The sequence below is a fragment of the Nicotiana tabacum genome, chromosome 17 (genome assembly GCF_000715075.1).
Source record: "Nicotiana tabacum cultivar K326 chromosome 17, ASM71507v2, whole genome shotgun sequence".
In the NCBI taxonomy this organism is placed as follows: Eukaryota; Viridiplantae; Streptophyta; class Magnoliopsida; order Solanales; family Solanaceae; genus Nicotiana; species Nicotiana tabacum.
Window position 1 is genome coordinate 66,620,311 of NC_134096.1, and position 72,089 is coordinate 66,692,399.

At 38.8% G+C, this 72,089-nt stretch overlaps 3 protein-coding genes across 4 annotated transcripts; 1 reads left to right on the plus strand and 2 right to left on the minus strand.

Annotated features, from left to right (window-relative positions):
• Positions 1 to 21,245: 21,245 nt before the first annotated feature.
• On the plus strand, positions 21,246 to 23,979 carry LOC107775358 (U-box domain-containing protein 45). Its single transcript, XM_016595087.2, has 3 exons — positions 21,246 to 21,781; positions 22,004 to 22,473; positions 23,510 to 23,979. The coding sequence occupies exons 1-3, from the start codon at positions 21,567 to 21,569 to the stop codon at positions 23,836 to 23,838; spliced, it is 1,014 nt and encodes a 337-aa protein (XP_016450573.1). The 5' UTR covers positions 21,246 to 21,566; the 3' UTR covers positions 23,839 to 23,979.
• A 1,812-nt stretch (positions 23,980 to 25,791) lies between these two features.
• Positions 25,792 to 29,623, minus strand: LOC107775384 (altered inheritance of mitochondria protein 32). Its single transcript, XM_016595109.2, has 5 exons — positions 29,282 to 29,623; positions 28,543 to 28,628; positions 27,617 to 27,922; positions 27,376 to 27,459; positions 25,792 to 26,538 (listed from the first exon to the last, which is right to left on the minus strand). The coding sequence occupies exons 1-5, from the start codon at positions 29,513 to 29,515 to the stop codon at positions 26,232 to 26,234; spliced, it is 1,017 nt and encodes a 338-aa protein (XP_016450595.2). The 5' UTR covers positions 29,516 to 29,623; the 3' UTR covers positions 25,792 to 26,231.
• Positions 29,624 to 31,751: 2,128 nt separating this feature from the next.
• LOC107775369 (serine/threonine-protein kinase D6PK) lies at positions 31,752 to 36,007 on the minus strand. 2 transcript variants are annotated; one of them, XM_016595096.2, is made up of 3 exons: positions 35,390 to 36,007; positions 33,647 to 34,808; positions 31,752 to 32,752 (listed from the first exon to the last, which is right to left on the minus strand). In XM_016595096.2, the coding sequence occupies exons 2-3, from the start codon at positions 34,786 to 34,788 to the stop codon at positions 31,915 to 31,917; spliced, it is 1,980 nt and encodes a 659-aa protein (XP_016450582.1). In that variant the 5' UTR covers positions 34,789 to 34,808; positions 35,390 to 36,007; the 3' UTR covers positions 31,752 to 31,914. The 2 variants fall into 2 exon arrangements, with proteins under 2 accessions (XP_016450582.1, XP_016450588.1); XM_016595102.2 differs by lacking the exon at positions 35,390 to 36,007 and adding an exon at positions 35,231 to 35,371.
• Positions 36,008 to 72,089: the final 36,082 nt, after the last annotated feature.

Below are 72,089 nucleotides of genomic sequence, written 5' to 3' on the forward strand. Positions count from 1 at the left end.
TTCAGCGCCTGTGCCAATAAATGGGGGAGGAGCTAACCCTAGCTCACGTGATGAACTTTTATTCCCCCAAGATCTTCCGTGGAGGGATGACTAACTTCAACAAGCGAGACCACCATACACCGTTATCCAGCATGGATGATGATAACGACTGTGGGTGGATGGAACAGTTTGCTTTCAGTTACCACCGGTGACATCATCCCGGCCTCGGCTCCATCTTTCTCGAAATTATGGAACCGCACTCGTAAGTATATAGTTTGCTTTTGATTTTGTTAAAGACCATTCCTCGTCATTGTTTACTTTTATTCCTTTACCTGTCTTAGCGACTCGGTGGGTTCCCTCTAGGGTTGAGGGCTTGGACCAATGGGTTCAGAAAATTTTGGACGTTACTACGCCCAAAACCCGCACGTGGAAAGAGCTATCCGTGAAATATGGGTGGAAAGTCAAATATCATGGTAAGTTGAACTCATCTTGTATTTACTTTTTCTTATAAGAAAGTTGTCTAATTCTTCTCTCCTGTTGAATATAGGTCTACCCCAGGGCTCAGTTGTCATCCCTGGGGAGGACGTTTTGGCCGATCCTACTGATGCGGCGAGGTTGCTGCAGAAGGCTTTTTCACAGACAGGCATCTCCGGACCTGCTTTTGGTGCGAGTACTTCTTCTCGGAGTCCCCGGCCGGAAAACAAGCAACCAAAAAGAAGGTGTTCCTCCGCGGTCGGGGAAAAGAATAAGAGGGCGAAGAATGCTGCCCTCGAGTCATCTTCTAAAGTTGTGGTGATGAGCTCTCCGCCCGGGCCGGTCGTATATACCGTGATGATTGATGATGACGGAGAAGCCAGTGAGGAGGGGGCTTCTCTACATAGAAGACGACGACCTTCCTCAACTCAACAGACTGCTTAATCTGTTAAGTTAGTTACACTAATCGAGGATGATGCCTCATCGCTCTGGGGAGTTTGAAATGGTAGAAAATGCCACCTCCCATTTTCGGATCCCAGTCGCTGCCCCCTAGTATTGTGGGGCTGAGTACTGAGTCCCTGCCATCTTCGGTTGACGATCAACCAATAACAAGCACTGCGTTTGCCGCAGCTGTTTCTCACCATTCAACGCCGCCAACTTCATCTCCTTCTTCACCAACTCTTCCACCAGCAACTGCTACATCATCTCCACCGGCTGCATCTGTCAGAGAAGAGGATGTTTCTCTCCCCCAGTCCCCGATTCATGGGAATGTGGGGCGGCATTATGCTGCCCCCTCAGAAGATCTGCAAAGGAAGATGAGTGTTACTCTCTCGGTCTCTACCGGATGCAATTTGATGCCCCGGCTAGTGGAATTTGCAAACTATCTGAAGTCTTTGGCTTCAGAAAAATATTAGGAAAAGATACAGGCTCTCTAGGGAGAGTGCTAGTTGAACAATGTTATGCACAACGCCGCAGCGGTACACTCTTCATTTCCTTTGTCATTTCTCCTGTTTTTGATTTGGAAATATCCTGAGTTCACCCTTCTTGTTTTGCATGCCAATTTCCTTGCTTCCTAGGGCCTCCAGAGGTTCATTCGGGAAAAAGAAGAACTTACCTCCGAGCAGGATCAACTTTTGGCCGAGCGGGACCAAACTGATGCTCTCCTCTCAGAACTGGAAGCCAAAGTTGCTGAGGCTGCTGTGTTGGAGGCTCTTTTATAGCAAAGCGAGCAAGAAGAGGAGACTCTTAGCTAAGAGATCGCCCCGCTGAGAGTTCAATTTTAAGAGGCTAGGGACAAATGGGTTAAAGTCCATAGTGTCATTCTTGCTACATCCGATCGTAAGGCTGCCTCCGCTGAAAGATTGACCAATTTAGAGGCATCCTTGAACTCCAAAACTGAAGAGCTTGCTGCTTCCAGGGTGAAATATTCCCAATTGGAGGAGAGGTATAAGAAGACCATTGAGCATAGTATACTTTTCATCTCTACTGTCCGCGAACTCGACGTTAGCCTCAAGTCTATTAGATTCATCCGGGAAAACCTTTCTGCCGAGGTTGACCAACTTAAAGAAGAACTCAAGCGCTGAGCGACTTACCTCATTGTTGAAAAAACATATGTTATGTACAGCATGAGGAGAAAAACCTTGGAAGAGACTAAAGCATGTGTCATTGACTTTGATGCCGAAATCGCTAAAGCCTGTGAGCTAAAGTCAGCTGCTAAAAGGGGTCTCCCGGCAGGGCCTGATGCTTCTGGTTCTTCTGGTTTCTGTTTCGAATCCTCGGAAACTGAAGAGGAACTGGAGTGCGAAGATGTTGAAGGCCAAAATTATGAGGGTCAAGGTATTGAGCCACCGGCGGATCTACCCACTTCCCCTGGGGGCACGGATGCTTCTCTTTCTCCGGGTTCTGGAGATACAATAGTTTAGTTTTTCATTTCTTATCCCAACTTTTGTACCTCTGCCATTTTAGCACATTTATTGTGAATAAAAACATATTTTGCTCAAGTATTGCATGAGTCTTTTTGCGTTCTTTTGTTTGAATATTTATGCAAGTTTTAATCTTTGCGTTCTTTCTTGCTTAAGTGTTTTGCGTAAATTTTACTGTTTGCGTCTGATCATGCAAGGCTTTGGGTGTATTTTTCCCTTAAAGCATTTGGATTTCGTGCATAAATTCTTTCGAAATCAACCCTTTATCGTGAGGGTATTTATAAGAGAGGGCCCTCTTATGTTTACGGTGGTCTTAAAGAGGACGTCTCTTGTTCATTACGGCATTATCATTTGATGTACTTGTTTAACTTTCAAATGCAAAATCAATTCATCATTCAGACAAGAAACAAGATAGAAATAAAAGGACTTTACTTTATTCCTTCTATTTTCAAAAAGTACATAAGCCTTCGTTATACTAAAAGGAAATTGCCATTCCTTGTGACTAACTTGTACAACTTATTTCTACGGGGCTAACCACGCAGTCCTCGATCTTGATGTTACGACTATGTTTCCGATTTTCGTATTTCGGTCGACGTGGCAGTCATTGTTGTCGTATCCTCATATCATTCTCCCCTAGTGTTCGAATATGAAGAATGCGAATTTGAACACTGGAAGTTTTGCACCTTCGAGGACTCCACTAATGAATTGCTAGATAATCTTCAGTTCGGTAACAAACTTCACTTCCCCTTAGGAATTTATGCTATCGAGCCAAAGACTATCTAACAATTCTCTAGTGGTTTGCACTTGTGAACGGTCGGGTAACGTTTGCTCGATAGCAAACTTAATTTCCTGGTGGGAATTTTGCTACCGAGCCAAAGATTATCTAACCGCTCTGGAGTGGTTCTTCGCTTGTGTGCCTTGCTATTAAAAGGTCTTATTTCTGCTGCTGAAACCTTCTTCGTAGTATGCTTTCCGTTTCTGTCTCGTTAAAAACCTTGCCAAAAAAACCTAATTGGGATAAAAACTGGACGAAGAGAAAAAGAGTACAGCACATACTTTCAGTACAGGTAATGTTCATCAATAGTAATATCTATTGAGGTGTTCCACATTCCAGTTGCTTGGCAAATTTTCTCCATCTTGATTCACCAACTCGTATGAACCTTTCCCGGTGACAGCTAAAACCCGGTAGGGGCCTTCCCATGTTAGACCTAACTTCCCTGCGTTGAGTTCCTGGGTGTTTTGAGTTACTTTCCTTAGAACCAAGTCTCCCACTTTGAAATAACGGAGGTTGGCTCTTTGATTATAATATCTTTCTATTCTCTGCTTTTGGGCTAACATCCTTATATGCGCCAAGTCCCTGTGCTCATCGAGTAGCTCCAAGTTGACTAACATTACTTCGTTGTTTGCCTCTTCACTTGCCTGGAAATATCTCAAGGTAGGCTCCCCTACTTCCATATAGATTAAGGCTTCTGCTCCGTACATAAGGGAGAAAGGAGTTTCTCCTATGCTTGATTTGGCCGTTGTTCGATATGCCCATAACACTCTAGGCAGTTCCTCAAGCCATTTACCTTTAGCTGCTTCCTATATCTTTTTGAGATTTTGTATAATCACTTTGTTTCGTTGATTCCGCTTGACCATTTCCGCTCGGATGATAGGGCGAGGATGTGATTCTTTTTATTTTCAAGTCTTCAAGGAACTTTGTGATCTTTGTGCCTATAAACTGTGGCCCATTATCGCAGGCTATCTCTTTTGGTATTCCAAATCTGCAAATTATGTTCTCCCACAAGAAATCCACCACTTCACATTTTCCGATCTTCTGATAAGGACCTGCTTCAACCCACTTAGAAAAATAGTCAGTCAAAATCAAAAGAAACTTTACATTTCTAGGGGCCGATGGCAGTGGTCTGCCGATATCCATTCCCCACTTCATGGACGACCATAGAGATAGAACCGAGTGTAACGGTTCTGCTGGTTGATGTACCAATGGTGCGTAGCGTTAACACTTATCGCATTTTTGTACAAAAGCTTTGGCGTCTTGTTCCATTCGGGGCCAATAGTATCCTGCCCTTATGGTGGTAGGCTATAATCTCGTGTTTTAGTCGCTTATTACACTCTAATTCAATTCACTTTACTTGTGTTGAGCTTTAATTAGTAGTGTTTATGCACTTATTGTGTGTTTTATGCCTTGTAGGAGTAATTTCGAGTTATGTAGATGTTGTGGAGCTAATACGAGCTATTTGGAGCTTTGAAGTCTAAGTAGAAGCCAAAGCAATTAAGCTGGGATCACGTTCAGGGGTCGAAAATAAAGTCTGGATGTCAAAAATTTGAAAAACTCATTTCTGGCCATAATTTACACTACCGCCCCGTGACATGCCCCGCGGGGCGCTAGTGCAAAAAGTGGCCAGAAATCATATTTTGGCACATTCTGGAATTTCCTACATGCACGTCGCATGGGGCGATGCGGCATTGATAAGTAGGGATTTTGACCGCTTATTTTCTCTCTTTTACTTACGTTTTAGCTCAAAAATGCTTAAAGGTATTCCCGAGAACTAATGAAATGTGCTTTTTTGTAGGAACATTGGGAAATGAGCCAAAGTAGTAAAAATCAACTCAAAAGGGAGTAAAATTGGACATGAACCAAAATAAGGCAAAAAGGGTTACAGTGCGGCCACAAACTCTGAAGAGGCACTGATAGAATTTCTTCACAGAGTGCGGACCGCACAATTATTGTGCGACCGCAGAAGACTAGATTCAGAAACTTGTAGTTTGGGAGCTTGAAGATATGCGGACCACACCATTATTGTGCGGCCGCAGAATGCCAAAATGCGGCCACACTCATAAATGTGCGGTCTGCAGAATAAAGCCCAGATCCAATCTAAGAGCAAGAGTGCGGCCACACTCAGAAATGTGTGGTCAGCACAATTAGAGGAAGTGCGGTCGCATCTCACTTTTATGCGACCGCAGAAAGCCAACATGACCAGTCAGTCTCAAAGTGCGGACCGCACAACCTTTGCAGGGGCAATTTTGTCAGATATTTTCAGCTGGGTATAAATAGATATTTTTGTCATTTTTAGGTTTAGTTGGGTGCACCTGAACACTTAGAGTCGTTTTTCTTTACTGTATTGGGCAACTTTGTACTAGTTTAGCATTTAAACATTAGATTTTCTTTCCTTAATCAATTATTATGCATTTTATCTTAGTTTTTTTATTTAATTTCTTCATTTTCCATGAGTATGTAAACCCTTAGCTAGGGTTGTGACCCAACCTTAGTATGGGTACTTAATGAGTGATTGATTTAGGGCTTATTTGTGATTGGGTATATGAATTTTAGCCTAGTTCTTACTTGAATTTGAGAATTGATGATTGCAAACATTGATTCATGCCTAATTGACTTAGTCTATACTTGAGAAAGTGAGACTAAGTCTAGGAAAACTTGGCTAACAAGAAATTGGGGTGAACTCAAGAAATTGATAGCCCCAATTAAAGGGTCGAATCTAGAGATAGTAAGACCCGACTTGAGCATTTATCACTTATTTCATGAGATACCCCTTTGGACTTGAGAAAGCCGAATTGGGCAAAATTACTCAAACTACCGAGAGGTATAAAGTGAGTAATTACGTGTGATTGCTATATTGTATCCCGATCAACCAAACATGCCCTAAAGCTATAAATCTGTTAGGTAACCAACAAGGCGGAAGTCGCAACCCTAGATCTTTTATAACTTGAAAAACAACCAAAACCAAAAACATTGTCTCTTAGCTTTACAATTACAAGCATTAGCGTAAAAGTAGAAGTAGAAACAACAATTGAAAATGTGGAAGTGTAATCTTAGGCACGTCATACATTCACACTAGGTATATACCTAATCCCACATCAAGCTCCCTGTGGAATCGACCCCGACTCGCATTAGGTTTTTATTATTGCATCGACCGCCTCGCAACCTAAATTAGTGGTGTGAGTTTGAGAGATATCAGGCATGTGGCGCGGTAGCCCAAAAATGTTAGAGTGACTTCCCAATTCCGCTAAAAAGGGTAGTTTCATCCGGGGTTTGTTTTGGGGGCGGCTTAAATACACCAAAACACCATTTTAGATGGACTTTTGACACAATTTCAACCTAAGGAGGCTAAGGAGGAGTTGGAAGAACACAAGCACAAGGATTTCATCATTCCTTCCTCACTCAAGATCCGGGTTTGGATTGGATTTATGTTTTCTTATACTTTAGTTACATTTGTGAAGAATTTCTCCATGTCTATGGAGTAGAACCTTTTGGGTTTTGATGGATTTGGTGTATTGATGGTTGTTTGTGGATTACAACTCTATTTTTATGTATTTGAATCGTTTTTGGAAGATTTAATTGTTGCATCTATGTTCACTTGTTCTTGTAATCGAGAGAAGCATAACTTGTGATATATTTGCACTATATTGTTGGTTGAGTTCATAGATTCTTCTAAGTAATCGAAAGAGGCTAGTTGAATCCTTGATTAAACCTAGTTAGGAGGATAATCGAAAGAGGTTCTCCTAAAGACCAATCCATTACGAATTTTTGCTTATCTTCACAGAGCTTAAATTGATTCATATTGTGAGGTTGAGACTTAATCGAGAGAGGAGTTTCTACTAAACAATTGTACTGATAATTAAGTGAATTCGAGAGACTCACTTGAACATTAGAAGTGAATTATCTAGAGTTAGATCCCGAATAATTATCTTACACCTATCCTATCAACCCATATTTTCTCCCATTGATAACTTCCTTGCTTACCTTTATTGCGATTGTCATTAGTTAATAGCTTTAGATTCTTAGTTAATTGTAGTTATAATTCATATATATCTCCATTATTGTTCCTCCTGGATAGAAATCTAGCTACAATCTACGATATTACTGTTTAAATCCAATCCATATGGATACGATATTATACTATACTATCTTTGACTAGCGAGCATAATTTAAGTGTATTTTTTGTGCTCATCACCTTACCAATTTAAGTACCAAGGAGTCTGCGCCTGAATGATTTCCACATATCCCTTCATGGACTTCTCGCATAACATAGTTAGCTTAGGAAGCTCCCAAGCATCGGGCCAGCGGGCCTTGAAAAAATTTCCAGTACAATTGACCAACTTTGAAGCTATATCGTGCTGCTTTGGCGCATAGTGCCCGGGATGCCTTGGAGTCTTCGGGCAACCTCCCGTGTTCGAGATAATTAATGATCTCATTCCTCCAGTCCCAGACCAAGTTTGTTGTATTCACTTCATAGTAGCTATTTGCGTCCAGAACCGAGTGCATGAGCTGTACTACCATCCCGGAATCCGATCCCTTCATTTCTGTTGATGAACCGAGGTTAGCTTCTGCATTTTCTTCCCTCGGGATATGCGTAATTGACCACTCTCGGAACCGAGGAAGCAGAGCCTGAACCTTCACTATGTATTGTTGCATGCACTTCTCTTTGGTTTCGAAGATCTCATAGACCTGATTTACCACCAGCTGGGAGTCGCATTTGATTTCTATGACCTCAAAATCTAGTCTCTGGGCCAATTCGAGACCTACAATCAAAGCTTCATACTTTGCTTCGTTGTTAGTCAAAGGGACCATTCTTATGGCTTGCCTTAAGGTTTCTCCCGAAGGCGTGGTTAATACTATGCCAAGCCCGGACCCATTTACGTTGGAAGCTCCATCCATAAATAGGGTCCAAACTCCCTATGTCGATTCTGACACCATCACTGCTTCTTTGGTTGCCAGAGGCAGCAATCCCGGACTGAAATCGGCCACAAAGTCGGCCAAAACTTGTGACTTAATTATAGTCATAGGTTTATATTCTATGTTAAATTCACTCATTTCGACGGCCTATTTAGCCAACCTACCCGAGAGTTCGGGTTTATGAAGGATATTCTGCAGGGGAAAGGTGGTCACTACAGTAATCGGGTGACATTGGAACTAAGGCCTTAACTTTCGAGTGGCAACTACAATTGCTAAGGCAAGCTTCTCCGGATACGGATAGCGAGTTTCTACTCCCGTTATAATTCTACTAACATAATAAATGGGAGATTACGTACCTTCGTCCTCACGGACTAAAACGGCACTTACCGCTACCTCTGAGACTGCTAGGTAGATTAATAATTTTTCACCTTCCTCCGGATTTGACAATAACGTAGGGCTTGATAAGTACATTTTCAAATCCCTCAAAGCTTGCTGGCATTCCAGATTCCATTCGAAGTTGTTCTTTTTTTTTTTAGCAACGTGAAGAAACGGTGGCACTTCTTTGATGACCGGGAAATGAACCTGCTCAAAGAGGTCAATCTTCATGTGACCCTTTGAACCTCTTTTAGGCTTGATAACTGGTCCGGAATATCTTTGATGGATTTGATCTTATCGGGGTTTACCTCAATCCTCCTTTGTGACACCAGAAATCCTAGGAACTTACCGGAGCTGACCCCGAACGCGCACTTCTCGGGGTTAAGCTTCATGTTATGCTTCCTCAGGATGTCAAAAGTTCTTGCAGATTCTTAAGATGATCACCTGCTTTCAAAGACTTAACAAGCATATTGTTTATATAAACTTTTGTGGTTTTCCCTATCTGTGTTTCAAACATCTTGTTTCCGAGCCGCTGATAAGTGGTTCCGGCGTTCTTTAGCCCTAAGGGCATCACATTTTAGCAATATGTGCCAAAATATGTTATGAACGAAAATTTTTTCTTGATCCTCTAAGTTCATTTTAATTTGGTTGTACCCGAAATAAGCATCAAGAAAACTCATTAACTCGGGCCCAGCCGTTACATCGATCATTTGATCGATGTTTGGCAGTGGGAATGAGTCCATTGGGCACGCCTTATTCAAGTCCTTATAGTCTACGCACATGCGAAACTTATTGTTCTTCTTAGGAATTACTACTATGTTAGCTAGCCTGTCTACATATTTTACCTCTCAGGTCAAACCGATATCAAGTAAGCGAGTTACCTCTTCCTTGACGAATTTATTTCTAGCCTCGGCAATAAGACGTTTCTTTTGTCTTACCGGAAGAATGTTAGGATCCAAGCTTAGCTTGTGTACGGCCACTTCTGTCGGGATACCTGTCATATCCGCATGAGACCACGCAAAATAATCGGCGTTAAACTTAAGAAATTCAATAAATCCAGACCTCAGCTCGGGGTACAGTCCTGTCCCCAAGTGGAATTTCCTCTCCAAGAACTTTTCAAACAATGCGACTTGCTCAAGCTCTTCTGTTGTGGACTTCATTGCGTCTGTCTCTTCTAGTACATGGAAATATCTTGGCACCTGATAAGAGTCCGACACTTCTTCCTCTTGGTTAACTTCACTTGATTCGGGAGAAGGGGTCGGTTCCTATAATTGTTATGCCGTATGCTCCTTCCCTTTGATACTGGAGACCGAAATTGCATTCATCTCCCCTACCGCCAGTTGGTCGCCTTTTATATGTTTAATCAGCTCGAGAGTTGGGAATTTTAGCAACTGATGATACGTTGATGGTATGACTTTCATCTCGTGCAACCACGATCTTACCAGAATAATACTGTAACCTATATCACCATCCACAACCTCAAAAAGGATCGTCTTCATCACCCCCTCGACATTTGTGGGCAGCAGGATCTCTCCTCGGGTTGTCACGCTTGCGAGGTTGAACCCGGCGAGGAGTTTTGTGGCCAAAATGATATTTCCGGTAAGTTTGGCTTGCTCCAATACCCTCCATTATATGATATTGGCCGAACTTCCTGGATCTACCAGAACACGTTTGATTTTAAAATCTAATACATTTAAAGAATTTACCAATGCGTCATTGTGCGATAGTAATAATCTATCCGCGTCTTCCTCCGTAAAAGTGATGTTGTCCTCAACGACTTCCTGAAGCCTCTTGCCTTCGGTTACTGTTACCTTCGTCTTTTTTGCTGCCGAGAAGGTAACCCCGTCAATCTCCTTCCCCCCGAAAATCATGTTGATCGTCTGGCGCGGGGGGGGGGGGGTCTTCTCCTACTTTTGAGGGCTCTGTGTTATCACGATTGCGGCTGTAATTATTTTTGGCCTGGTCACTTAAGAATTCCCTGAGATGGCCATTCTCCAGTGGTGTCGCTACCTCTTCACGCAGATGTCTGTAGTCCCTAGTTCGGTGGTCGTTCGTCCCGTGGTATTCGCACCACAAATTCGGATCCCTCTGGTTAGGATCGGACCTCATCGGCTTGGGGTACCGTGCTTCTTTAATGTTCCTCATAGTTGATACCAACTCTTCTGCACTGACGTTGAAGTTATATTCTGAAATCTGGGATAGGAAGGATCTTGAGAACCTGTTGCTTCCTTGTCCTGTAGCGATCTGTTATTTTGGCCGCGATCAGTTCTTCTGTCGGTTACGAACCTGTCTGCCGACCGAAAACCTCTGTTGCATCCTTCTGCCCATTTGTAGGGTAAAAACCGGCCCCTCGAAGACCGTCTGTCTATGTCAAAATTGTCTTTTGATTTTTCTTTATTCTTCTCCCGACCTTTAGCCGACGCCGGGAAGCCGAGCTGATTATCCTCCATCCTTATCTTTAACTCGTACCGGTTGTGAACATCTGCCCAAGTCGTCATTTGGAATTCGAGCAAGCTTTCCTTCAACTTCCGAGAAGCATCAGAACTTCTTGTATTCAAACCCTTGGTTAATGCATCAGCCACCCATTCATCTGGAATAGCCAGGAGCAACATCCTTTCCTTCTGGAACCGGCCGATTACGAATTCTCGCAGCAACTCGGACTCTCCTTGTGCAATTCTGAATATGTCGGCCTTCCAGGACTGCACCTTTCTGTCCCCGTCATGAGCCTTAATGAAATAATTAGCAGCGAATACCACGTCAAGGCTCCACTCGTGAGAGTCTCTCTAAAAAAAATTTCAGCAAAACAGATTCGATCTCGTGGGGAGCTACATCGTTCCCCTTCACCGCTGTTGTATAGGTGGTCATATGCTCTTGAGGGTCCTAAGTCCCATCATATTTCGGTACGTCGGGTATTTTAAACTACTTCGGGATCAATTCTGGTATCGCGCTTGGTTTGTACGGCAACTGAGTATACTTCTTTGAGTCCGGCCCTTTTAGCACCGGTGGTGCACCCGAAATTTGGTCCATGCGGGCGTTCACTTCCCTCATAAACCGTATGAGTTCGCTTTTGAAGGGATCACTCTCGTTGTTGTGACCGGATCTACTCTCCCCGGCCCCATCGAAGCCGACCTCGCCCCTCGGGGTGTTGTTGTCGACCCTCTGCGTTGTTTGATTTGCGAGAGCACCGAGAGGAACTGGGCTTCGTTCATTCGCGCTATTCGAAGCATCCGATAAGGCCTGCTTTAATTCTGTAATAACCTTATCATGCCATGTGAGATGGCCTAGAATGATCGCTTGTTGCTCTTGCAGGACCCTTACCGCTTCAACAATATGCTCCTCTTCAGCATCATCGAGAGTCGCCTCCCGAACATGTCGCAAGTACCGCCTCTCGTGGACCGGCGTAGCATCGTTCCCCTCATTGCGGGCGTCACTCACTGAATCCTCATGATGAGGCTGGTCTCCTTGGGCCTCAAGATTGTGTGTGGTGTTAACACTATTATCTGCCATTTTCTGATATTTTTTGCTAAGATCAAATAATCAAAATACGTTAGTAAAAGAGGCAAGTACCAACTTAATACCACGACTGTCTAGGCCCCATGGTGGGCGCCAAACTGTTTACCCGTAAAACGGTACAGTTGAATTTATACGTGATTTCTAGAAAAGTGAATTAATTTGATCCTGAAATAATAGAATGATTGAATAAATATGCAACACTTAGCCTTGAGATAAAGATGAAATAGCAGAAACAGTAGATCCGGAAGCAGGGCTTCCGGGTACAACAGTAGTAAAATCAGAAAGCAAGAGGATAAAATTGTATAAAGCTTTTAATAGACTATCGCATAAGTTTTTCAGAAAAATCATTTCTTTTACAATGATAATAGAGCTCACTATTTATAGCTGCACTTAGGGAACAAGGTCCTAGGATCATGCCCTTCTTAATATCAATTATGAGGGTCATTGAAGAATGTGTAACGGCGGGCATGAATGACAAATTCTTTATAACGGGCATGTACTAAATATTGTAAAATATTCTCCATTAAATGCTACCGGGTGGCAGGGGCGGATCCACCCTTTAGGGTGGGGCACCCACTAAGTTGGTAAAATTATCATATATTTATGTAAAAAAAATTTAAACTAGGTTAAATTTTGATCCTGCCACCCCGAATCGCAAACTAGACAAACGTATCATGGCTGATAGATCTTTTTGAAAACTTTTCTCGTATGTAAAATTCAAGTTCGAATTTTCTTGAACCTTATTTGATTTTCCCTTTTGTGTTGTGCTTTTTATTTCCTTTGTCCAAGTCATTTTCCTTTTTGGCTACCTCCCAATTTTCTATTTGTCGTTTATTATTTTTTATATTTTTTTCTCTATTCTATTATTTTATTTGTGATCTAGTAAAAACTCTAAATTAAAAAAGAGCCTCCAAAATTTAAAAATTCCATAAAATAAGCACTTCTCTTAATCTCAAATCTTTTAGTTGTTTTTCTTTCAAAATCGAAAAACTTGGATCTTGATGGGAATTTTGGATTGGGATCAAATTAATTTTTATAATTTCTTTTTTTATTATAACATAAAAATTTGTGCTATTCTATGGTTGTTAAATACAATTTGAATCTATTTGCTATTAAATTATAATGAATATTTTGCAAGCATTGCCTACAAAAATATGAGATTTATTATTTAAATTTTTGGGATCTTGTTGTTGAGGTTTTATTTTAAGATGTAATATTCTTAAAATGAGGGTGAATGGAAAATGGAGGGAAAATGAAATTTTGAGTAAAATTTTAAGTTTCCCCCTCTTAACAATGAGACATTGTCCCATATTGGAAGTGGAAGACATTTTTGGTGGGTATATATATAATTGCTCTTCTTATAGCTCTTAAAGAGTTAAGAAGAAAGCAAGCCTCGCGCCGTCGTCGTCGTCGCTCGCTCGGCTCGGCTTCGGCTTCGGCTTCGGCTTCGGCTACGGCTACGGCTACGGCTACGGCTACGGCTACGGCTACGGCTTCGGCTTCGGCTTCGGCTTCGGATTCGGATTCAGATTCAGATTCAGATTTGGTCAAATGATCGATTGATTGATTGATTGATTAAATTTTTGGACCAAATTTATTTGTTAATAGTAAATATTAACATAAGATTATCCGTATTTGTAAACGGATATTTTCCAATCCGTGTATTGATAATTTGGCAGCCGGATAATGGTCTTCCCACCATGAAGTGCTTGCTCCACAAACATGTAATGCTTGCTCCACCATGAAGGGTGGACGTTTGGTCTTGCACTCCTTCTTGGCTGCTATATATATGAGCAGCAAATGTTGAAGAAAGATACAAAAACTCAACATACAATTCGCTCAACAAATTGGCTATACATTGCACTCCTTCCTCTCAGAACTTCCATACGTTTTTCTGAGTATATACTCCTTCGTTCTGCATTGTTTTTTTAACTTCAAACAAAGCAACTGTAAGTGTGATTTGCTACCGAACTTTGTGTTCGCCGAAACACTGGGGTTTGAAGTACCGCTACACCAGTGTGTTATTCGTTCTATCCTGGGAGGAAATAATCCATTACCTTGGGTACTAGGAGGGGATTAAATTCCTTAAGGAAACACTGTGAATTCAGTGGGCTCGAATTTATTATTATTGTTTCATTACGTTAACTTATATTTTGCAGAATTAATATTTACAAATACAGCAATATTGACCGGGAATAACAATCTTAAGGAATTTAATATTTATTTCTGTACTTGTGTTATTCTTATTATTCTGCAAACTAAAACCTTTGTGATTTGTGTACTCCCGTTTTGGAGAGTTAAGCCTTCGTGGCGTTTTGTTGGATATTAAAATCTACGTGATTTTTACTCCAGTTTGAAAACGTGTATTAAACGTTTGTTTGTGTCATTCTTTTCTGAAAAAGATGATGACTGAAAACGAAAACCAAGCTGTTCCGATGGCGACAGCCAACGCAACGACAAGCCGAACACCGGCGTTGGCACCGGCAGAAAAACCCGAAAAATTTTCCGGGATTGATTTCAAACGCTGGCAGCAGAAGATGTTCTTCTACTTAACTATGTTATGTCTACAGAAGTTCATCAAGGAAGATGTTCCTGATCTGCCGGATAAAACTCCAGATAATGAACGTTTTCTCGTGATTGAAGCGTGGAAGCATTCTGATTTTTTATGCAAGAATTATATTCTTAGCGGACTGGATGATAATCTGTATAATGTATACAGTAGCATGGAGACATCCAAAGAATTGTGGAATGCGCTTGAAAAGAAATATAAGACTGAAGATGTCGGGATGAAGAAATTCGTTGCCGCAAAATTTCTGGACTACAAAATGATAGATAGCAAGTCTGTTATTACTCAAGTCCAGGAATTGCAAGTGATTATTCATGATCTACTTGCTGAAGGTCTTGTAATCAACGAAGCATTCCAAGTAGCAGCAATGATTGAGAAGTTGCCTCCGTTGTGGAAGGACTTCAAAAATTATTTGAAACACAAACGAAAGGAAATGTCCCTTGAAGATCTCATTGTTCGGTTGAGAATCGAAGAGGACAATAAAGCTGCTGAAAGGAGAGGCCGTGGAAATTCAACAATAATGGGAGCAAATATTGTTGAAGCTAACAAAAAGAGGAAGAAGGCTTCTGGTCCGAAATACAACCCAAGCAAGAAGCGGTTCAGTGGAAACTGCTACAACTGTGGGAAAATCGGACACAAATCTACGGAGTGTCGTGCTCCGAAGAAAGACAAGAAAAGGGGTCAAGCAAACATGGTAGTAAACCATGATGATGTTGATAACTTGTGTGCCATGCTCTCTGAATGTAACTTGGTGGGAAATCCTAAACTGTGGTGGTTTGATTCAGGAGCCACTCGCCATGTTTGTGCAGTTAGAGAGGCTTTTGCTACCTATGCTCTTGCTGAACCCGGAGAGACAGTTTATATGGGAAATGCTTCAACAGCAAAAGTTGAAGGATATGGGAAGGTATTTCTAAAAATGACTTCTGGCAAGGTCATGACTTTGAACAATGTCCTTCATGTTCCCGAAATGAGAAAGAATTTAGTCTCTACTGGACTTCTTGTTAAGCACGGTTTTAAGTGCGTTTTTGTATCCAACAAGGTTGTAATTAGTAAGAATGAAATATTTGTGGGAAAAGGTTACCTCACCGAGGGACTTTTCAACCTAAATGTAATGGTTGTTGAAAATAATAATAATATTTCAGCTTCTTCTTACTTACTTGAGTCAAATGATTTATGGCATGTACGTTTGGGTCATGTCAATTATAAAACCTTGCGGAAAATAATTAACTTGGAAGTACTGCCCAAGTTTGAATGCGAAAAATCAAAATGTCAAATATGTGTGGAATCTAAGTATGTTAAACATCCTTATAAGTCAGTTGAAAGGAATTCAAATCCTTTAGACTTAATTCACACAGATATTTGTGACATGAAGTCAATACCATCTCGCGGTGGAAAGAAGTATTTCATAACTTTTATTGACGATGGTACTCGATATTGCTATGTTTACTTACTGAATAGTAAAGATGAAGCAATAGACGCATTCAGGCAATACAAAAATGAAGTTGAAACGCAACTTAACAAGAAAGTAAAAATGATAAGAAGTGATAGGGGTGGTGAATATGAATCTCCTTTTGAAGAAATATGTTTAGAATATGGAATTATTCATCAAACAACAGCCCCTTACACGCCCCAATCTAATGGGATTGCGGAAAGAAAGAATCGCACATTAAAGGAGATGATGAATGCGTTGTTGATAAGTTCTGGTTTGCCACAGAACTTGTGGGGGAAGCCATTCTTACGGCTAATCGAATATTAAATCGAGTGCCCCATAGCAAAACACAATCCATTCCTTATGAACAATGGAAAGGAAGGAAGCCCAACTTGAATTATTTTAAAGTGTGGGGGTGTTTGGCAAAAGTGCAAGTTCCTAAACCCAAAAGGGTAAAGATAGGACCGAAAACCGTTGATTGTGTTTTCATAGGATATGCGACAAATAGTAAAGCATATCGATTTCTGGTTCATAAATCAGAAAATCCCGACATTCATAATAATACGGTTATAGAATCAGATAATGCTGAGTTTTTTGAAAATATATATCCGTATAAAAAGGAATGTGAGTCATTTGGTGAAGGATCTAAACGACCTCGGGAAGAAACAAAAGAAAGTACATGTAATCAGGAGAATCCAAGACGTAGTAAACGTCAAAGAACGTCTACTTCATTTGGACCAGATTTTGTGACTTTCTTATTGGAGAATGAGCCTCAAACATTTAAAGAAGCTATGACTTCTTCGGAATCATTGTTTTGGAAAGAGGCAGTCAATAGTGAAATAGAATCCATATTGAACAACCATACATGGGAATTGGTTGATCTTCCTCCTGGAAATAAACCTTTGGGTTCTAAATGGATTTTTAAGAGAAAAATCAAAGATGATGGCACTATTGATAAATTCAAGGCAAGGCTCGTAGTCAAAGGGTATAGACAACGAGAAGGTCTAGACTACTTTGATACATACTCTCCAGTTACAAGAATTACGTCCATACGGATGTTAGTAGCATTAGCTGCAGTGTATGGTCTTGAAATTCATCAAATGGATGTTAAGACGGCCTTCTTAAATGGAGAGTTGGAGGAAGAAATTTACATGGAACAACCTGAAGGGTTTGTGGTTCCAGGTAAAGAAAAGAAGGTATGTAGACTTGTTAAGTCTCTTTACGGACTAAAACAAGCACCCAAACAATGGCATGCGAAATTTGACCAAACAATATTGTCAAATGGTTTTAAGATAAATGAATGTGATAAATGCGTGTACATTAAAAATGTTCCAAATCACATAGTCATTGTTTGCCTATATGTGGATGATATGTTGATAATGAGTAATGACATTGCCAACATAAATGCTACTAAGCGTATGCTCAATAGCAAGTTTGATATGAAAGACTTGGGAGTTGCTGATTTAATTCTGGGAATTAAGATCAATAAGACTCCTCAAGGTCTGGCATTGTCACAATCTCATTATATTAAGACAGTACTTGAAAAATTCAAGCACTTGGGCTTTAAAGTTGCAAAGACTCCAATTGACGTGAATCTTGCATTAGCAAAGAACAAAGGCCAAAGCATATCACAATTGGATTATGCTCGTGTATTGGGATGCTTAATGTATATCATGAATTGTACACGACCAGACATAGCTTGTGCTATAAGTAAACTGAGTCGATATACGAGCAATCCAAGCTAATCTCATTGGATGGCAATGAAACGAGTTTTGGGATATTTAGAACATACCCAGAACTTTGAATTGCACTACAGTAATTTCCCTGCGGTGATTGAGGGATACTGTGATGCAAATTGGATCACCGGTTCAACTGATTCTAAGTCCACGAGTGGATATGTATTCACTATTGGTGGAGGAGCGGTATCTTGGAAGTCGTCCAAACAAACATGTATTGCCCGCTCTACAATGGAGGCTGAATTCATAGCCTTAGATAAAGCCGGTGAAGAAGCTGAATGGCTCCGGAATTTCTTGGAAGACATTCCATTTTGGCCCAAACCGTTGGCACCAATATGCATACATTGTGATAGTCAAGCGGCAATTGGAAGGGCTGGGAGCGTCATGTATAACGGTAAATCTCGTCATATACGACGAAGACATAAAACCGTTAGGCAATTACTCTCTAGAGGAATTATCATAATTGACTATGTAAAGTCAAGTGATAATGTGTCGGATCCACTTACAAAAGGCCTAACTAGAGAGGTAGTTGAGAAATCATCAAGGGGAATGGGGCTATGGCCGAGAACAAGTCATTGTGGCGGTAACTCTACCTAGAAGACTGGAGATCCCAAGATCTAGGTTCAAAGAGATCAAACAAAGTCATTAATGACGGTTCAACATTGTCAAATAAAATTTTAGTCCATTCTCGTGATGAGACAATGTTCAGTACCAAGGATAAAGCATTAAGGCTTTTTAATGATTTCTAAATTTGATACGGGGTATATCAAATAGTGTATCTACAGGATGACACGTTTAGGAATCACCTATTTAAGTGTGAAGTGTGAGCCGCTTCAAGGAGAACTTTGTAAGGCCAGTTCTCTACGCACTTATGAAACCAGGCGGTGTTCATGGCTGAAACGAACACAACAATGAGAACCAAAGACGGTTAAGGGTTGATTGTGTGACTTATGGTTGTCTAGGTATACACCAAAGATCGACGGTTCAAAGATATCAAATCTACCGATTGACCGAGTATATCCGACATAAGTTTACTACGGAAAGTTCAAAGGGAAACCTACTTATCCAGATGCAATTAATCCTTGCTTGTAAATCACACAGTTTTTCATGCATACTTCCGTGATATAGCCATTCCCCATTCATGTGGGGGATTGTTGAGATTTTATTTTAAGATGTAATATTCTTAAAATGAGGGTGAATGAAAAATGGAGGGAAAATGAAATTTTGAGTAAAATTTTAAGTTTTCCCCTCTTAACAATGAGACATTGTCCCATATTGGAAGTGGAAGACATTTTTGGTGGGTATATATATAATTGCTCTTCTTATAGCTCTTAAAGAGTTAAGAAGAAAGCAAGCCTCGCGCCGTCGTCGTCGTCGCTCGCTCGGCTCGGCTTCGGCTTCGGCTACGGCTTCGGCTTCGGCTTCGGCTTCGGATTCGGATTTGGATTTGGATTTGGTCAAATGATCGATTGATTGATTAATTTTTTGGACCAAATTTATTTGTTAATAGTAAATATTAACGTAAGATTATCCGTATTTGTAAACGGATATTTTCCAATCCGTGTATTGATAATTTGGCAGCCGGATAATGGTCTTCCCACCATGAAGTGCTTGCTCCACAAACATGAAGTGCTTGCTCCACAAACATGTAATGCTTGCTCCACCATGAAGGGTGGACGTTTGGTCTTGCACTCCTTCTTGGCTGCTATATATATGAGCAGCAAATGTTAAAGAAAGATACAAAAACTCAACATACAATTCGCTCAACAAATTGGCTATACATTGCACTCCTTCCTCTCAGAACTTCCATACGTTTTTCTGAGTATATACTCCTTCGTTCTGCATTGTTTTTTTAACTTCAAACAAAGCAACTGTAAGTGTGATTTGCTACCGAACTTTGTGTTCGCCGAAACACTGGGGTTTGAAGTACCGCTACACCAGTGTGTTATTCGTTCTATCCTGGGAGGAAATAATCCATTACCTTGGGTACTAGGAGGGGATTAAATTCCTTAAGGAAACACTGTGAATTCAGTGGGCTCGAATTTATTATTATTGTTTCATTACGTTAACTTATATTTTGCAGAATTAATATTTACAAATACAGCAATATTGACCGGGAATAACACTTGTAGCTTATCTAATTCTACATTTACTTATTCTTATTGGTGGAATTTTCTTATTGAAGATATTGTTTTACTTGTGCAAATTTATTTTTAGTATACAAAAAAAGATGTAATTTCCTAGTGAAAATATTGATTTTATTTGTGCTATTAATAATAAAGGTATAATTTCTTCTTTAAAATGCTAATTATATTTGCTTCTTGATGTCTGAGATGTAATTTGCATATACAACAATATACCCAGTAAAATCCCATAAGTCGAGTCTGGGAAAGAGATGTAATTTTCATATTTACAAATAAAAAATGCTTGTTAAATTGCCTGAATAAACTAAAAAAAAATGAACCAAAGAAACGTTTCGAATAAACTCTATATTAGTCATTACAAGGTGTACATTAAAGGAAATTGTGGCACCCGCCACCTTCAAATCCTAGATCCGCCTCTGCCGGGTGGTAGACATTTATTTCATCTTTATGAGCAACATTCTTTCCGGTAACAGCAGATGAAATAGTTGTCTTCGGTTTTAGCTATACTTTGTCTTCGACTCCACGTGTCACTCTCTTATGCATCACTTAACATAGCATATTTTACCCTATATAATATACTATGTTAACTCAAACAATACTCATTTACAACGACCAATGTGCACAACCAGTGAAGAAATCATCTTAATCCGACTTCCTGTGCTTATCCATTGAAGATATATTTTAGGTGTAAAGTGTTAAATGGTGGTTAGTGATTTTTGAGATTCTGTCTTATCGTTTTATCTAAACGCTGAAAGTGTTAAATGGTAGACACTTTATATATTTAGATTTTAGTCTGCAACATGTTCCTTTCATTTGTAAGTTTGATATTTATTTTTCTTTAGGCTAACTAGTACAACATAAAGTCATATATATTGTTGATAAGTAATGATTACTTGTATTGCATCCTTTAACTGCTTTTATATTGTGAAAATTAATACTTTTTGAATTTTAATCCTTTGTTATATCCTCCCAAATGGTGTATTAGTCAAAAAGCTAGCTACTACAAAGCAAAGAGATTAAGGAAAGCTTGAAGATCAGTGGCATGCATTGATTTCGGTAAAGTTACGGCGGATTCCGTATAGAGGCAAAAGGAAAAGCGAAGCTATTTCCTCAAAAACAGAATGTATAACGGCTGCTTTCCTTTGATTTTTCGGTTGCTGACTATGTAATTTTCGATGTACTAGGCAAACCAAATCAAGATTACTGCCTTTTCCCTAAAATTCTGTGCCCTTGTCGGAGGTAGTTCGGCTTTACTCACGATAAAAATTTATTCGCATTCAGTATTTACCTCAATCCAATAAATACATGACGCTATCTTCATATACACTCTTATGAGTAAATGGTGATTTTGTGCTTCAACCTCATTCTTGAATAGAATAAATCTTGAAGTCATCACACATCAAAGATACCCCTGCATTTTACACATTTTTAGTATATTGACGGGTATCTCTTGATATTAAGTTAACTAAGCGATAAAGCTGACGACAGTTCCTTGCATCAGAGGGAAGTTAAAGATTCAAGCCAAGGTATTTCCACCTTAGTTAAATAAAGAAAGGGTTGAAAAGGGAATGGATCAGTTGCTTCAAATCAAGAACTCTAGATTAAAAGGAGAATCTTGAAAAGGCACAGACATTACATACTCTTGAAGCAACACATATATCCTTATATACATATAAAGAAACAAAAATATTCATAAACAAACAAGTGTGACTAAAGGCAGAGGGAGTTTTCAAGCCATGGAAGAAATGGTGGTGGAAGCTCTCCTCTTTGGTGATAGACAAGCACAGCTCCTTGCTGCAAGACAACTTGGTCAATTTTCCAGCAAGCAAAGGCACAAGATCGTCGAAAAAGGCATAGTTCCTCCATTGATTTTGATGCTGAGTACTAATGATTATGAAGTCATTGAAGCTGCACTTTTTGCTCTGCTTAGTATAGCTTTTCGCAGTGAAAGGTTAGGATGCGCATACTTCATTCAGGAACGTGTTTGGTACGATGGAAGTCATTTTCGAGAAAAATGCATGAAAACATTTCTAGGGAAACATTTCTTATGGAAAATGACTTTCGTTGTATCAAACATACCAAAAACAAAATTTGTTCTCAATATTTAAGTAACACGAGTGTATCTATACCTCGTTGATTTTCAGAACTAAAATTGTGAATATGCTTGTTGCAGGAACAAGATACTCATAGCAAAATCAGGGGCTATACCAGTGTTATTAGATGTGCTTCAATGCGAAAACGAGTTGTTAGTTGAGTTAGGAGTGGCAGCTCTCTTGACCCTCTCTTCTTGTGCTTCAAACAAGTTGGAAATTGCTGCATCTGGGACTATCCCACTTCTACTTGAATTGTTAAATTCACAAGCCTACAACAGCATGAGCTTGCAGGCTAATTTGGACATCTTGTCTATACTTCACAATCTTTCAACTTGCCATCAGCTCATCCCTTCTATTGTTTCATCTGGTGGGGTAGCTACCCTGCTTGGATTAATTAGCCTGGCGTCGGAAACGAAAACAGAAGGAGAAGTGATTGTGGAGAAAGCCATGGTATTGCTAGAGAATATTGTTTCTTTATCAAGAATTGGACTAGAGGAAGCTGCAGGAACAGATGGAGCAATTCAGTGTTTGGTTGAGGCCATGGAGGAAGGTTAATTGCATCATAATCTCGTCTAAAAGTTTCACACTTATAATTAGTTAATTGTATTTTGTCTTTTCAACTCTCAACACTCCTGTCGGCCTGATTCTTCTTTTTTCAAGGGCCGAAACACATGGAAATTTGTTTTTTCATGGGCCAAAGTCCAAATCCGTGGAAATATTTTTAATGTTTTGGGAAGCGGTGAAATTTGAATCTAGGACCTCTTGGATGCTCTCAGGGGCGGCCTCGCCCTGAACCAATTTAGTCCCAAAAAATTTAAGGGCCCTAAAATTATTATTTTTTTATATATATAATAGTATATTATTTATATAATTATCTCTTATTATTGATAAATTTATTTTTTTATTGTCATATTAATTTTTAATAACTCAATTTCTTCCTCTAATTAATATAACTAAAATAGTTTTCTATCAATCTTATTTTATTTTTTTATTTAATTATATTTCTCTATTCATTAGTTGGTCACGTAACTATATCTAATAATCTAACATATTATTTATTTTTCTTACATAAATTATACTCTCTCCGTCTCAATTTATATGAAAGTGTTTGACTGGACATGAAGTTTATAAAATAAAGGAAGACTTTTGAAACTTGTAATCTTAAATAAATTATAAAAATTTGTGGGCTAGAAATTATCTCATTAATGGTAAAAAGAAAAATCTAAAGTAGAATTGTTACCAAATATAGAAAGGGATTTACTAAAAAAAAGGAGTCACCTTAGTTGGGACGAAGGAAGTATGTTTTCTGGGTTCTCTCATTTCAGTTGTGATGCAATCAATGTTAAATTCATTTAATTTTCTTTACTTTATAAAACTAAGTTCTCATTTTTTTAATTCCACATCCTCATAATATATATATATATATATATATATATATATATATATATATATATATTAAGGCCTCTTATTAAGGCTTTGCTTTATGCCTCGGATGATGTTTTGAGTCGAGTGATTATATCGTCTAAAAACTTAAGTTGTTTGAGAGAGTACACTTTTAATTACTTAATTGTATTACGTCTCAACAGGTTCAAGACAATGTAAAGAAGATGCAGTGGCAATTTTACTCCTAATATGTGAGAGCTGCAGAGAGAGATACAGAGGGATGATATTGAGGGAAGGAGCTATGGCAGAACTGCTTCAGTTGAGTGTGGATGGGACAAGGAGAGCCAGAGACAATGCTAAAAGACTGCTTTTGCTTTTGAGAGACCGTTCTCATTGCAGCCCAAAGAATAAACAGCCAAAGAATATTCTGCTATTGGAACATGTTATGAGACAAATTGAGCAAGGAGTTGGAGAGAGAGCAGGGATGTCAGTTGCTCTCTTGGAGGAAATGATTTCAAAACTTAGAACATGACATTTTCATGTGCTAGATGTTCGAGTTGTGCTGATAATTGCAGTAAACTTCATTTGCTTTCTGAGTTTTGGAAGGGGTACATGACCAATGTTGTATGATTATTATATCATATATCTGCACATAAACTTGGGATTTAGATTATTTTCTTGGCAGGGCATCATTTATTCTACACTACAATTTGACAAAAGAAAGTCCATTTCCTATCTTTTCAGCTCAGTATTTTTCCTTTTGTCTTTTTAGCTCAAAAATGTTTGGTTGGGGTGAAAGGAGGAAAACAAGAGAAAAGTAAGAGGAATGAATAATTTTACATATTTGGTAAGTCGAAACACCAAATATAGGGAACCTTGGAGCAACGATAAAGTTGTTTCTGTATGACCTAGGTCAGTTCGAGCCGTGAAAGCAACCATTATTGCTTGCGATAGGGTAGGCTGTCTATATCACATCCCTTGAGCAGGGGCGGCTCTAAGGCTAGGCCAGTGAGGCCGTCGCCTTAGGCCCCAAAATTTGAAGTCCCCAAATTATTATTATTATTATTATATAATTTATATAAATAATTATTATAAATAAAAGTGTTACAGTATTTTTTTGGTTACTATTTGATTGAGGTTATTTTATTCCAATAAGTTTATAAATTACGATATTTTTTTCACTCATTATTAGTATATTTGCTTCACTCTTCAATTTTAAACTTATCCTTTTTATATAGAAATTAAGTTATACATCGACAATATAATGAATTTATTTTACAATCTTCTCTGAAACCCTATGAACACAAAAGTATTCATGCACCAATTTTTTTTAGTGTAATTTAATATATTATATTAGGTTATTAATAATTTATTTTAAATATCTCGCCAATGAGTGCTACTTAATTATGAACTTCAATTAATATTTAAATTAATCAGAAGGTGTAAAAAAATGTGACACTATTAATGCTCAAAACTTAACCTATTACGCTATGTACGTTTATTTTTTTTTTTATGTTTGTGATGATAGTCAAATTAAAATTTTCGCTTTGAGTTTCGTACCTCAATATTCCACCACTTTATTCTTTATGCTCTTCTTCCTAATTTTTTTTAATTCGCTATTTTGTGTCTTAAATGATTAATTTGGTATTTAGAAAGTAAAATTGTTTTTTAGTGTTTTATAAAATAAATTTGAGGGCCTCTCAATATGGTTTCGCCTTAGGCCACGAGCTCCGTTGAGCCGTCCCTGCCCTTGAGATGCGGCCCTTCCACAAACCATGCATGAACGCGGAATGCTTTGTGCACCAGGTTGCGCTTAAGGTAAGTTGGAACACCCCCTCCATAATTATTTCCTATCTTCTTCAAGGACAGAAATGAGGAAAATAAACAACCAATAGTCAATTAGAAAAAGAAAAAGTTACCTTATTCAAGCTAAATTGGTGATTTTCATCAAGAGACTCAGATACTAAGAATCTACTATCTCGAGTGGTTTTGTATTTTTAATCAAAAGCCACCTGATTGGTGGGGAGGGGGGATATGATTCCTAACCTCCTTCAAAACTAAGTTAGAATTGTACATATCCAATTCTTGCAAAGATGCACCAAATGACTGGTGTGTGTCATACGGTAGAATATGCATCGGTCGAGGGGTATGTATGTAATCTCAAATGAAGAATGGCTGCAAAGTTTTCCAGGAGGTCAAAGTGGTCAAAGAGAGCGCGCATTAAAAGGGACCCAGATGACAATCATTCTCTTTTATAGGAGAAAGTAAACACCACCCCATTACTAGCTATTGTCAACAAATTGCTTCAAAGCTGTTCGTTTGGCTACGAAATAATAGTTCAGTATTCACAGATATTGAGGTTTAGTATTTTCACCTAATGATTTGGCCATCAGCATGTGTAAATACTGAACTCTGTATTTGAAATATTGAAATATTAGTTTAAGGAGTATTTCAAATGAAAAATAATAGTCAAGTGAAATTCATGTCGCAAAGCAAAAGTCAAATTTCTCACAAAATTTCAACAAGTCATCCAACATCCCCAGACAATAAAGGAAATACCAACACAACAATAAACGAGGTAATTCCAACAAGCCCATAGAAAGCCTTATTCACCTTTAACAAAAACAACCAGGAAGCAAGACTTCCAGACTTGGAATTGGAATTTAAAGCATATCTGTAGAGTGTAGACTAAACTTGCAGGTATCTGTTGTAACTAGTTAGAGCTGTGTAACTAAGAAGCCCTTTTAGGGTGCTCACTTGAAGAGAACAAGAGGAGCTCATCTCCATAGTGTGACATACTCTGCGTTTACTTCAGAAAAATTCACACCAAACACGTATCAAATGCCATGGTTTAGAGTTACATCATTATTCTCTGAAAAAGACAATGTCTGGAATCTCTGGGTGCATGCACTTCGTGACAGCATTTCAGTGTGACTTCTTGTAAAATCCATAAGCAACAGCCACAAAAGCCACTGCTCCAACCACGCCAATGGCTGTGAAAACTTCAGGCCGGTCCCATTTCTCTGACCAGCACGGAAGTCTTCCCTGCCCCTTTTCCTCTTTCACCTCCGCACTCGCATCTCTACAACAAGAAAATCCTGCAGTACCTTGACAACAGCCCTGACTAGCAGTTTCTACAGGCGCTTCCCCTTTCTTGTCCGCACTGGTTCCATTGGGAACCCTCTGCTCATTCACCTTATCAGTTATCTCAGCAGGCAGTCCCATTTGGCCCCTATGGTTAACCAGGATAAAGTGTTTCATGAATGTACTCACAATAATATGAGAAAAGGAGCAGAACATATTTAACTTTGCAACTGCTAAAGAGATTGCCTCCAACTGAAACTTAGAGAGATCAAATAAGAAGTTTAGAATGTGAGAAATTCCCTGTTCTATAATTGGAAAGGCTTTTCCTTTTGCACTCTATTTCATAACTAGTCAGCAAAATTGATCTAACTTGTTCAAACCCTTCACATACCCATCCATGCCCATCTCAAAATGAATGCTGAGAATAGCATCCAGCTCCCAGCAAAAAAGCAACAGAGAAAAGAAGATAGATCCAAATAACAAGAGCAAAAGATCCATCATCCTCTACCACTCTTTACTTACTTTTAATTAAGATAGTTTATTAATTAACATGCAATCATTAAAGCTTTATAAAAGCAAAGATCATGATCAAGCATGAAAAACAAATGGACTAAATTTTATTATAACAACCCTTTTTTTTTACCTTTTAAGGCAAATTTGACAACATAAGCAAATGACGCAATTATACAACATTATCCTATAATCACTCAGCAATATTTCTATTACTGACGCCAGTGATTAAGCTATTTTTGACGTTGGATAAAAAAAAAGAAATATTGGTGGATGCATGGTGCAAATAGCAATTGAGCTTGGCTAAGTACATTAAACTCATTGTGATTGGTTCTGTTAAGGAAACTGCAAAAAGATAATCTGGAACAGTGCACTATGGGATTTTCTCAAAATTAAATAAAGAATTCGTACCATGTATATAGCAAACCCCAAATCATGCAAGCAAGAAACATAGCAAAGCACAACCAATACAAACCTCCAAAGTCTTTCAATGACTTTTCCCTCTCTGATCTGTTCGTCAAGCAAAATAGGTATATCACTTGGGGTAACATAGCCATACCTGCATTATGACAACGGATCACATATATATGTAAAATTGACAGTCTAACAAGGAGCTTCACCACTTTATCCATTTAAAAAGCCACATACTAAGGAATTGGTCAAGAAACTAATGGAAACTAAAAGAGCACCTCTATAAGTACAAAACTAGGTCTTACCAATTCCCAGCAATTTTCCCTTCTTTATCTGGACTGAAGATTATGACATTACCAGCATACTTGTGGCCACCAACATGGGAACAAGCTGTCACATGAACTTCGTTTTTCAAGTCCTTGGACTCAATCAACTTGCTAAATTCCTCAATCAGAACTGGTCCACAGACACCACACCTTCGATCTCGCTTGTTGTGAGAACAGACAAATACATAAGAACCGCTTAGTGGCTCCTGCGTTCCATAAGTCCAGGGCTTGCCATTCACAAGCACATCCTCAACAAAAGCATCGACATCCGACTCCTTCAAATTCCTGATTAAAAGTACCAGACATAAACTCGAGCTCAATGTAAGGTAATGCTTGGAGATGCATACAATGGTTAGGTCAAATACTTCGCAACAAAATCAAGAGGTAACTAAAAACGTACACCCTTGGTCCCAGCTTGTTTGTTACTTTTTGCTAATTGAGAGTCAATTTGACTAACTTATTGGAATTAAATTGAATTAGATTAATTCATTTATTTTTAATTAAAATTTGGATATTTAGAAATTACTAAAAAAAATACTATACATTACAATTCTCAAATGAAAAAGCACATATTTATATGTTGGTCAAATTTCACCTGGTCTGAATCTAGAAATGCAAAAAGTGCCAAAAATATTTTGAGATAGAAGAGTACATCAGTGTGGGTACTTTCATTTTACTCAGACTAATTTCTTTCGAAATAGCATAAGGTTGTTAAAAAGTGAATCAAGTCAAAATCACGATGTATATTTCTCTTTTCTTGCTTTCAGATAGACTAGTTATGCATTTCATCACTACTTCACACATAATACTGAAGAAGGAAGAGTTTTCTGCAGCTTAATACAATGATATAAAAATAAAAATAACAAAATAGAATTAAAACCCCATAGAAGAATGTCGAATATTACCTATATTTGATCATTTCTGGAAAAATCAGAACATCTCCATCAGATAGTCCAATGTCTTCACGTACTTCGCAAATCGTCAAAACAGTCTACCGCAAATAATCACCGAGGCAAAAAAACACAAAAAAAATCAATTTCACACTTGCAAAGCTAACATCATAAAACTATTAAAGGCATTCTAATTGACCGGATAGAGTTCTTATATTGTGTATTAAATTTATCCACTACACATTTGAAAGGCTAATAACTTAAAGCTACTAATTGCATTCTAATCGACCAGGTAAAATTCTTATAAACTTTGTATCGAACTTAAAACATTTAGTGTAGAATTCTTAAAATTATACGACACATTTTTTCATTATTTCGCATAGAGGTTAAGTTTTGTGCACTGACTATGCAATATTAATTCATTGCAAGGTAAGTACAAGTAAATATCTACAATAAGTATTTATGAGTAACCTGATAAAAAAAAAAAGGTAGCTAAGGAGGTTAAACAACACTAGTAGTATGCACAAATCATTTATACTGTCAGTATATATACTTCAATCCTTTTATATAAACTTCCAAAAGCTTAAAAACTACATTAATGTTATCTATATTAGATCAAAAGTTATCAAAACTATTATCTAAACTAGATCTAAAAAGCACCGATCGGCTAATTTGTGAGTCGGAAACTAAAAATAATAGAAACGAAGCTCAATGTAACGCCGTTGACTAAAGAAATTAGTTGAAAAAAACTAACCTTAAGCTTGATTTCATCCTTACGAGCTCTAAGAGAAGCAGCGAGTAGATTGGGAAGTGGATCGGAGTCGGAGGATTCAACGTGAGAAGGCCAAGTTTCATGTGATTTGTAACAGAGGAAAACGTGACGATCGTAAACGGTAGCAGTCCCGGCGAGTTTAAGTTCGTACATTTCTGAACGTTTGAACCCGAAGTTAACGTCGTCAGTGACGATGTCCTCCGAGTTTCCGGCCATTTTAGAGAGAGAGAGATTGGTGGAGAGCAGAGAAATTAAAATGGGAACGTGGAGAGAACGAGCCAAGGATTAAATAGTAACAAGTAATGGGCTAATGATTTGGTCTTAGGTCGCTTGCTCAACTCAAAAGGACAATTTTCCTTTTTGGACTAATTGGGGAGATTTTGGAATTTTGGATATTATGGGGGAGAAATTGAACAGTGAGGAATGATAATCGTTGACATTTTATAATTAATTATAAATGTATGTGACATATGTTAGTGGTAAAATATGGATGATTGATATAGATATACAGGTACTCTGTTATTTTTAGTGTTAACAGTTGACGACAAGGTTTAGGTATTGATTGAAATAAGTGATACATATTTGATAAAAGTTGAAATATTGCACACGAAAAAATGACTTCGTGATAACTCATTTTTTGTCTAAATACTTTCTTTAAGAAAAATATTTTAAACAATTCAAGAAATTACCTTACCAACAATTAGCTAATTATAAAGCATAGAGAAAAATTGATTAAACTTAAGAGTCAAACTTGTGACATTGTGATTTTAATCTTGACCGCTTTACTTCTTCGCTCGTAAAAAATGGCTAGGGGACTGGAGCTTAGTGCTATTGAGAGTAAAGGGTCAATCAGAAGGACTACAGATAAAAAAATTAAGGTGCGTGTTGTGGGCATTAGGCCATATTCCAGCTACCAACTTTTCTAACTCTGAATGGTGGGTGTGGATAGAAATAGAAAGGAACACATTTGAATAATTTCCCCTCTTGGAAATTAGAAAACAAGTTGATAAACTCTAGTTCAGGTTTACACAAAACTCTGCTTAATGGAGAGTATATTTTCAATTGTATACGTTGAGGACAATCTGAAATCCTGAAAGTTAACTATAATATAGTTTAGTAGAAATGAGTTTAAACTACTTGTATTACAAGAAATTTGTGCGCTTTTCTTCCAGTGGTGTTAATAGTAATAAAATTGTGTAGCTTTAGGGATGGCAATGGGAGGGGCGGGGCGGGACGGGTTTAAACATATGTGGGTGCGGGGCGGGGCAAAATAAAAAATATTTAAATCTATGTAGGTGCGGTGTGGGTGCGGGTTTAAAAACTTCATCAAAGAAGAAAACTCAAATTTCTGACTTTCTACAATGAAATTGATTCAACGTAATATATTGAAGCAAAATAAAGTAAAATGTAGTGCATATAATTCTTCCATTTTTCGAAAGCAATTTTACAAATAATAACTCAAAATTACAAATACAAGTATCCATCTTTGCTATGTACTTGGTGCCAAATATTATCAAATTTCTTAACAACGATTCTTCGGAAAATTCATCTGCTGCCCATATTTTGCTTTATTTTGCATTTTAAAAGTAAGAAACATGATTAATCTTAACGACTGTTGTTAGTAATTTTTGACAATATTAGTTCTTCTGATCGATAAGTATAAGAATAAAATGAATCTTAGCCATTAATTATTTTATGATCCACGTGGCATAAATCTAAAAGTTCATTGAATATTACTTGAGGTGATATTACTTGACTGAATCTTTTTCCTAAAACTAACATATATACTTTTATCAAATATAAAAAGTTAAAAAACAAAGAGGCATTATGATATCAAAAACTTTTTTTAAGTTACTTTTATTGCATATGTGCAAGATTTAATTCTCATAAGTATCTTATCTTCTTCTTTCCATAACTGAGGTACTCTGTAATCGTTAGAATTAATAAAAAGCACGAATAAATATAGTAAAAGTTTAAAAAAATTTCTAGCCAAAAGATTAAAAAAATTTAAAACTAACAAAATGAAAAAAAAAAACATTTATGCGGGGCGGGGCGGGCGAACGCAGGTGTGGATGCAGGGCGGGTGAACGCGGGTGCAACTGCTATAGTTTAGTATAAATGAGTTTAAAATACTTGTAGTACAAGAAAGTTGCGCGCTTTTCTTCCAGTTGTGTTAATTGTAACAAAATTGTGTAGCTTTGGTGGTAGTTGACTGGTTGGCAGTGGTGATAGTTGTAATGGTGGAGGTGGATTGATGTGGTAGTGACTAGAGGTGGTGGTTGTGGTGGTTGACGCGGTGGTGGTTGACCGTGGTGGTGGTTGTGATGGTGGAGGTGGTGGTTGGTGGTGGTTGTGGATAGAGTGATGGTGAAAAGTGATCTTCAAAGATTTTATCAACCAGAGAAGAGGACAACAAATAGCAGCAAGCATAAACATTGACAAATAAAGAAGATACTAGAAAAGTGACCTTCAAATATCCAATTCCTATGCATTAGCATTTCAGGAGAGTATGCACTTTACATTTTCATATGAAAGGTAACAACAAATCGGTGTTCTTCCTAAGGGGCTCTTCATATAACCTGACATGGACTTAAGTGCTAAGTAAACAAGTTTACTCAGAAGAAATCAATCTCAAAATAATTATCAGCAGGTTTAACATCAGCGCCTGGGACCTTTGTTGCTGGTGCGCTGGGGACATCATGTAGCACGAACGGCTTTGGTACATCAGGAGGACTAGCACATCGGATAAGTGCCCAATTCACGCTCTGAAAGAAAGGATGTTGTTTTATTTCTGTAGCGCCCCGCCTATATGCAAGGCGATGCTGTGGCTCTTTCACAAGTAAACCTCTTATCAAGTCCCTTGCAGCAAAGCTAACACTAGGTGATGAAGGGAATCGCAGGGGCTGGCCAATGACATTAAACAAGGTGGCTTTGTTGCCTGCTCCTTTAAAAGGTGTCTGCCCGAACAAGAGCTCGTAGAGAAAGATCCCAAATGTCCACCAATCAACGGCACTACCATGTCCCTCGCCTTTAATGATTTCTGGAGCAAGGTACTCATGTGTCCCCACGAAAGACATGGATCGAGCATTTGTTGGTTCAGCAAGGAGCTCTGGCAGGGGGCTCACTTGATTGTGCATCTCTGTTTTCTGTTTCGTGCTCTTTCCTTTCTTGGGCTTGCTTAGGAAACGCGGTGAAAAACATGCAGGCTGGATGATACAAGATGGCTCAATACAAGCAGGCTGGACACAGTATGATGAAGTCTTCGACTCTAAACTTGAATTTGAGGATTTAACCAAAGTTGGACTTGTGGCACACCTCAAGGAGAGGTCAAAGTCAGATAGCATTATATGACCATCTTCTCGAACCAAAACGTTCTCTGGTTTAAGGTCTCTATAAATGATTCCAAGCATGTGCAGGTACTCTAGAGCAAGGAGAACTTCTGCTACATAGAACCTATACACCAAAACACAAGATAACAAGTGCAAGTTAACATCATTGAATCAAGGCGTCCTTGTGATTTTGTGCATGATATTGAAAACAACAAACAGTCATCACATTTCCTGTACAAAATCATCAAAGACTGGATTTCTGGATCTTCAATGAGTAAACTAATCTTGAGTTGAGAAGACTACACCATTATCTATGACTCTTTAGCAGAGCTAATAACCAACGCTACAAACCCTACACCAGTCAGTTTCCGTTTCTTAACTGAATGATTTACTTAGGAATGTCGACATGTATTGGTAAAGAAAATAATATAAATGCAGTATCTGCATATTGGATAAAAGGCAAGTATCACTTTGAGCCTAATGTTGAGTAAAAGAGAAGAGAGTTAGGTAAAATAAGCAATCTATTTATCTCACCTGACATCAAGTGAACAGTGATAAGTGATAAACATAGTGCTGAATATGACAACACGCATCATCATGGGTTGAACAGCAAGACCACTAGAGGTGAGAGAATTTGCCAAACAATAATATTCTAACCTAACTACTATTTATGCAGGATCTCCCTTATGCCATAGAGATCTAGGAAAAAGAATTCCAATTTAACAAGGTTTCTTGGAACCCTTAAATCATGATAATAATGCAGGTTGTGATAAGAGATATGTTCACATTACCAAAACCAATCATATGTGAAGACTGGTTTATCGGGAAATTAATGTATTGTACTTTGATCACTACGATTGCAGCAAGAACTGAACATATTGACCATGAAACTGATCATCAGATCAAAGAAGTCCTGAATATATAGATACATGGACAAAGAAAACGCTTCCAGCTGAATGGAGATTCAAAGTAAAATAGCTACAACATCAACAAATATTCAATAAAAAACTAGCCTAACCTGGCAGCATGCTCAGGGAAAAACTTTCCTGGCTGTCTTTGCCGAAGTGCATGCAAATCTCCCCCAGGGCAGAATTCCATCACCAAGCAGGAAAATTTGTCTGTTTCAAAGTGTGAATAGAGTGTTGGTAGAAAAGGATGATCCAGAGACTGCAGTATCTCTCTTTCTGTCTGAGCTCTCACGATTTTCTTGCGACTCTCTAGAGCTGCTTTGTCCATCACTTTCATGGCGAAGAAATCTCTTGTGCCAATCAACTGTGCTAGAAAAACATTTCCTATGTCACCACCTCCCAATCTCTTCAGAAGTCTGAAGTGGTTGAATCCCAGTGTTCCGTCAAGAGATCTAATGGCTTGAATTGCATCCCACTTTGTATCATTTGCCTGATGTGGTTTATATATTGCACTGCTGAAACTAGTACAACTGCTTTCGTCACTGATATCACTACCTGTGCTGCCTCTATAGAAGCTTGTTTTTCTGCTCTCACTGATATCACACGAGTTGCTAACATCACCGCTTTCACCAGACTTGGCAATGCTGCTAGCGCATTCACTGATGACTTCTGTAGTGGTGAAACTTTGTTTGGCTTCTATGTACTGCGTTGCAGTGTAAAAGCTGTTTTGAGGACTAGGACAATAGCTTATTCCAGATTGAGATGTTAAAAGGTCAGCATCTCCTCTGGCGACAGCATGTAACATATAATCCTTGCGCTCCACAAAGCTACTTGAAGTAGTGTTCTTGTTATCATGAAGTAAATCCTTGATAGATGATTTGGTTTCAAAGATTAAAACCCGATCCAGTGAACATTCTTGTGATTGTTGATCAAGAGTATCTTCTATGTCCTCTTTTCCTTTAGTCGAATAGTGTCTCATCGAATCAGACATATTATCCCTCTTTATACGATTACTGGAAGTTTTATATGAACACTTAGAAGCAGTCACCGACCCTGTTGGGGTATCAATTGTCTTTGACCCAAAGTCAGTAGCTATTGGATCGAAGGACAACTCTTTACATCTAGATTGTCTCATTGATGTAGGATGGGGAGGACGGCTAATCCGGGAAGCTGAGGAGGCGTCACCCTTAATAGGAGTGAAGGAAGTATGACTGTTTGGTAAGGAACTAATTCCTTCAGCAAGTGACTCCATTCTGCTTTTTGGCCTAGACACTGCCATTGTACAATCAAAAAATGAGAGTATTACCTCATACTTACTCTATGAGACAAAATAAGCACTTAAAGCCATTTTGAACAAAGGTTTTTCTTTTAAGTAATAAATCTGAAATTGGCTCTATGATCCCAAAATGTAGCACAAAATCCTTAAACAAATGGGAAGGAATCTTTGGCAGAGAAATAAGAGGTACAATATCATTCACAGTTTCCCATTAACAAGAAAAAGCTACTTAACTTATAATTAACAAATCAATCAACTATGACGCAACATAAAACTAGCTGGAATCGGCTGTATCTGTATGAACAAACTTTAACCATTACACTCTATTAGGGTCCATTTCATTCCTATTAATAGAAATCTAAGAGCGGATAAATGCTTTAATTAAAATCCAAGAGAACTTAAAATTTAGAGAGATTACATTTTAACTGCCCAATTGCATTACAGCAGAAATCAAAGATCTTTCACAACAGAAATCTTGCATGGTTCAGAAGTTTCCTCTTTTGCTTCTTCCACAAGAACCAAAACAGAGACAGAGAAATAAATAAATAAATACAAATAACGGGTTCTTGAAAATTACCTGATTAAAGAACTGAGAACAGTAAATTAATCTTTCATGATTGTTGAGATTCAACAAAAGCTAGAGCGAAACAGAGAACCTTTCAAGAACTTCACTCGAAAAGTGAAACAATCTTTTGCTTTGTAACTGCTTTTTCCTGTATTGTTTTTCGGATCCGATCGAAAAACAAGAAAGAATGTTAAGTAATAGTAATTCTACTGATTTTGTGAGTTTGAGTTTTTGTGGGGTAAATGGGGTGCAATAGTAATTACAATGGAGAAGAAAAGAAACAAGAAAAGGAGAGAAAGTTGTATGAATGATATGAAAGAAAACTCAGAAGCAAAGCAAAAAGACAGGGAAACAAAGCAAAGCTAAAGAGTAAAGCTGTCTTCACTTTTAAGAGAAATTAAAGAAAAGAATGAAAAATCTAACTTCTCGCCACTGTCTTTCTGCTTTACCTTCACCTTTCTTGTTTATGTAAACGCTTATACTGAACTACTATACAGAGCTCTTCTTTATCGTAAAATACAAAAATTTATACTGTAACTTATCACAGTGAGTCTGAGAGAGGTGAGAGAGAAGACTGGAAAATGCATTTTATTATTGGCACTCTCAAACTTCTATTCTGTTTTTTTTTTCACCGCACTCTCAACTTTTATTCGGAGAGCAATTAAATCACAAATTAATTGAGACCAGCTACATAAATATTTTTATTTTTTAATTTGTGTATAGAGGACTATTTTTATGTTATTGTTAATTTAGCAGGACTTCCCTCTTTTATTTAAGTTCAAATAGATTATATTACCACGACCTAAATATTAGTTTTTTGGCTAGTTAATGTACTTCAAAATATTTGACGTTTTTAAACTTATTTTTATTATTGTGTTAACTAAGTGAGGTATTTAAGAAATAATTTAGACGAGTACTCATATAATTAAGACTATTAAATATTTTAAAAAAGAATGCACAATAATTTTAACAGACAGATAATATGAACCAAAAAGTATTTTACTAAATTCACATAGACTAGATATTGGTGTGAAAGAGTTCGAATTTTGACGTGGCGCCTACACCCAACTGAATTTCATGCAAACCTTGAAAAGCAAATTTTCCGGTTGTAATTAAGGACTAATGAGTTTTCGGTTTTGACAATTTTGAAATTTCTGTTGGAACTTGGAAATAAGAAATGCCGAAGCCTTATTTCATTTACTTGAAAGTAAAACTCTTTATTTTTGGCTAAAGTCTTTTCATCATATTTTTAAAATGTGAAACAGTCTTTTCTTTCTTTACTATTTATAGAGTTTGCAAACGTCTAAATGTTAGCTAATTTAAGATACAAGAAGTATAACAAAACGCAAGTTCTATCTTTCTCTTTTTTCATTTAATGGAGGTAAATGCAACTTGTTGAGGTTTTTGTTATTTAAGATGAAATAGTCTTAAAATGAGGGTGAATGGGAAATGGAGGAAAAATAAAATTTTTGAGTAAAATTTTTAGTTTTTCCCTCTTGACAATGAGACATTGTCCCATATTGGAAAAGGAAAAGATTTTTGGTGGTATATATATAATTGCTCTTCTTGTAGCTCTTAAAGAGTTAAGAAGAAAGCAAGTCTCGCGCCGTCGTCGTCGCTCGCTCGGCTTTCGGCTTTCGGCTTCGGCACCAAATTTATTTGTTAATAGTAAATATTAACGTAAGATTATCCGCATTTGTAACGGATATGTTCCAATCCGTGTATTGACCACCAGCTGCAATACTGCTCTTCCCACCATGGCCAAGTGCTTGCTCCATAATAACCTTGGGTACTAGGAGGGGATTAAATTCCTTAAGAAAACACTGTGAATTCAGTGGGCTCGAATTAATTACTGTTTCATTACGATAACTTATATTTTACAGAATTATTATTTACAAATACAGCAATATTGGCGGGACTAACAATCTTAAGAAATTTAATATTTATTTCTGTATTTGTGTTATTCTTATTATTCTGCAAACTAAAACCTTTGTGGTTTTGTGTACTCTCGTTTTGGAGAGTAAAACCTTCGTGGCGTTTTGTTGGAGATTAAAATCTACGTGATTTTTACTCCAGTTTGAAAACGTTTATTAAACCTTTGTTTGTGTCATTCTTTTACAGAAAAAATGACGACTGAAAGCGAAAACCAAGTTGTTCCGACGGTGACTGTCAACGCATCGACAAGCCGAATACCAGCGTTGGCACCGGCAGAAAAACCCGAAAAATTTTCCGGGATTGATTTCAAGCGCTGGCAACAGAAGATGTTCTTCTACTTAACTACGTTATGTCTACAGAAGTTCATCAAGGAAGATGTTCCTGATCTGCCAGATAAAACTCCAGAGAATGAACGCTTTATCGTGATTGAAGCGTGGAAGCATTCTGATTTTTTATGCAAGAATTATATTCTTAGCGGATTGGATGATAATCTGTATAATGTATACAGTAGCATGGAGACGTCAAAAGAATTGTGGAATGCGCTTGAAAAGAAATATAAAACTGAAGATGCCGGGATGAAGAAATTCGTTGCCGCAAAATTTTTGGACTACAAAATGGTAGATAGCAAGTCTGTTATTACCCAAGTTCAGGAATTGCAAGTGATTATTCATGATCTACTTGCTGAAGGTCTTGTCATCAATGAAGCATTCCAAGTAGCAGCAATGATTGAGAAGTTGCCTCCGTTGTGGAAGGACTTCAAAAATTATTTGAAACACAAACGAAAGGAAATGTCCCTTGAAGATCTCATTGTTCAGTTGAGAATCGAAGAGGACAATAAAGCTGCTGAAAGGAGAGGCCGTGGAAATTCAACAATAATGGGAGCAAATATTGTTGAAGATAACAAAAAGAGGAAGAAGGCTTCTGGTCCGAAATACAACCCAAGCAAGAAGCGGTTCAGTGGAAACTGCTACAACGGTGAGAAAATCGGACATAAATCTACGGAGTATCGTGCTCCGAAGAAAGACAAGAAAAAGGGTCAAGCAAACATGGTAGTAAAGCATGATGATGTTGATACCTTGTGTGACATGCTTTCTGAATGTAACTTGGTGGGAAATCCTAAACTGTGGTGGTTTGATTCAGGAGCCACTCGCCATGTTTGTGCAGTTAGAGAAGCTTTTGCTACTTATGCTCCTGCTGGACTCGGAGAGACAGTTTATATGGGAAATACTTCAACAGCAAAAGTTGAAGGATATGGGAAGATATTTCTGAAAATGACTTCTGGCAAGGTCATAACTTTGAACAATGTCCTTCATGTTCCCGAAATGAGAAAGAATTTAGTCTCTACTGGACTTCTTGTTAAGCACGATTTTAAGTACGTTTTTGTGTCCAACAAGGTTGTCATAAGTAAGAATGAAATATTTGTAGGAAAAGGTTACCTCACCGAAGGCCTTTTCAATCTAAATGTAATGGTTGTGGAAAACAATAATAATATTTCAGCTTCTTCTTACTTACTTGAGTCAAATGATTTATGGCATGTACGTTTGGGTCATGTCAATTATAAAACCTTGCGGAAAATGATTAACTTGGAAGTACTGCCTAAGTTTGAATGCGAAAAATCAAAATGTCAAACATGTGTGGAATCTAAGTATGTTAAACATCCTTATAAGTCAGTTGAAAGGAATTCAAATCCTTTAGACTTAATTCACACAGATATTTGTGACATGAAGTCAATACCATCTCGTGGTGGAAAGAAATATTTCATAACTTTTATTGATGATGGTACTCGATATTGCTATGTTTACTTACTGAATAGTAAAGATGAAGCAATAGACGCATTCAGGCAATACAAAAATGAAGTTGAAACGCAACTTAACAAGAAAGTAAAAATGATAAGAAGTGATAGGGGTGGTGAATATGAATCTCCTTTTGAATAAATATGTTTAGAATATGGAATTATTCATCAAACAACAGCCCCTTACACGCCCCAATCTAATGGGATTGCGGAAAGAAAGAATCGCACATTAAAGGAGATGATGAACGCGTTGTTGATAAGTTCTGGTTTGCCACAGAACTTGTATTTTAAAGTGTGGGGGTGTTTGGCAAAAGTGCAAGTTCCTAAACCCAAAAGGGTAAAGATAGGACCGAAAACCATTGATTGTGTTTTCATAGGATATGCGACAAATAGTAAAGCATATCGATTTCTGGTTCATAAATCAGAAAATCCCGACATTCATAATAATACGGTTATAGAATCAGATAATGCTGAGTTCTTTGAAAATATATATCCGTATAAAAAGGAATGTGAGTCGTTTGGTGAAGGATCTAAATGACCTCGGGAAGAAACAAAAGAAAGTACATGTAATCAGGAGGATCTAAGACGTAGTAAACGTCAAAGAACTTCTACTTCATTTGGACCAGATTTTGTGACTTTCTTATTGGAGAATGAGCCTCAAACATTTAAAGAAGCTATGACTTCTTCCGAATCATTGTTTTGGAAAGAGGCAGTCAATAGTGAAATAGAATCCATATTGAACAACCATATATGTGAATTGGTTGATCTTCCTCCTGGAAATAAACCTTTGGGTTCTAAATGGATTTTTAAGAGAAAAATCAAAGATGATGGCACTATTGATAAATTCAATGCAAGACTCGTAGTCAAAGGGTATACACAACGAGAAGGTCTAGACTACTTTGATACATACTCTCCAGTTACAAGAATTACGTCCATACGGATGTTAGTAGCATTAGCTGCAGTGTATGGTCTTGAAATTCATCAAATGGATGTTAAGACGGCCTTCTTAAATGGAGAGTTGGAGGAAGAAATTTACATGAAATAACCTGAAGGGTTTGTGGTTCCAGGTAAAGAAAAGAAGATATGTAGACTTGTTAAGTCTCTTTACGGACTAAAACAAGCACCCAAACAATGGCATACGAAATTTGACCAAACAATGTTGTCAAATGATTTTAAGATAAATGAATGTGATAAATGTGTGTACATTAAAAATGTTCCAAATCACATAGTCATTGTTTGCCTATATGTAGATGATATGCTGATAATGAGTAATGACATTGCTAACATAAATGCTACTAAGCGTATGCTCAATAGCAAGTTTGATATAAAAGACTTGGGAGTTGCTGATTTAATTCTGGGAATTAAGATCCATAAGACTCCTCAAGGTCTAGCATTATCACAATCTCATTATATTAAGACAGTACTTGAAAAATTCAAGCACTTGAGCTTTAAAGTTGCAAAGACTCCAATTGACGTGAATCTTGCATTAGCAAAGAATAAAGGCCAAAGCATATCACAATTGGATTATGCTCGTGTGTTGGGATGCTTAATGTATATCATGAATTGTACATGACCAGATATAGCTTGTGCTATAAGTAAACTGAGTCAATATACGAGCAATCCAGGCCAATCTCATTGGATGGCAATAAAATGAGTTTTGGGATATTTAGAACATACCCAAAACTTTGACTTGCACTACAGTAAATTTCCTGCGGTGATTGAGGGATACTGTGATGCAAATTGGATCACCGGTTCAACTGATTCTAAGTCCATAAGTGGATATATATTCACTATTGGTGGAGGAGCGGTATCTTGGAAGTCATCCAAACAAACATGTATTGCCCGCTCTACAATGGAGGCTGAATTCATAGCCTTAGATAAAGCTGGTGAAGAAGCTGAATGGCTCCGGAATTTCTTGGAAGACATTCCATTTTGGCCCAAACCGTTGGCACCAATATGCATACATTGTGATAGTCAAGCGGCAATTGGAAGGGTTGGGAGCGTTATGTATAACGGTAAATCTCGTCATATACGACGAAGACATAAAACCGTTAGGCAATTACTCTCTAGAGGAATTATCACGATTGACTATGTAAAGTCAAGTAATAATGTGTCGGATCCACTTACAAAAGGCCTAACTAGAGAGGTAGTTGAGAAATCATCAAGGGGAATGGGGCTATGGCCGAGAACAAGTCATTGTGGCGGTAACTCTACCTAGAAGACTGGAGATCCCAAGATCTAGGTTCAAGGAGATCAAACAAAGTCATTAATGACGATTCAACATTGTCAAATAAAATTTTAGTCCGTTCTCGTGATGAGACAATGTTCAGTACCAAGGATAAAGCATTAAGGTTTTTTAATAATTTCTAAATTTGATACGGGGTATATCAAATAGTGTATCTACAGGATGACACGTTTAGGAATCACCTATGTAAGTGTGAAGTATTAGCCGCTTCAAGGAGAACTTTGTAAGGCCAGTTCTCTACGCACTTATGAAACCAGGCGGTGTTCATGGCTGAAACGAACACAACAATGAGAGCCAAAGACGGTTAAGGGTCGGTTGTATGACTTATGGTTGTCTAGGTATACACCAAAGTTCGACGGTTCAAAGATATCAAATCTACTGATTGACCGAGTATATCCGACATAAGTTCACTACGGAAAGTTCAAAGGGAAACCTACTTATCCAGATGCGATTAATCCTTGCTTGCAAATCACACAGTTTTTCCATGCATACTTTCATGATATAGCCATTCCCCATTCATGTGGGGGATTGTTGAGGTTTTTGTTATTTAAGATGAAATAGTCTTAAAATGAAGGTGAATGGGAAATGGAGGGAAAATAAAATTTTTGAGTAAAATTTTAAGTTTCCCCCTCTTGACCATATTGGAAGAGGAAAAGATTTTTGGTGGGTATATATATAATTGCTCTTCTTGTAGCTTTTAAAGAGTTAATAAGAAAGCAAGCCTCGCGCCGTCGTCGTCGTCGCTCGCTAGGCTCGGCTTCGGCTTCGGCTTCGGCTTCGGCTTCGGATTTGGATTTGGATTTGGTCAAATGATCGATTGATTGATTAATTTTTTGGACCAAATTTATTTGTTAATAGTAAATATTAACGTAAAATTATCCGCATTTGTAACGGATATGTTCCAATCCGTGTATTGACCACCACCTGCAATAGCAGCCGCCTAATGCTCTTCCCACCATGGCCAAGTGCTTGCTCCACAAACAAGCTAGTGCATGCTCCACAATGGAGGGTGGAGGGTCGTTCATCTTCAAAGCTGACTGCTATAAATATGTGCAGCAGCTGTTGAAGAAAGACACACAACACAAAAACTGAAAACGCTCAACTTTGGCTATACATTGTACTCCTTCCTCTCAGCATTTCCATACGATTTTCTGAGTTTCTACTCCTTTGTTCTGCATTGTTTTAACTTCAAATAAAGCAACTGTAAGTGTGATTTGCTATCGAACTTTGTGTTCGCTGAAATATTGGGGTTTGAAGTACCGCTACACCAGTGTGTGATTCGTTCTATCCTGGGAGGAAATAATCCATAACCTTGGGTACTAGGAGGGATTAAATTCCTTAAGGAAACACTGTGAATTCAGTGGGCTCGAATTAATTAATGTTTCATTACGATAACTTATATTTTATAGAATTATTATTTACAAATACAGCAATATTGGCGGGACTAACACAACTTTCAATGAAAAATCTGAAGTTCAACTTTTATACTTGACCACGTCCTATTTAAAATAAAAGTTATGAAATTATTAAGATAAAAATAACTATGGTTTCTTTAAAATCAAACTATGTAGAATACAATGTGAGAGTCCTTGACGAAGTGCCAGCTGTCCTTATGCAGAAATGATTATTCGCACCATGACTTTAAAGTTTAAAGTAATGAGCGCATGACTGTAATTCTTTTAAATAAGGCTTCTCATTGTTATATATTTAATTGTACGACTAATAAGTTACGTTTGTTTCATTAAATGTAATTAATCATAATAAACTAAAATGGAGTAATTTTGTACTTGTATTTGGTTACAGTAAAATTCTATATCTGTATCAAAAGTAATTACAAGGTTGAGGGGCACCATCATTAATTAAGTATTTAAGTTGAAACTTGAAAAACAACTACTATTGCGGGCATAGAGGAGAGGTGTCACATGCACGCACGTGAATTAGAACCATCGCAAGTTGACCGCCGGTCCTTCTCCGCTCATTAAATGGATTGGCCATTAAATTAATCTCTGTTTACGGCAAGTTAATCCTGTACTTGTACATAAACAAAATGAAAAATAGAAACCAGGCAATTGATCTAGACATAAATTCATCCTATAAGAACATAGGTCAATGTTTAGGCAGCACGCCTATATATATGCATCATTGTGGAATATTATTGAATACTTACCTATAATGTCTTCTTGTCCATCATGAATTGAACGCTATTACTAATTACTCTATAGTTTCTTTTCTATTTTTGCCATGCTAACAATGAGTTATCGCACTATTAATATGATATCAAAGTACATAAAGGTCTTGATTTCAAGTTTTTACATCACTTTTTTTTTTTTTTTTAAATCTTATGGTTACTCCGAACAAAAGATTGAGAGCACATATCAAAGGCGTTTTACAAACCTAAGACACATTTATATAAATAAAATATTTTTTCATAAACAATTTAAGTTTTTTAATTAGCTATCATACTCGGGGACAGATTTAGGGGGTGAAAGGGGTTCACCCAAACCTCCTTTGCCGGAAAGGCAAAATCTATTTTGTACATCTATATATTATAGTTTGAATCTCAAAAGCATAACCCATTGGTCAAGGGAGTTCAAAACCTATATGAGGTTGCTGGTTCAATTCACACTGGCCAGTCTCTTTAATTTTGTAACCCCCTTAGCGAAAATCTTGACCCCGGCACTGATCAGACTTATATTAAACTAAATATCTACAAATGAAAAATTTAGCTAAATAATGTTATTATGTAATCTTGCTATTATAATCATGTTAGTGATGGTTCATATAGAAATCTAAAGACTTGGTGCCTTGTCACGCGTTGGAAAAGAGAAGAGACAGTGTGTGCTAAGCCAACGGACCACTGTCTGTAATCAACGCTACATACTTATATCAATAACATCATTAGCCTTGATTAACTCTAGTGGAGGCCATCAAAAGCCTTCCTCATATACATTCCCCCATTGGCTTTAGATACGGGAATGCACAAATTTCGCCTCTCTACCGTCTTTTCCTTTCTATCTGCTTCTACTTTAGGATTTCATACGGGAATGCTTATAAAAATAATTTAATTATAATAATCCTACTAATACTGAATATGAATCGAAATAAAGCAAAATAGATACATGGAATGCTTAACTTATTTGAAATTAAGTTGATGACTGACAAAGCAAATGAAAATCACATCAAAGTCAAGATTGTGCTGGTAAATATTCCAATATATAACATAACTCGTTATACTATTACTTCTCTTTTTCAATTTGTTACACTCTACAGCACTTCAAGTTCTGCAACTTAAATGAACTATTCTCCACTTGCAATGCATTTATATAGTTGTCTTTCAATTCGGAAATCTTTTGTAGGCCCTATGCATGAAGCAGTTCAATGAATTAGTGTAACATTATTGAATACATGACCCAAACGTCACACTTTTTCCTTTTCTTTTGGTATGACATGAATGTTGCATATAGGAAAGGCATCTATGGAACTGTGGCACTGCTTATGGCTTCTTGAGGTTTCTTGTCAAGCTTAGCATCTACCACTTTCGTTGGAACAAGAAAAGCACATAGTTTATTCTTTGTTCTAACTCTAATGTAAAAGTGTCAATGACAATGAAGTTCATATCACTATGCCATTAACAATTGGAATTGGTTCCTTTTGAACTGATAAATTACTTTCTAATGACATCCTTTTCTCCCTTTTTCACCGCATCCTCTCCCCTGTTTCATTTTCTTCTAGTACATCAATGCATCTAATATATTAAGGAGGAAAATAAGTGCATATTGTACTATACCAATTAGAAATAATCCCTTTGTTCCCCATGCTTGACACAGTTTGATAGATTCCTTTCACTTAGTTTCTCAGCTTCATTTCTTCTGAAAAGTGCGGAGTCGCACAATCAAGTGCGGAGCCGAACAATAAAGTGCCTGGACTTCAGCCAGAGCAACAACTCCAGTGACTCTAGCTGCTGCTTGAGTGCTTCCATCTTCAAGAACGAGCTATTGTTCATGGCTCCAAAATCAAAGTTACAAGCCTCCAAATCCAATCTTCACTGTTGAACTTTAAGAACCAGATGTTGATAACTCTCAGTTCAAATTTGAGCACAATCCAACGGTTAACGAAGTGGACTGTCCGAGCAGAAATTTTCTGGAGCAAAAAAATATATTTTTCTCTCTCACAAGGCTTCAAAAACGGCTACACCCTTGTGTTTTCTCTCTTGTTGTGTTTCTAACATAAAATAGGTCATATTTATATGTCGTGATATTAGTGAGCTATATGATAAAGTGGGCTAGGTCCAAAAGATATTTTATTTATCCACATAGGAAGGAGAAAAGCTTAAGAACACAACAAGAAATAGCCCTCGACTTATGATTTTCACAAGAACTACCTTCAGCATTTCTCACCAACTTTAGTTTTTCTTTTGTTCAACTCTCCTTCATTTTTTGGTAATAACTGTGAAATATTATCATAGACAAACAAAATTGACACCTAAGGAGCACCTATGACTACAACAACCATCTAGAAATGGTATTAATAGTCATCAGGCCTCACTAGAAATTCTGATTACATAATCTTTAAAATAACACTTGATATATGCGAGCTCTTTTTGTAACCCGTATTGTCTCTATTCTACACTTAGTTTCCTATCTATTATATAAAAAATAGGTATTTATAGTTATGTTCCAAAACTGTTTTCAATTCCTAACTTTCCATGTATAGTAAATCATGAGCCCTCACACTGCCATGACTAGTTCCTTCTTTATTTGTCTCTAATGCCTCCTCTTGATCCACCTTATGCTTTGCCTGACCCCATGCTTTTGGAATTGGAAGCCTGACCATGCAGACAATTTGCCCCTTACTTCAGTAATCCATGTGCATTCAACAAACGAATGAGTCTGAGTTTCAGTTAGTTCCTCCTCACATAAACAACATGTAGCATTATTCACTAGCATTTGTAGTTTTTGAAGTCTCTCCTTAGTCAACAACCTATCTTGGCTAGCAAGCCAGACTATAAACCTTTGATTTGGTAGCATTATCCTTATCCCTATTAAATTAGCCTCTTGCAGTCCCGCCATATTCCCTACTAGGGTATTATAGCTCATAGTAACTCAGTAGGCACCATTTGAAGTAAGTAAATACCTCTCATCCTGATACCATTGAGTCATTATCAACGTAAGGGAATTAAGTTTTTCCAATACCAGCTACAGTCAATTGGTGGTTGGTGATTCCAGATAGACACATCATGTTTCATATAAAGCCCATCTCACCCATAGGATGTCCTGTTTGCTTGCCAGTTGACACAACAACTTTCCTACTGATGCTATAGTCTACTTTCTGCATTTTTTAATGTTCAGCCCCAGTGCTTTTTAGGAACGTATACTTTATCCCAAACAAGTGCTACCCTTTTGTGCTTATCATACCGGCCCAACAAATAATTCCTACACTTACTATCGACCTCCTTTAGCACACTTTGAGGTAGGAAATAATATTCATTTCCTGTGTCAGTTGAAGACCGTGGAGTAATGCAAGTATACACAATTTTGCATGCCGAGGAGGGAAGGTAAACGATTAAAAAAAAATATATGTTTTGCAAAAATGATTTTGGTAGACACATCTTTTACCTTTACTATGTCATATGCCCCATCTGTATGAAGTGATTTGAGAAGCCAAACAATTCTTTCTCTATACATGATTTTCTCAGGTAAATGTTTTACATTTTCTTCCTCCAAAGATGGTGGCAATTAGTAATGCTATGTGTTGCAGTTGAATCAAAGTATCCTTTAAAAAAAATGAATAGTCAATATCCTAAATGAGACCAAGAAATTGTTCATCGTAACTGTTTAATCAAAAAATATAAATCTTGGTTCAACTAATTAAATTTATATAAATGAGGATTAACCTTAGTTAACAATAATATCCCAAAGATGAAGTTCTCAGAAGTGCGATAAATACTACGTAGATATATCTTAATAGCAGCGGCAACACACAACTAATATTTAAGGAGTCAAAGAAAATAATGTAGCATTAAATATTGATGAATAACAATAAACGGCACTTAAGTAAATAGAATGAATGAGTCACTCAAGAAAAGATGGAAACAGTGAATGTTCTTTCTCATAATGATGAGTGATGGATAATCCTTTGAATGCATGAGTTATTCTCGGATCCAGTGGAAAAGTGTAGACAAGAATCTTAGTGAAAAAGTTGTGTTTGTATACTTGCAATAAGATCAGATTCTCTCATCTAAAGTCAAACTGTATTTTACAAATGAATATCACATGTCTCATATCATTGTGTCTCTTTCTATTTATAGGGAACATGTTCCTAAAAATTTTCTCTTTTATGTCTTATCTTGAAACTAGCCGTTATAACTCTGTCAAGGGTGCTTTATCTCGACCTTGATCCTTGATGACTGTCACACCTCCTTTTTTCCGAGGGATAGGGAGTTTTTTCAATTTAAGTGACATTAATCGAAATGGAATTATTTATTTAATTCAGAGTCGCCACTTGGAATTAGTTATGGTGTCCCAAGGCACCGGTTTATTTTAAATCCCAAATCGAGAAAATTTGACTCTATTTATGGTCTGCGAACATAGAAGACCAGATAAGGAATTCTGTTAACCCGGGAGAAGGTGTGAGGCACTCCCGAGTTTTGTGATTTTAGCACGGTCGCTTAACAATTAATATTTGGCCTAACTATCTGATTTATTACCTGTTTTGATCATATTGTGCATTTTACTCTTTACCGCTTTTAATTATTTAACTCAACCGCTTTTTAGTATTTATGGAGTTATTTTTGAACAAGCTACGATGTCATACACCTATCGTTTTGGTACACATTGCAAACCGCGCCACGTGAAACGTACCAGCGGTTCACAACGTGTTTATTTTAATTATTTTAAATTGTGGTCAAGTCGCGTGAAACGCGCACTTGAATTTGGAGTTACGTATCATGACTATGCCATGAGAACCATACCCATAGTCACGATAATTTATTAAGACCCGCTAAAGCAACTAATATGCGCTTATGATTCTTCTTCCAAATTGGAATTTGATGTAAAGTCAAGATCATGGATGATGGTATTACTGTGGAAGAATTGTGATTGAACCTTTTGTAATTAATATGTGTCAGTTACTTTTGTCATAGAGGAAATGGACAAGCTTTGGTATATAACGGAAGTGGGCCAACTATTACTACTAAGAATTGGGCCTAAAAGAGATGACTCTCTTATGGCCCATACCAGTTAATTCATTCAAACTACAAGTATGCCCACTCATTATTAAATCTTTAATTAAAATTTGGGGTCAATTCCATTATCAAATTTATGGGCAGTGCCGTTTTTCTCTCTCTTATTGTAACTAAATTACTCATGTTTCCTTATTTTGTTATATATCAAACAGAAAATAATATTTGCAAAATAAACTCAAAATGAACCCACACAAGGCTTTTAATTTAACTCAGATAAATGGCAATATCATATAGTAACATGCAAATCATAATCTGACCAAATTAAGTCTCGAATCAGTTCATTGAATAATCTAATCACAAAAAACACGTTTAGGTCCCAAAACATTTCTAAAGAGAGATGATAAAGAACAAACCTTTAAACTTAATTCGAACCTTGCTTGTCTAACAACTTCAAACTCGAAAATGAACAGGACCGCATACAAGCACCTCGATCGGGGCTCAAATGACCGGGAAAAACTCACCTTGAACGAACCTCTCTAAACTCAAACATTAGCTGGGTTTTGACGGTGGTGAAAACGAACAATTTTGGATGGTTCATGTGGTGCGACGCAACTCGATTTTGGAAATGAACACTGCTGATTGTTTTGGTTGTTTCACGATCAGTTTCAGCTGGGTTTGGAGTTGTTTTGAGTGGTGCTTTTTGGTGGTTTGGGACTGGATTTTGGCTATTTTTTTTGGACTGTTTAGAAGCTGGAATTCGAGACCACCTGTGGGGTGTTTATGGCTAATATTTTTATGAAGGTGGAGACATGTGGGGGTTTGTGAGTGGGGACAAGCATGTGGGACAAAGGAAAGTAGAGTGAGGACAAAGTGTGGGGGGACAAGCATGTGGGATAAAGAAAAGTGGGGTGGGGACACGCGTGGGAAGATGGGAGCAGGAAAGATGGAGTGTAAAGTGATATATTGGTAAAATGAGTGGGGAAAAATTCAAGCATGGTCAAAAATTATGTTCTCACAGCATACCCCTATTTGCTTGGAAACATGAAGAGTTTTCAGGCAAAGGAAAGATGAGCGATATGACTAATATTTGGCTATACCATTATTCAGAAGGAAAGAGATAAGAGAAAAGAGTGCGACTGAGTCTTGGTTATGGACAACCTACATATACCGGGTTATAATGGAATCAGGTCGTGTGTAGCTTAAGAAAAGTGATGGAATGATGAGTTGGAGAGTCGAGTGAGGTTCCCTCGAGGCTCCGGTCTGTGGTCCTGTTATTACATCAAAATCAAAAGAAACTAAACAAACCTATCAGCTATGAGTTACAAGATTTCTATTTATAAGTCTTCTAAAACTTGGTCTTGAGTCTTGACTGATTATTCATGCAGACTCTGATCTGAGCCTTGATGCTTACTAGTTGCAGGTGCTAGTTCATCTACGACTTCTTCTGAGCAAAACGGGAAATGTAAAGCTCGTAACTTCAGTCATGTCTTGAGCAGTCCATATCTTTTCCATCTGCTTCTGCATTTGGATTCACTTTTTTTCCTTTTCTTTTCTTTATTCTGGATTGAGAATTATTCTTTTGGTCATCTTGAACCTTGTGTCTCGAGGTAAAATCTGCTCAGACACCAAAACAAACGAACAAAATTTTTCTGCCCCAGTTTTCCCTAGGAAAATTTCGTGAGTTATTGTAACAAAATTCTAAACTACTTCTTTATTGAAAGCATTAAAAAAAAATCGGGAATGGTGTACCCTGAAAAGATCATGATGATTTTTTGTGTTTTTTTTTGGATGGTGTTCCTTTATTGTCCAAAAGAATGTCTTAACTAAGGATTGGTGTACCTTATGTTAGGAAAATATGGCCAGGGAATGGTATACTCTATATTGGCAATGATATCAGGAAGTAGTGTACCATGCATTTAAGATCAAATCAACTAGGGAGTGGTATACCCTATGTTGGAGAACATATCTAGGGATTGGTGTACCCTATACTGGTAAGGAGATCAGGGATTGGTGTACCCTATACTGGTAAGAAAATATAATCAGGGGTTGGTACCCTATAATGATTTACTGAAAAGGAAATGTAACCAGGGGTTGGTGTCCTGTATTACTAAAAAAGAAATATAACCAGGGGTTGGCGCAATCTATTACTGAAAAGGAAATGTAACCAGGGGATGACGCCTTGTATTACTGAAAAAGAAATATAACCAGGGGTTAGCGCCCTGTATTACTGAAAAGGAAATGTAACCAGGGGTTGGCGCCCTGTATTACAGAAAAAAAAATGTAACCAGGGGTTGGCGCCCTGTATTACTGAAAAGGAAATGTAACCAGGGGATGACGCCTTGTATTACTGAAAAGAAAATGTAACCAGGGGTTGGCGCCCTGTATTTGGCGCCTTGCATTACTGAAAAGGAAATGTAACTAGGGGTTGGCGCCCTGTATTACTGAAAATGAAATATAACCAGGGAATGGTGCCCTGTATTACTGAAAAGGAAAGATAACTAGGGGTTGGCGCCCTGTATTATTGAAAAGGAAATGTAACCAGGGGTTGGCGCCCTGTATTACTGAAAAGAAAACTAGGGAGTGGAGACCCTATGTTGGAAAAGAGACTAGGGAGTGGAGACCCTATATCTAAAATAAAATCAACTAGGGAGTGGAGACCCTATGTTGGAAAGGGAGACTAGGGCGTGGAGACCCTATGTTGGAAAAGCGACTAGGGAGTGGAGACCCTATGTCTAAAATAAAATCAACTAGGGAGTGGAGACCCTATGTTGGCGACTAGGGAGTGAAGACTCTATGTCTAAAATAAAATCAACTAGGGAGTGGAGACCCTGTATTGGAAAAGCGACTAGCGAGTTGAGACCCTATATCTAAAATAAAATCAACTAGGGAGTGGAGACCCTATGTTGGAAAAAAGACTAGGGAGTGGCGACCCTATGTCAAAAATAAAATCAACTACGGAGTGGAGACCCTATGTCTAAAATAAAATCAACTAGGGAGTGGAGACCCTATGTTGGAAAAACGACTAGGGAGTGGAGGCCCTATGTCTAAAATAACATCAACTAGGGAGTAGATACCCTATGTTGGAAAAGAACTAGGGATTGGAGACCCTGTGTTTAAAATAAAATCAACTAGGGAGTGGAGACCCTATGTTGGAAAATCAACTAGGGAGTGGAGACCCTATGTCTAAAATAAAATCAACTAGAAAGTGGAGACCCTATATTGGAAAAGATACTAGGGAGTGGAGACTCTATGTCTAAAATAAAATCAACTAGGGAGTGTAGACCCTATGTTGGAAAAGCGACTAGGGAGTGGAGACCCTATGTCTAAAATAAAATTAACTAGGGAGTGGAGACTCTATGTTGGAAAATGCAACTAGGGATTGGAGACCCTATACTACCATGATTTTGAACCTTTTTTTTTCTAAAAAGAGAATGAGTAAAATACGGGAAAGAAATTGGAGAAGACTTCCCTTTTGGAGTTGTTGTTGTTGCAAAGCTATTTCTAGCTCCCGCGATATTTCTTCTTGTTTTCTTTTTTATGGTTGCACCTATTTCTTGCAAGGTTGCTTTTGGATTGCACCTGTTTCCTGTTTTTCAAACAAAGAACAATTGTTAGTTTGAAACGGTGGTTGATTTTATGGACTTGAGTGTTTCAGTCACTTGATACCAACCCTACTTCTTTGATGATAATTTCAACTGCAGCTGGTTGTTTCCTGAAAACCGATTTCATTTCTGGCCCCGGAGAATCTTCGGCTTTTTCAAAACTTTACCATGATGGTTGGTCGTGTGGGCTTAACCCTTTTCACCTTTATTTTGCCTTTGTGGGCATTTGACTTCTTTCTTCAAATTTTATCTTTAGAGTATTGGGGAACCTTTGGCTTTTCAAACTTTGCCAAGACGGTTAGCCACTTGAGATTTAACCTTTTCAACTTTATTTTGCCCTTGTAGACTCTTTCAATTTGATTTCCTCCTTTCGAGAGTTTTTGATTTCAAAGCATCAGCCACCATGGCCAGTCGGGATCGACTTGATGCCTCTGCCGATACTGGGTGCCTCTTTTGCATATTGGCTTGTATCAAACGAAAGCCCTATAAATTAGTCTTGCCATCCCTTCTTTGCCTTAGTTTTGGAACAAAGTTAGACCGAAATGGATTCAAATAAAAACAAACAATGGAATGGAAATTGAGTTTAAACAAGAGGTGTCCCTTTCGGGGAAAGGAAAGAAGGACTTATCTGGATTACATGTGGACTTCAATGAACATGACATGACTTTTGGACTAGATTCTTGATCTGTGTAAACCGTCCGACTCTCAGAAATTCATCACAACTTTTGCCTCAAAACCGAGAAACATTGCCCCGGATTGTGTCGATGTCAATGGCTGTGAGGAACCTTTTTTGATCAATGGTGCCCTTTGCGGGTTTTCAACAGTTGACTTCTCTCATTTCTCTTCTCACCGTCGCCTTATAGTGCTCTTTGTGAGTTTCACTAAAAAGACACTGTCATTTTAATTTCTCTGCTTACCATCGCCTTACGGTGCCCGTGAAAGTTTTCACAAATAAGACCTTCTTATTTTATTTTTCTCATTTGATTGCATCATATCCAAAGTAACTGTATCCTCCTATTTTGAACCTCTTAGCCGATTGATCAGAAGAACTTGAACTAGATTTGGGGTAAAAAGAATTTAGATTGTATTACAACTTTGGAACCTTTCAGGCGAAACCATCGTTGAACCATTATAACATCTGCCCCAGTTTCACTTTTGGGGGAATTTGAATTTTATTTTGGTGTGACTGAAGCCCAGAGAGAGGCTGCCTACATATCCTTTCGGAATCAAGTCAAACGTAGTTCAATGTAACAATTTTTTTATTTGTTTGTTTTTGTTTTGTTTTGTTTTGTTTTATCTTGCTTTTTCCTTTTTGTTTTAGATTTTCATTCATTTTTTTTCAATAATAACTTCCAAGTTCCAAAGAGGGTAATAAAAAAAATACTAAAAAAAATAAAAAATAAAAATAATAATAATAAAGGGAACCGACTCAAAGGGTTTGCAAAAGGTTGATCGTACTTGGATAGTGAGAAAGAAAGCCTTCTTCATCCCAACCGGAGAACATTAATGTTATATAGAGGATCAAACATAATACCTTTTGATTGCACCTGCGTTGATAGTTGTTTCAGGGATATTTCCTTCGATATTTTCCAAGTACAACACTCTCTTTGGCAGTACTTTCGTTACAATGTATGGACCTTTTGACATTTTTGATTCTTTATTTTATTTAAAATTATCTTCATTGCATTTTGATTTTTGATTCATTATTTCAAAGTCTGACAACGTTTTAGGATCTGGGCCTGAAGTTCGTAGGCATGTCATGTCATCAAAATCTGCATTTAACAGAACTGAAAAGAGAATAAGAAAAGTGACAAGTTTAAGAAAAGAGACATTCCTAGATAATGAAATATTTATTTCAATTGATTTTTTTTAATTTTAAAGATAGAAAGGTTTACATCGGAAAGTAAAACAACAAAGTTAAACATCCGAATCACACCCTGAAATAATCTGAAAGCGAAAAGGATAGCAAGACCGGCTACCGAGACTCTTGTCTGATAGGGAACTTTCAGGTTTGGTGACTGTTTTTTGGCTTTTCTTCTATCTCGGCAATGGCTGCAATAGCCTTCAGTGTCAGATCAAATTCCTTATCTTCATAAATCATTCCGACTACTGGCCCAGTGTTGTGAGCAGGCAAGGGATTGTTTCTCACATCATGAGCCTCCCCGTCTTGAAGAACTATTGCCTTGACTTCGATGAGGTCTTCCACTGCTCTTTTGAGAGTCCAACAATCTTCAGTATCATGTCCCACTACTCCAGAGTGGTATTCACATCTAGCATCAGCTCGGTGCGAGGGGGACTCGGGGTTTGGTTAGTTCGGGGCCACTTGCTGCAGCAGGCCTAACCTGACTAGCTTTTGGAATAAGCTAGAGTATGATTCACCAATAGGGGTGAACTAATTCCTTCTTAGGGGCTTTCTTGGGTGAGGATTGTATTGGGAAACATTTGGTTGGGGATTATATGGAGCTTGGTAGGGACGAGCATTTTCGGGAGGTGGAGCTCGGTCTTGTGTATAATATTGTGGTCGCGTGTAAGATTGCGCGTTCATCACCGCATAGGGAGGCAGTGCCACGACATAAGGAGCATCTTGGTGGGGATAATAGTGTTGTGGGACCTCATAAAGCATATATGATTGGTTGAATGCCCCGCAATCCCCACTCGAGCTGGAAGCCATCATGGCTCTATCTTCTCTCCCGTTTCTATTCATCAAACCCCCCTAACTATTCTGAATGGCCTGTGATGCGGCCTTAAAAGCAGCTCGACTCAAGATTCGGCCCGTTTTCAAACCATTTTCGACCATCTCCCCAATTTGGATAGCCTTAGCGAATGGTCTACCCATAGCAGACATCATGTTCTGGAAATAATCTGGCTCTTGAGCCTCTAGAAAAACAGTGATCAATTCATGATTATCCATGGGTGGCTTAACTCTAGCCGTTTGCTCCCTCCACTTGATGGCATACTCCCTAAAGCTTTCCGTTGGCTTTTTCTTCATATTGGACATGGAATTGCGATCTGGCACAATATCAATGTTGTATTGAAATTATTTGACGAAGGCCTGGGCCATGTCGTCCCAGACATACCAGTGAGAGATATCTTGGTCAATGAACCATTCGGAGGCTACCCCCACAAGACTTTACCCAAAATAAACCATAAGTAATTCTTCTTTTCCACCCGCACCCTCAACTGGTTGCAGTACCTTTTCAAGTGGACGATAGGGTCGTCGTGTCCATCATATTTCTCAAATTTTGGAGTCTTGAACCCTGGTGGCAAATGGATGTGATGGAACATGCATAGATCACTGAATGAAACACTTTTGTGTCCACCTAGTCCTTGTATGTTCTTTATGTTCTGTTTAAGACTTTTTATTTTTCTGGCCATCTCATCCAGCTCAACCGAGGTAGGCTTTTCAGTTTCCACTGATGACTCGTACTGAGGAGTCTGATTGTATGGAGTCGAGACCCTAAAAGCCATATTTGGAGAGTAGTATTGGCCATCATAAGCATGAGGTGGTGGCTCGTTGTTTGGCCTCGTCACAGGAGGTAGTGGCAGGATTGTATATACCGGCGCGCCAGACACGACGAGAGGGGTGTTCCTGACCGGTGCGACTGGAGGTCGCATATTAGAGGTACAAGGGGTAGCATGAAGACTGTAGTTTGGCACATACCCTGGTGGTAGAATGTGATCGCTCACTGCATGGAGCGGTGGTTGAGTAGCTCGGGGTACGGTAGAAGTTCCCTCTGAGGGGCTATGGGGTGGAGGATGACTGAAAACCCAAGCTTGATATACATCAGACAGTTTTTGTCTCAATTTTCTTATTTCCTTCGACTCTTGCTCAACTGACGAACCTTGGGGATTGTCACTGACTAACTCGATTTCATCACTGTTATCCATTACTACCGTTCCCTTTGATCTGGTGAAGTAATGATGTGTTGCGAGTTTCAGCACAAACCAACCACCTTAAGCTTACTATATAAGAGAGAGCAAACATGTTAGGGTTAGGCACTTTATAGATATGAATCACACGTAATATGCCACGCTCCTAAAATTATCACCATTTTTTTCTTTTCACCCACGCCTCATTTTGATCCCTCATCTTAGAATCGTTGAAAAATATTTTGATCGAACATTTTGTGGGTTGCCTACGTATCATGTCGCCGCATGAATCAGATCATTACGTAGTTCAGGGAAAGATCATGAATAAACTAACCATTTTTTTCCTTTATTATTTCTACTCATATACAAAACAGACCACTAAAGCTTCTAAAATGGGAATTATTTTTGAATTTTGAATTATTATTTTTATTTTATGTTTTTTGGAGAAATTTTTGAAAGAATAACTTTTTTAAGAATAAAAAAATATTTTTGGATTTTGATTTTTTCAAATATTGTTTTATGTTTTTTTTGGGAACTTTTGAAAGAAAGACTTCTAAAGAAGAAGAAAAATACTTTTGATTTGATTTGATTTTCTTTTTTGGATGAAAGATTTCGGAAAAGAAGAAAAAATATTTTTGGATTTGATTTTTTTTTTGAATTTTCTAAGGAAAGAATTCTTAGAAGGGGGCCGGAACCGATGAGATTTGCCTACATATCTCACATCCGGTGAGAATTAGACCCGCATAGTTCGCTCAAATCAGGAATAAAGTAAATAAACTAACTTGTTTTTACTCATATACAAATAATCTCATAAAAGCTCCTAACAAGGAAAATATTTTGGATTTTTTTTGGATTTTTTTTTTGATTTTTTTTTTGTTTAAAGAAAACTTCAAAAGATTCTTTTTGATTTTCCTTTATTTTTTGGGATTCTTCGAAAGAAAGACTTTTAAATTTTTTTTTTTTTTTGGATTTGCATTTTTTTTTTTGTAAATTTAAAAAGACTAGAAAATATTTTTTTTGGATTTTAAATTTTTTTTTTGAATTTTGGGAGAAAGACTTTTTTTTTTAAAAAGGAAGAAATTAATTTTGAATTTTTGGATTTGACGTTTCAAAGAAAGACTTCTAAAGAAGGAATTAAAGAAAAAATATATTTTTTAGATTTTTGAAAATTGGGGGCCGGAATCGATGAGATTTGCCTACGTATCTCATATCCGGTGAGAATCAGACCCGCGTAGTTCGCTCAAAATAAATAAACAAAAATATTTTGAAAATTGTGATTTTACAAATTAGAACCCTTCAAAAGTTTTTTTTAAAATGGGAACTTTATGAAAACGTGGAGGAAAATTTCTCTTTCTCTCTCCTCGGTCCAATCAACCTATCCTACAGCCGATCAACATTTGAGTAAAGCCTACCAAATAATGTTACATATAGCACAGAAAAATGAACATGTTGGTCTTAACAAGGTACCTATCCTAAAACAGAATCCGGAGCCCTATGCCGAGTGTTGTTAAGTCAAATGCACATGATGCAAATAAAGCGAACCTATTAGGGAGAGATATCCGGCATGAGGTTTATTCTTCTAGGTTTAAAAATCCTAAAAGAGATGGTATCTAGACCTGGCTTACCCGGGCGGACAACCCGAGCCGAGGAGCGTGAAGCGTCACTAGTAGTAGAACAATACTATCTAGCTAACGACTCTCTCGCCTAAACATGTGTGACTAAATCCTTCACCAGAAACTAGTAGGCTAACTGGTTTGATCTCAAGACAAAAATTTTGTGATGCTGGTAGGCAAACACAACATAACTAACTATCAGAAGACTCAGTGGGAAGAAGGGTTTCGTAACAGTTCTATATACAGTTCAAGCAATATCAAAGCGGTAAAAAGAGGCATTTAGCACATTAGGCTCAAACACGTAAAAAATCAGATAATAAATAAAAGCCAGGTATAACAGTTATTCTAAGCTCGAATTCTGAACCCTGAACCAGAAGTTTTGGGTTCTTGTCCCCAGCAGAGTCGCCAGAGCTGTCACACCTCTTTTTTTCCGAGAGATAGGGAGTTTTTTCAATTTAAGTGACATTAATCGAAATGAGATTATTTATTTAATTCAGAGTCACCACTTGGAATAAGTTATGGTGTCCCAAGTCACCGGTTTATTTTAAATCCCAAATCGAGAAAATTTGATTCTATTTATGGTCTGCGAACACAGAAGACCAGGTAAGGAATTCTGTTAATCCGGGAGAAGGTGTGAGGCACTCCCGAGTTTCGTGGTTTTAGCACGGTCTCTTAATAATTAATACTTAGCCTAATTATCTGATTAATTACCTGTTTTGATCCTATTGTGCATTTTACTCTTTACCGCTTTTAATTATTTAACTCAATCGCTTTTTAGTATTTATGAAGTTATTTTTGAACCAGCTACGATGTCATACACTTATCATTTTTGTACACATTGCAAACTGTGCCACGTGAAACGCACCCGCGATTCACAACGTGTTTATTTTAATTATTTCAAGTTATGGTCAAGTCGCGTGAAACGCACACTTGAATTTGGATTTACGTATCATGACTATGCTACGGGAACAATATTTGCAAAATAAACTCAAAATGAACCCACACAAGGCTTTTAATTTAACTCAGATAAATGGCAATATCATAAAGTAACATGCAAATCATAATCTGGCCAAATCAAGTCTCGAATCAGTTCATTGAATAATCTAATCACAAAGAACACGTTTAGGTCCCAAAATATTTCTAAAGAGAGATGATAAAGAATAGACCCTTAAACTTAATTCGAACCTTGCTTGTCTAACAACTTGAAACTCGAAAATGAACAGGACCGCATACAAGCACCTCGACCGGGGCTCAAATGACATGGAAAAACTCACCTTGAACGAACCTCTCTAAACTCGAACATCATCTGGGCTTTGACGGTGGTGGAAACGAACAATTTTGGATGGTTCATGTGGTGTGACGCAGCTCGATTTTGGAAATGAACACTGCTGCATTTTTTTGGTTGTTTCACGGTCAGTTTCAGCTGGTTTTGGGGTTGTTTTGGGTGGTGCTTTGTGGTGGTTTGGGACTGGATTTTGTCCGGTTTTTTGGACTGTTTTGAAGCTGGAATTCGAGACCACCCGTAGGGTGTTCATGGCTGATATTTTTATGAAGGAGGAGACATGTGGGGGTTATGAGTGGGTACAAGCATGGGAAATAAGGGAAAGTGGAGTGGGGACAAAGTGTGGGGGGACAAGCATGAGGGACAAAGAAAGTGGGTGGAGACATGCGTGGGAAGATTGGATCGGGAAAGATGGAGTGAGAAGTGAGATATTGGTAAGATGAGCGGGAAAATATTCACGCATGGTCAAAAATTAGGTGCTCACAATGACTCTTCGGCTTCAGTCTTTGCTGACTCTTCGACCACGGACATCACCGTTCTTAGATTACTTCGACAAGTGACAGTTGGGAACATTCCACCAATACTATATTGACTTAAGTATTCTAAAGATAGATTTTGACTCATACAGTTAGTCCCTCCGCTTATTGAAGCAGCCTTCGCGGACGGGTTTGATGAGCGGATCATGTTGGTGGTGGTCGAGCTAATCAAGCGGACTACAGAGGCGTGGTTGTTGCGACGAGCAGGTAACGTGGCCCTCTATGGGCCGCACATTTCAAATGCTTCGAATTCCATGGGCAATTTGCTGGAGTTATGTTGTCCATGAGTTCGGATGACGTCATGAAGTCATGCATCATTATGATGCATATTCCTGATGTGTCGCTTTGTTTCGCGTGTGACCTTTGATTAGACTTCCCGCTTTGGTTCTGGTACCAATCATGATGAGCCATTTTTGGTTTCGGTGCCATGACCTTTATAAATATAGGTCTTTGAACACAATTTTGGAGTATAAATCTTCTAACGCTTCAAAATCCCATACGTTTCTCTTGCTCTCTTCTTCTTAGAATTTCTCTTCTCTGTTTTAGCGACATACATTGTTCTTCATTCCATCTAGTTGGTTATTATCCTTCCTTATGTTGAATCATGACTAACGTACCTTTTGAGGCTAGAGAAGGGATTCATGTTGCTCCCTTGGCAATGGTGTTCCCCTCCCATGAGGAGAGCATTTCTGCCACAGTCGAGGATGGAACTTCCCGTCGGTGGGGGAGATAATCCCACACAACCTTGATTCTAGATCCGATTTTACCAAATCACCATCACCAGAGGCCAAACTTGAAACTTTTTGGTCAGTGATAACGGTGAAGGAATTGGCGGAGCTTAAGGCTAAATTCGGCCTTCCCAATCATATCGAGTTGATCTCGTCCGAGGGGGATACGGTATAGGTCCACCGTCCTAGGTATTGCGCCCTCTACACCTACCCCTTCCAAGTCAGCTATTCTTTTCCCCTCCTTCCGTTGGTGGAAAAGTTTTGACATCACTACGACGTTTGTCCTGCCCAGCTCGCGTCGTATATCTATAAAGTCATAAAGATGCTTACCAAGTTTGTTGAGCTGGCCGAGGTCGAATTGACACTGCGGCATTTAATTTATCTATTCTCTCCTAGCTTTTAAAGGGGAACAATGTTGAACCTTCGCCATCGAGGGAGTAAATGCTTGGTGGTGAATATGGACGACAAGTCCAGTCGTCAATTCTAGTTTAACTTATTTTTTGTCAGAACCGAGGACGTTGTGGCCGACGTCAACGGCTTTCCTGAGGCTTGGAACTATACTCATAAGTACTTTGGTTCTTCCCCCGTGTTCGGTCCTGAATTTTGACTTCTCGCCTTCTTCTTTTGCAGCCAAGACCTCGCCTCCTCCTTTGGATGCTCATATTTCTGACTGGGTCAAGCGACTCCTCCATCACATTGGAGGGGTTCGTGAATGACTACGTTTTTTCAAGAAATTCGGGCCTGCTCTTCCTTCGATTGGTAATTTCCTTTTTACCATCAGTGTCTTGATTTTTTTTGTTTTCCTTCACTGATTTTGCCTTTCCTGTTTTTCTTTAGCTTCAGGCGGGGTTCTATGAGGAGGTCGAGAGCTCCCGCGCCCTCGTTCCGGAAGAGGAAGGCTACTGCGCCCTCAGTTTCTACCCTTGTTTCAACCGCGACTGATCCTATCTTTGTTCCAGTTCCCTCTGTCGCTGCGTCTGAATTTGTTCCTGCTTTGGCCGTGGAGACTTCGGCTTCTCCTCTATATTCTCTCATTGAGGAGGACGATGAACCTTTGGCTAGTGATGGAGATCTCCTGCCTCGAAAGATGAGGCCCGTAGAAGTTGGTGACAGAGTCACCCCGGCCGTTGATGCGATGGAAGGGGACTTTTCGCTACATGAGACGGCGACCATTCTTGTGGGAGATGATATTGAGCCTAGTTTCGAGGTTTCGAGGTCGGTGGGAGATGATGTGGATGTGTCTCTTTCTTTTGCGGTGGTGGAAACTGAAGGGATGGTTGCTGACGTTATTGACATTTCGCGGCGAGTGGAGGCGTCGACCTCTAGATAATTCATTTCCAATGTTCAAGCAAGTCTCTCGAATTCACTCTATTATTAGTTCAAACGTTCAGCAAAAACTCCTCTCTTGATTAAGTCTTAACCTCACGAGATGAACCAATTTAAACACTGTGAAGATATGCAAGAATGCATAGTGGATTGGTCTTTAGGAAAACCTCTTTCGATTATTATCCTAACTAGATTTAATCAATGATTCAACTAGACTCTTTCATTTACTTAGACGAATCTATGAACTCAACCAACAAGATAATGCAAAGATATCACAAGTTATGCCTCTTTCGATTACAAGAACAAGTGAAGAACAAGTGAATATAGATGCAATAATTAAATCTTCCAAAAAATAATTCAAATACATAAAAATAGAGTTATAATCCACAAACAATCATCAATACACCAAATACATCAAAACCCAAATGGATCTACTCCATAGACGTGGAGAAATTCTTCATAAAGGTAACTAAAGTATAGGAAAATATAAATTCAATCCAAACCCGGATCTTGAGTGAGGAAGGACCGATGAAGTCCTTGTGCTTGTGTTCTTCCAACTCCTCCTTAGCCTCCTTAGCCTTCATAGGTTGAAAATGTATCAAAAGTCGCTTCTAAAATGGTGTTTTGATGTATTTAAGTCGCCCCAAAACAAATCTCGAACGAAACTACCCCTTTTTTTTAGCGAAAATGGGAAGTCACTCTAACATTTTTGTGCTACCGCATCGTGCCCCCCGGTGCCCCATGCAGTGCGCATGTAGGGAATTCCTGAACGTGCGAAAACATCATTTCTAGCCACTTTTTGCACTATCGCGTCGCGCCTCATGCCGCCCCAAGTGGCGCGGCAGTGTAAATTTGGCCAGAAATTGAGTTTCTTTTCACTTTGCAGGAAAATTACACTAGCACTATGAGGCCAGCGGGGCGGTAGTGCAATTTTCTCGGAGTAAATTCGTTTTCTCATTTGATGTCCATACTTGGTTTTCGACCCCCTAACGTGATCCCGACTTAATTGCTTGGGCTTCTACTCAGACTTTAAAGCTCCAAATAGCTCGAATTAGCTCCAAAATATATACATAACTCGTAAATCACTCCTACACGGCATAAAACATAAAATAAGTGCAAAACACTACTAATTAAAGCTCAACACAAGTAAAGTGCATTGAATTAGAGTGCAATAAGCGACTAAAATACGTGATTATAGCCTACCATCAGAGGACTTTCGTGATCCCCATGGATCGTGACCTGTTGAAGAACATCGAGGAGGTAGTCCCTACCCTCAACCCTCTTTGTTCCGAGATAGAGGGTAAGACCCTTAAATAAATAGACGATGGTGCTTTGTCGAGGAGAATTGATTGCCTTACTCTTAGGGTGAGAGTTTGTGCTTCGACCTCTTTTCTCTTCTTTTTTTTTAGGGTGTCTTTTGTTTTGACTTCTTTCTTCTCTTCCCTTTTTATGATTACAAATGGTGATTTTGGAGATTGAGAGCGCCCGGAGGGAGAAGAGGCATAAAGAAATATTTGTGAAATTGAAAGATAAGTATTTTGAGTGTTGTGGCAAGTATGGAGATCTCCGCAGGCGATTTTGCGAAGGCGGCAATATGCAGGCCCTTTGGGACGAGTTGAAAGAGAAGGATAATGAACTGGTGCAAGCCATCAAGAAATGTAGCGTCCTTTAAGGGACATTGAAGAGTAGGGAATATGAGCTTAAGGTCAGCAGGGGCGTGGAGGCCCATTGCAGTGACCTTCAAGCTCAAGTGGTCGAGTTGCGGGGGCAGTTAGAAGAGTTCCAACTTCAGCTGGAGGCCCTCAATAGTGAGATCGCCAAGAAGCAAAAGGAGATTGAGAAGGCAGAGTCCTCTCATTTGGATGCTCAGAGGAAGACGGAGATGCTTGAGTTGGTGAATAGGACTCTCCGAGCCGAGCGGGAGAACCATCAATCAATGACGAGTGGCCACTTTGGAGGCTGAGAAGGCCCAATTACTTGCACAGACGTCCTCTTCCCATATTTCAGATTTTCCCAATGTACCTCGGGAGTTATATGAAGAATGGATTCATGCCGAGGCCTAGTTAGATGTATTTCGAAATTTGCATGTAGCGGGGTCCATTTCTGAGGCTGCCATGAAGGCTTTCGTGTTAAGGCTCGTGAAGCTTGAGTCACTTGTGGATATGATCCCGCTATGCCTCAGGCCGGGGAGGAGGATGGGGACGGGGGTGTAGACCGGCTTGAGGAGAATGCCTGGTATGATACTGCTTATCCTGAGGGCGAAGGTGGCAATGGCAAGAGGGATCGAGATTGTGAGGGTATCAGTGGTCAGGGTGGTGACGCCGCTAACGACCGAGTTGGCAAGGGCATTGAAGGTCGTGATGGCGTTAACCAGTAGTTTTCTTTTTGAACTTTTTGTGTATTTTTGCCGGCGTCTTCATGAGCCTCTGTAAACAGTTTAAGTATGAAATATCAAAGTTGTTCCTTGCATCTTCTTCTGTTCATGTGGTTTATATTTTGTACTTGTATGTTTTTTGCTTCTGTTGTTTGCTCGTTTCGCTTTTTGTCCTTCTTATTGTTGTTGTCTTTTAATTGGCCATGCCCTATGAACCGAATATTCATAGGTCACGTACATTTCTTCGTTGAGATGTGGCTGAGGGTTGATAGGTATTTGTTCGAGCGAGGTCGAACATAACCTTTCGTTAAATTGCGGCCGAGGGCCGATAGATATTTGTTCGAGCCTAGTCGAACACAACCTTTAATATATAACAAAATAAGGAAACAGGAGTAATTTAGTTACAATAAGAGAAAGAAAAACGACACTGCCCATAAATCTGATAATGGAAGTGGCCCCAAATTTTAATTAAAGATTAATAATGAGTGGGCATACTTGTAGTTTGAATGAATTAACTGGTATGTGCCATAGGAGAGTCGGTTCTTTTAGGACCAATTCTTAGTAGTAATAGTTGGCCCACTTCCGTTATATACCAAAGCTTGTCCATTTTATCTATGACGAAAGTAACTGACACATATTAATTACAAAAGGCTCAATAATTCTTCGACAGTAATCCCATCGTCCATGATCTTGACTTTAAATCAAATTCCAATTTGGAAGAAGAATCATAAGCGCATATTAGTTACTTTAGGGGGTCTTAATAAATTATCGTGACTATGTTAAATCGTGATAGAGGGTCGGTAGGTGTTTGTTTTAGCCTAGTCGAACATATCCTTTAAATCGCGACCGAGGGTTAATAGGTGTTTGTCGACGTTAGTCGAACATACCCTTTCATTAAATCGCAGCCGAGGGCCGGTAGGTGTTTGTTTGATCTTAGTCGAACATAACCTTTCGTTAAATCGCGGCTGAGGGCCGGTAGGTGTTTGTTCGAGCTTAATCGAACATAACCTTTCGTTAAATCACGGCCGAGAGCCGGTAGGTGTTTGTTCAAGTTTAGTCAAACATAACCTTTCGTTAAATCGTGGTCGAGGGCCGGTAGGTGTTTGTTCGTGCTTCGTCGAACATAACCTTTTGTTAAGTCGCGGCCGAGGGCTGGTAGGTGTTTGTTCGAGAGGGGTCGAACGTAACCTTAATACGAAAAAGGTGTCCTGATAAACGTAAGTTTCTTATTACTTTGACATTGTTACTTTGGTTACATACTTGGAGAAAATTACAGATTTTAGGAGTTGGCTGGTGTTCCAGTCCCAGTCTACCTAATCCCTTCATTATTTGACTTGGAGAGTATTGAGGAGTCAAGCAATGAAAAAGTAACAACGATCCCTCCCTCGCGTACTTCGACTCAAAGTGTTCCCTTCGTCGCCTCGTTAAAAACCTCCTTGAGAAAACCCAAATGGGATAAATATCAAGTAAGGGGAAAAGAGTACGACTTGGGGGACACTTTTTCTCTCAGAAGTTGAAGTATTTGAGGTTGCTAATGTTCCATTTGTTTGGTAGTTGCTTTCCTTCTAATGTCTCTAGTTGGAATGAACCCTTATTCGCTTTGGCTGTGATTTTGTTTGGACCATCCAGTTTGTTCCCAGCTTGCCTTCCTGGGGGTCTTTGCTCGCTTGAGTTTTGGCTTTCAGCACGTAGTCTCCGACTTTAAGCGGCTGGACCTTTGCTTTCTTGTTGTAATAATGTTATGCTTGTTATTTTTGGGCAACCATCCTGATGTACGCCATATCTCTCCGTTACTCAATTTTGTCGAGTTCCTGCATTCTCCTCTCATCGTTACTCATACCGCTTTTGTGGGAGTATCTTAGGTTGGGTTTTCCGACCTCGACCGGTATTACTGCTTCGGTCCTATAGACCAAAGAGTAGGGCGTCTCTCATGTGCTCGTCTTCGGGGTTGTTCGGTAGGCCCATAATACTTATGGTAGTATTTTCGGCAACAGTCCCTTGGCGTCTTCGAGCTTTTTCTTCATGATATTTAGTATGGACTTGTTAGAGTACTCTGCTTGCCCATTACCCACTGGGTGATATGGGGTTGAGAGTATCCTCTTAATATGCCATTTTTGACGAATTCAGCAGTTTTCTTTCCCATGAACTAGGGTTCATTGTCACAGTTGATCTCCTTGGATAGGCCGAATCGGCAGATGATGTTTCTCCATATAAATGTGATTACCTCATGTTCCCTTATTTGGGTGAATTCTCCTACTGCCACAAATTTAGATAAATAGTCAATTAAAATCAAAAGAAATCGTATATTACCTCATCCTGCTAGGAGGGGGCCCACGATGTCCATTCCCCATTTGATGAACAGCCAAGGGGAGGTGATTGAGTGGAGATGTTCGCCTGCTTGGTGAATCATTGGGGCATACATTTGGCACTGTTCGTATTTCCTCACGAAGTCTGCGACGTCTTTTTTCATGGAAGGCCAATAATATCCTGCCCGTATGAGGCATCTGACCAGTGCTTAATTGCTGGAGTGAGTATTGCAATGGCCTTGATGAACTTTTTTGAGGACGTGCTGGGTCTGGTTCGTCTCCAAATATTTCGCCAGAGGGACGCCACAAGTCCTTTTGTAAAGGTCTCTATGTAGGAGACTGTATTTGGCCACTTACATTCTTAGTTTCTTGGCTTCTTTCTTGTCGCCGGGGAGTGTGCCGTCCTGCAAATATGCGATAATACGATTACGCCAATCCTAAGTTAAGTTTATGGTTCTTACATCGATTTGGTCTAGTGAAGAGTTGAGGAGATGGACTACGCTTTTATCCTCGGTCGTGATGCTTTTGGTAGCGGCAGCCAGTTTGGCGAGGCCGCCTGCTTCCACGTTCTGCGCCTGTGGGATCTTGTCGAGATAGAATTCGTCAAACTCAGGTAATAGCTTGCAGATTTTGGTCTAGAATTTTTTCAACCTTTCTTCCTTGATTTGGAAAGTTCTTGTGACTTGGTTTACTATGAGATGGGAATCATAACGGCGTTTCAACCATTTACCTCCATACTTGAGTGCTAGCCTCAACCCTGCAATTATGGCCTCATACTCGGCCTCATTGTTAGTCATATCAGGGCACCTTATGGACTGACGAATTACTTCACCTTTAGAGACCTCGAGTAAGAGTCCCAGTCTGGACCCTGATGCGTTGGATGCGCCATGGGTGTATAGGACCCAGAGGTCCTGTGTTTGGAGGGAAGCTTGGACGGCTTCCCTTTCGACTTTAGGCATTATTTTTGCACTGAAGTCGACGACGAAGTCGGCGAGCACGTGCGACTTTATGCCATTCGCGGTTGGCATGTGATGTCGTGCTCGCTTATCTCAATGGCCCATTTGGTCAGCCTCCCCGATAGCTCGGGTTTATGCAAAATGCTCCTCAGGGGAAAGGTTGTGAAGACCGAGATGGGGTGGCATTAGAAATAGTGTCTAAGCTTTCGTGAAGCTACGACCAAGGCTAGAGACAATATTTTGAGGTGCGGGTACCTCATCTCGGCGTCGATGAATGTTTTGCTAATGTTATAGATGGGAGATTGCGTACCTTTGTTTTTGCGGATCGAGACTACACTTACTGCTACTTCGGAGACGGCAAAATAGACGAGGAGTTGCTATCGAGGCTCGGGTTTTGAAAGTAAGGGTGGTTCTGATAGGTATGGATTTAGTTCTCGCAGAGCCTGGACACACTCGGGAGTCCAATCGAGGTCGTTGTCCTTTTTTAGTACGCCAAAGAATTTATGACATCTATCCGACGACCACGAGATGAATCTCGATAGGGCGGTGATTCGACCAGTCAACCTTTGGACTTGCTTTTTGGTGGTTAAGAGTTCCAGTATCCCCTCGATAGCTTTGATTTGGTCTGGGTTGACCTCGATCCCTTGCTGTGACACCAAAACACCCAAGAACGTTCCCGAGGCTATGCCAAACACGTATTTCTCCGGGTTCAACTTCATTCCGTACCATCTTAGTATGTTGAAAGTTACTTTCAAATAATCAATGTGATCTTTTGCCTTTTCGGACTTGATCAACATGTCGTCTATATATACCTCCATGGTCTTAACGAGCTGGTCTTTGAACATATTTGTTACCAATCTTTGATATGTAGCTCCGCGTTCTTCAGCTCAAACGATATGACCATGTAATAATATATTCCTTGGTGGGTGATGAGTGTGGTCTTCTCCTGGTCTTCTTCCTCCATAAGAATTTGGTTATAGCCTGAGTAAGCGTCCAAGAAACTTAATAGTTCGTGTTCGACTATTGCGTCGATGAGTTAGTCGATATGGGGTAATGGGAACGAATCCTTCGGACATGCTTTGTTCAAGTCTTTGAAATATACGCACATCCGCCATTTACCATTTTTCTTTTTGACCATCACTACGTTGACGATCCACTTGTGGTACTTCGACTCCCTGATGGAGCCGTTCTCTAACAGTTTTTCCACCTCCTCGTTGATGGCGGAGTTGAACTTACGCCTGACCTGTCTTACTAGGGTGTGGAATGGGTCAACGTTTAATTTATGTATGGCAATCTCCCTTGGGATGCCCGACATATCTTCATGGCTGAAGGCAAATAAATCTGCATTAGATATTAAGAATTGACTAAATTTACCTGGTTCCTAGAGTTTGAAGCTGATATAGGCCTTTTTGCTACGGTCGTTGAGGTCCAATTGAACGGGGTCAAGGTCTTCTATGATCGAATCTGTAGCCTCGACCGTGTCGGGATCCATGATGACGTCCCCGATCTCTTCTTGCGTCGACCTCGGCCTTGTTGATTGTTATGCCTCTTTTTGCTTGTCTTTTTTTGTTGGATTGTCGTGCTATCTAAGGCAATGCGGTAGCATTCTCTAGACGTGCGATATTCTCCGCGTATGCTGAATATTTCCTATGGTGTTAGGAATTTAGTTACTTGGTATAGGGTGGAGGGGATGTCTATCAAGGGATGTATCCATGGTCGTTCCATGATGGCGTTGTACGCGGTGTCCTGTTCCATGATGTGGAATGTCGTCTCCAGAGTCACGCCGTCGGCCAAGACGGGGAGTGTAATTTCCCAGGACGTCCGTTCATTTGCATTATAAAGCTGGTTAGCGTGATGCAGAGCGACATTATCTTATCCTCGAGTCTCATTTGGGTGAAGACTTGGGGATGGATAATGCATGCTCCACTTCCATCGTCCACCCTAATGCATTATACATTGGTATCTAAAATGCTTAAAGTAATAACGAGGGCATCATTATGAGAAAATGTCAAACCGTCGGCATCCGACTCATCGAAGTTGATACTTTTTTCGAGTCCATCGCGCCGTTCGTGGGTGATAGACCGCTTGAGATTGTGAGTGGAATTTTATGCCATTGATAGAGGCGTCGCCGCCGCCGTCAATGATCATGTTGATAGTACTTGCTGGTGATGGCGACTTCGACAAGCCTTGGTGTTCACGTCCCTCGGCAAAGTTGGTTCTCCCCTTATTACTTAATAGTTCTTTGAGGTGTCCCTATCGCAACATGTCTACGACTTCTTGTCTGAGGGCGATGCAATCTTTTATTTTGTGCCCACGTTCCTGGTGGAACTCACAAAGGGCGTCAGATTTTTTGGTATTCGGGTCTCATCTCATCTTTGGCGGCCACTTCACCTTTGTTCCGAGTTTCTCAAGAGCGTAGACTATTTTTGTAGGTGACACACAATAATTGTGAGCAAATAACAAAGGTGGCATACCTCTTTCGTTCTGGTGAGTCCTCGTGCTTGGCCTGGATGGGCCTTCTTCATAGCGGGGGGAAGGTGTGGCGGCCCCCCTGACATATGGTTGGTGTCGTTCCCTGTTGGGTCGCGACACCGGGTGATCCCTCCTGATGTTGTCTCTTTGTTCCTTTATGGGTTCGATTTGTACCGAGGTTAGCCGTTGAGTTGGTCCGTTGAGGTCATCTTCGTCTGCTCGGACCTCGGCACAATAAGCATTATGGATTTCGTCCCAAGTGATTAGAGGATTTTTCATCAACCGGCTTAACAATTTTCTAGTCGCTCTTGAGCCATCTCTACTCAACCCTTTCTGGAAAGCTGCAACCGCCATCCCTTCGGATACGTTCGGCAGAGTCATCCTTACTATGTTGAATCGGGCGAGGAAGTCCCTTAGTGTCTCTCCTAAGGACTGCTTGATAGCGAATATGTCGTTTACTCTTGATTCGGTCTTCTTGGCTCCGGCATGGGAAGTTACGAACTTATCGGCCATTTTCTCGAAAGTTTGTATGGAGCGGGCTGGTAGCCGTGAATACCATGTTAATGCCCCTCCCGTAAGGGTTTTGCCAAACTTCTTCGGCAAAATAGAGGATATATGTTCCTTGGCGAGGTCGTTGCCTTTCACGGCGGTGACGTAATGAGTCACATGATCCTCAGGATCTGTCATTTCATCGTATATCTTGAGGTAGGGCGATATTTTGATATGGCATGCAGGGCTGTATCATCACTGTACGTCTGCTCTATGATCCTGTCGGCGTCCCCTTTTGGCAGCAACTTTGGAGCGTCCGGTATCTTTTCGACTCTTCTTGGTATTCTTTCATCTGGTCTCGGAATGCTTTGTTTTCATTCTCCATTTCCTCCTTCCTCTTTAGAACGGCGGCGAGGGCGATGTCACATGCACTGTTAGTAATATTGTGAGTTATACCTGTCGTCGAAGGGCTTGGTCGGTTGTACTGCTCGTCTGTTTATTGCATCATGCTAGCTCTTGCGGTTTCTGTAGTCATGCCTGGAGCAGGTTTGTTGAGGACGCTCACTAACATGTCGGTCAGCCATGCTTTGAGGTGTTTTTTCACAGTTGGGGGCGCCCCTTCTTCTGCGGACGTGGAGGCCCCTTTTCCACGAGGTTTTGTTATGTTGCAGTGGGGTGGGGGCGACCTCACGCGCCTAGGGGACGCGTTGGGCGTCACATCCTCGCCTACTGTTTTGCAGCTCTCGGTTATAACATTCATGAGGTTGCTAAGGAAATCACTTGTTATTTTTGTCCTTTCTCCTTGGTAACCTGCCATGTAGGTTTTTGTACGTACAAAGAAAAAATATCTCGGGTTTTGTGATGTTAGTGACTTGCGTTAACGTAGATTTAGAGAAAACTAAAAATTTAACTAAGAAATTCCCACAGACGGCGCCAAATTGTTTGACCAAAAAATATAGATCTTGGGTCAACTAATTAAATTTATATAAATGAGGGTTAATCTTAGTTAACAATAATATTCCAAAAATGAAGTTCTCATAAGTGCAATAAATACTACGTAGATATATCTTAATAGCAGCGGCAACACACACCCAATATTTAAGGAGTCAAAGGAAATAATGTAGCATTAAATATTGATGAATAGCAATAAATGATACTTAAGTAAATAATTGAATGAGTCACCCAAGAAAGGATGAAATCGATGAATGTTCTTTCTAACAATTGTCACACATATTTTTTCCCGCAACCCTTATTACGAGGTTAAGTTAGAAATTTTTTCCAATTAAAGTGACAATTTAAAAAGGAATTATTTATTATGTAGAGCCGCCACTTGGAATTGAGTTTTGGTGTTCCAAATCATCTTTTATATGAATCCCTCATCAAATGGAAGGTTTGACTCCTAATTTATGGTCTACGAAAATAGAAGACTGAGTAAGGAATTCTGTTGACCGAGGGGAAGGTGTGAGGCACCCCTCGAGTCCCATAGTTCTAGCACAGTCGCTTTTGTTGACTTATGTCCGGCTTAAATCAATTCTTGGCTATTCTTGTATTTTTATTGATTATGGTTTGCCTATTACCACTTAACTAATTATTTTATTAATTGTTTTGATCTAGATGCGATATGCACACAAGGTATTTATTTGAAATTGAATGTTAAACTAAGATACGGAATGTACACGTGGTTATAACGTAATTATTTTAAATTTAAAGATATCGAGACACGAAATGCTCACATGATTCTTTTATTATTTAAGCATATCAATCCAAGGTTCGGGTATGTACACATAGGCTAATATTTAAAGTGCGTCTAAAACTTTTCTAGCATATTCATGATTTATTTATTTCCTAAGTTTGAGATTATTTTGAGGCCATGATTAATAGATATATGGTTATGGAAGGAATATGAAATATTTTTGTTAATTTATTTACAAGGTTGATTATACCACTAAGTTATAAAACAAAAATAAAATTGTGACTAACTTGTTCCTAGCGAATTTGGCAGA

Coding starts and splice junctions, on each gene's coding strand:
- LOC107775358 (XM_016595087.2), top strand. CDS start 21,567: ATGGAAGAAATGGTGGTGGAAGCTCTCCTCTTTGGTGATAGACAAGCA. Junction 21,782..22,003: donor ATAGCTTTTCGCAGTGAAAG/GTTAGGATGCGC, acceptor TGCTTGTTGCAG/GAACAAGATACTCATAGCAA. Junction 22,474..23,509: donor GGTTGAGGCCATGGAGGAAG/GTTAATTGCATC, acceptor ACGTCTCAACAG/GTTCAAGACAATGTAAAGAA.
- LOC107775384 (XM_016595109.2), bottom strand. CDS start 29,515: ATGGCCGGAAACTCGGAGGACATCGTCACTGACGACGTTAACTTCGGG. Junction 27,923..28,542: donor CCAGAAATGATCAAATATAG/GTAATATTCGAC, acceptor ACTTTTAATCAG/GAATTTGAAGGAGTCGGATG. Junction 27,460..27,616: donor GGGAAAATTGCTGGGAATTG/GTAAGACCTAGT, acceptor GTCATAATGCAG/GTATGGCTATGTTACCCCAA.
- LOC107775369 (XM_016595096.2), bottom strand. CDS start 34,788: ATGGAGTCACTTGCTGAAGGAATTAGTTCCTTACCAAACAGTCATACT. Junction 32,753..33,646: donor TTCCCTGAGCATGCTGCCAG/GTTAGGCTAGTT, acceptor TTTGGTGTATAG/GTTCTATGTAGCAGAAGTTC.